This window comes from Medicago truncatula, chromosome 6 (genome assembly GCF_003473485.1).
Source record: "Medicago truncatula cultivar Jemalong A17 chromosome 6, MtrunA17r5.0-ANR, whole genome shotgun sequence".
NCBI classification, from domain to species: domain Eukaryota; kingdom Viridiplantae; phylum Streptophyta; class Magnoliopsida; order Fabales; family Fabaceae; genus Medicago; species Medicago truncatula.
The window spans coordinates 9,039,857-9,111,945 of NC_053047.1; the positions used below are offsets into that span (position 1 = coordinate 9,039,857).

The window sequence follows — 72,089 nt, forward strand, 5'->3', positions numbered from 1 at the left end:
AAGTCTCTGAATATAACCACGTTGCTGCTAAGGTTGAGGCATTAACCCAAAAAATTGAAAAGCTTAATGTTAATGCTATCCCACCTTCTCCTGCATCCCCTATGTTATACCCTGATTTTGGACCTAAAAATACTCATTGAAATTTATTTTCTACTACTGATATTTGTCAATGTACTTCTGTTTTACTCTGAATCTTTACTTTGTTTCACCTGCATATTTACTGTCTCTGTCTCAAAGTATTTTCAATTGTGATTTTGTCTGTGATTTTCTTGCATAAAACCATCCAAAGTGTCATTTCTTGTGTTACAAGTCATTTGAAAACTCTCTGAATCATTGCATTGCTTTTCTTGCATGTTGTTTCAAAAATCATACAAAAGGGTATTTTGGTCATTTCCTGCAGTGGAACCCATTTTATCTCTGAGTCTTTTCAACTTGTTTTACAAATCATTGTTGAGTCTTTGTTTAAAAATCATTTCAAAAATTGCATTTGAGTCAGTTTTAGTCCCTGAAACAGTTTCTAAAATTGCATTTTAGTCCAATACTTTTTAAAATTGCATTTTTAGTCCTTTTTCTTATTTTGCAGTCCAGTCCTTCAATTTTATTATTTTGCAGAAAGGTCCCCAAGTCCAAATGGTACAAGGCCAAGTTTGTTATGTCCAAATTACAGGTGTCATCACTCCATTGGTCCAGGAATACACATGGCAGGCTATAAATAGTAAATGTGTCAGATCCATCACAATGAGTCAGAAAAATCAGAATCAATCAATCACAATCAGTCTCAAACAGAATCTTTTTCTCTCTCTCATCCATAACAGAATCAAAACAGAAAAAACTCAGAAAAAGAGGAAGAACAACCCAAAAACCCTAAAAAATTTCCAGAACTCAAATTCAACAGATTCATCCGTTCTTCTCCGATTCTCAGAGATTCGTCAAAGAACCTTCATCACTGAATCGTTTTGCTCTGCAATTCGAGTGCGAACTCACCACTGAAAGCGGCGAACTCAAGCACGATAGCAGAGTCTTTTTGAGAAGAAGAGGAAAAGAAGCAGATTCGAACCGGTGAAGAAGAAGAAGAGAAGAACCGATTTATTTTCGGATCCAAGCCAGAAAATCCACAAAAACAGCATCAAATCGAAGCTTTCCTGAAGATCCGGTTCGAAATCACCAAGAAAACCACAGGTAAAACTCAAACTTCATCTTTTTTCTCGAGAACAAAGAAAAAGGCGAATCAAGTGTAAATCTGTAGGATTATAGAAGTTTTTAACCGAAAAAAGCACAAAGAACTTGAAAAAACTTCATTCAAAACCGCAACTTCAAACTCAGATCTACTCCGGTTGAAATTCTTTTTCAAAAAACTAAGCTCAGATTCATGCATAGGAGAAAAAAGGATGTTTAAAAATGTAAAAAAAAATTAAATCGGAGCAAAACAAATTTTCCAGCGGCGCCGCCGCCACCTTGAGGTGGCCGGCCACCGCGCCGGAAAGCTTGTCACGCCGGAGAAGATGACCGGATTCTAGAGAGAGGTCAGACTCTCTCTCTCTAGAATCCAAGGAAGAGAGAAGTTGGTGTAAGCCCTAGAGGCCAATAGTTTATGTTAAACCTATCTTATGTATCATGACTTTTATTATTGGATAATATATGGCACTCTTTATTATATTTAGATAATGTTAATAAAGTCCTTAGAATAGATAGTTCGTGTAATAATATATTAAGTGTGACTTAATCATGAGATTACATTATCTTATAGAACGCTATTCTTAAATGAATCCGTAGTCAAAGCTTTAATATGAATAAAGGATAATAATAAAGCGTCGAGACTATTATGTATGTAGACTGATGACCGCATCTCATGGGTCATAGATATGAGATATCAAGTCTATACATAGATATAAATATTAGGAGTAATATTTATATTGGATTGACCCACTGTGAGAATACTACATAGTAAGTTATGAAATTGTCATAAGATATTCTCACAATGATAATAATGTATATCGCTCTTAGACCTGAAACCACTATGATCTCTAGATGTGGACTCAAGTGTTTTGTTGCCATTCTAACGTTGTCTGTAAAAGGATAACAATAACGTTGGTTGATGGGCACTTGATGAATCATGCTGAGGGTCATGAGTGTCCTAGATGGGATTTGTCCCTCCTCATAAACAGGAGATATATCTTTAGGCCTCTTGATGAAATATGACTATAAATATGCATGGCCATGCTGAACTAAGTCAATATAAGATATTGGACTTATTCGTTAAATAGTACATTTCGGAATCAAGATAAATGAACATTGATCTATACAAGGGTGACACTATCTATGCCTTGAGATCAATGAAGATATTGAGACAAAGGAGTAATTATACACATATGTATTATCATGAAAGGTTTCGTCAGATCACTTGACATTCTTGTCACTTGGGTAGCAATGATGTGTTGCTAGATACCGCTCATTGTTTATGATATTAAATGATGGATTTAATATCATTGCCAACGTGACTAGAACCTAAAGGGTCACACACAAAGAGCAGTCAAAAGAGATATGTATAAGTACGACTTATATAAAGGGTGCGCTTAGTAAATAATGCTAATGATTTAGCAATATTTACTAAACTCGTATTGGGCTTAATGAAGTCAAAAACGAGTTTGACTTGCAAAGCACATAAGGAGTTCTATAAATAGAACCCTAGTGCAATAGTTTGCGGTTACGTTCTTTTGCAGAAACCCAAGCTCTCTGACTTCCGTCTTCTTGGCTAGCACCGAGGTTTTGGAAGAGCACTGTTCGTGTGGACTTGATAGAGGCTCTGCTAATTGCTTGGCTGTGATCGTGATACCGGTTCGCAGAATCCACCGTTCGTTTTTCAGACCAACCGAATTAAGGTAACAATCGAATCACTGGTTCAAGTTTCATTTCGTAATGATCCAAGGAAAGTAAATCGAATTTTTCCGCTGCTTATTCTGATTATGTCGATTTACCTTCAGTGGTATCAGAGCCAATTACGAAACCTTGAATCGGATTGTTTTGTTACTGCTTTATGTTTTAATTTGATTAAGCATATTGAACGAACATAATTAATAAAGAAAGATTAAAATTGGCATCGCATCATATTATGCTTTCTGTGCATGTGTTTTCGATTTGATTCAATGTTTCAGAAACCGTTTCTGGTGAAACATCGACGTTTCGATTATACATATCGACAGAGACATGATTGATCGATCATAAAACGCAGTTAATGTTAACATCAATCACGTGAATGTGCATGGCTTTTCGAACCGTTTTGATGTTTCAGAAACCGTTTCTGGTGAAACATCAAACCTTTCGATCATACATATTGACAGAAGCGTGATTGGTAAATTCTGTATAACAACGGTATATATGATATACTGGATTTGATCATAGTTTAATAAGTCAGATGATATTTTCATGTTGATTGATCTGATGTATGGAGCTTCGTAACCGATTCTGTGAACTCTGGTGAAGCATCCTAGACTCGGTCATGATACGTGAATAAAATCAGAGCACTTGTTTAATAAAGATCAGATTGTTGTAACAGAATTAGGGTTTGCCGAAACGATTAGCGTAATCAGAAACGTGTCAAGTGTTGATGCGAAATACGGTGCTAATTCAAAGTGAATCGTTCATAATGAATTAGCTTCCGGGGCGCTGCCCCGGAAGCCCCGCAAGGGGCGCTGCCCCCTTGACCCCTGCCCCCGGCTACTCTGCGTAGGGTGATCATATGTCGAATTTTAATTTAATTTATTTAATTATAAGGAATAATTAATAATAATAAAAGTGTGTTTGTTATTATTATTGTCATGTGAATGATTATGGCCTTAGTCCTTTTTTATTTTATTTCTTTTGGATTTTAAAATACGGTCTGCGTGCCGTGCCTTTCTCTTATATCTCTATTGTACATTCTCTTCTCATCCACTCCCTCGTATGTAAAACGAGTTTTCTTCATATGTAATGTAAATAGAATACAAAGGAGGTAATAGGACTCAAGACGTAGAGATGGTCCTGGAAGTCAAGCTTGGAGAAGCAAGGTCGTTTCTAGGATTAGTTCAGATTCTCTCATTGGCTTGAGAGAGTCATAGCGTTAGGATGGCCATAATCATGTCACTTTTATTTTGTATAAATGTTATGCATGTTTTGATTGGAGTGCGAATATATATGATATATAAGCCGTGGTGAGGTGAGATCAAATTTAATAAAAATCCTTCAATTTAAATATTAAGTTTAAAGCTTTCCAAAAGTTTAACACCCTTCAAGACTAATATCAAATATGTGGGTTTTGCCTCCGTAAAGCGCATATTCTATACTAGTAAGTTGCGGTGCGGTAATCCAATTTATCCAAGTGTTATTCTTTTGGGTCAAACTTAACTAAATTAATTTTAATAAGATTAGAATAAATTTAGAAGCTATAATTGGACGACTTCTATATGATAGAAATTGAATAAAGAGTTATTCCGCCAATTGATTTGAAAGTTGTATAAGATACAATTGGAAATGTTCCTACCTAAATAGCTAAGTTTTAAGTACAGCCCCCGTTGGCTTAAAACAAGGTGATATAAGGATTTCAATCCACTAGAAAATCTTCCAACGGGATTTTCCGAGTCAAATGTTTGAAGGTCATTTGATTTGAGTAAAATAGTGGGAGCGTATTTAATTAAAGACCAAATTAAATATTTTTCATGATACTTATTTTGCACATTTTAAATTGTAGATGGCCAATAACGCTTCCACAAACATTTTGCGATCCCTCATCGAAAAGGAAAAATTGACTGAAACAAATTTTATAGACTGGTCCCGTAACATGAGGATTGTCCTCACCCACGAAAAAAAGCTGTATGTGCTGGATGGACCCATTCCTGAGGCACCTCCTGCTGGAGCTTCTGCGGCTCTAAGAAATGCTCATGCCAAGCATCTCAATGATTCCGTAGAAGTTTCATGCATCATGCTGGCTTCAATGACTCCCGAGCTGCAAAAACAGCATGAAGGGATGACAGCGTTCGATATGATCGAACATCTTAAGACTCTTTATGAAGAGCAAGCCAGGCATGAGAGGTTTGATGTCTCTAAAGCCCTGTTTTCCACCAAGCTGTCAGAGGGAGGTCCCGTAGGACCTCATGTGCTCAAAATGATTGGGTACTCTGAAAACCTAGCTCGTTTGGGATTTGTCCTTGAACAAGAGCTAGTCGTTGATCTTGTGCTGCAATCGTTGCCTGAAAGTTTCAACGGTTTTGTCCAGAACTTTCTAATGAATGATATGGACAAGACACTTCCACAGCTTGCAGCTATGTTGAGAACTGCTGAGAAAAACATGAAGGGAAAAGGAAAGGCTGCTGCCATTTTAATGGTTAATAATGGCAAGTTCAAAAAGCACCATAAGAAGCCTAATAAGACTAAGGGAAATGGCAAAGGCAAAGCTGTTGCCAAGCCATCAACCAAAGCTTTGAAGCCTACTGGAGGCGTGGCTAAGGATGGTAAGTGCTTCTATTGCAACAACGCTGGGCATTGGAAGCGAAACTGTCCAAAGTATCTGGAAGATAAGAAGAATGGAAATGTTCCTACTACTTCTGCAGGTATTTTTGTTATAGAAATTAATATGTCTACTTCTACATCATGGGTATTAGATACTGGATGTGGTTCTCATATTTGTACTGATGTGCAGGGTCTGAGAAAGAGTAGAGCATTGGCAAAAGGCGAGGTCGATCTTAGAGTTGGCAATGGAGCAAAGGTTGCTGCTTTAGCTGTTGGAACTTATGTATTGACCTTACCTAGTGGTCTTTTACTTAATTTAGAAAACTGCTATTATGTACCTGCCATTAGCAGGAATATCATTTCAATTTCTTGTTTGGACAAGGCTGGTTTTTATTTTACAATAAAGAACAAATGTTGTTCCGTTTATTTGGATGATATTCTTTATGCTAACGCAAATTTGAGTAATGGACTTTATGTCCTAGATCTCGATATGCCTATCTATAACATTAATACTAAAAGGTTGAAACCTAATGAGTTGAATCCAACTTACCTTTGGCATTGTCGTTTAGGACATATAAATGAGAATCGCATTTCCAAACTCCATAAAGATGGATTTTTGGATTCTTTTGATTTCGAATCATATGAAACATGTCGATCTTGTTTATTGGGAAAAATGACAAAAGCTCCATTTACCGGTCAAGGTGAAAGGGCTAGTGATCTTTTAGGTCTCATACATACTGATGTGTGTGGACCCCTAAACATAACTGCTAGAGGAGGCTTTCACTACTTCATTACATTCACTGATGACTTTAGTAGATTTGGATATGTGTATCTAATGAAACATAAATCTGAATCATTTACTTTCTTCAAGGAATTTCAAAATGAAGTAGAAAACCAACTAGGCAAGAAAATCAAAATGCTTCGATCTGATCGAGGTGGAGAATATTTGAGCTTAGAGTTTGACAATCATCTTAAAGAATGTGGGATACTATCCCAACTCACACCTCCTGGAACACCGCAATGGAACGGTGTATCTGAAAGGAGAAATCGAACCTTGTTAGACATGGTCCGATCTATGATGAGTCATGCTGAACTTCCAAACTTCTTATGGGGGTACGCCTTATTAACTGCAGCTTACACACTTAACCGAGTTCCATCTAAAGCGGTAGAAAAGACACCATATGAGATATGGAATGGTCGAAAACCCAATGTGGGACATTTTAAGATTTGGGGTTGTGAAGCTTATATAAAAAGACTTATGTCTACTAAGCTTGAACAAAAATCTGAAAAATGTTTCTTTGTGGGATATCCTAAAGAAACTAAGGGATACTACTTTTACAAACCAACTGAAGGCACAATTGTTGTTGCCAGAACTGGAGTTTTCCTTGAGAAGGATTTTGTCTCCATGAGAATCAGTGGGAGCAAAGTAGATCTTGAAGAAATTCAAGACCCACAGAGTACTGAAATACCGGTAGAGGAACAAGGACAGGATACCCAAACTGTTATGACAGAAAATCCTATCCCAGTAACACAAGAACCACGTAGGTCTAGCAAGATACGTCAAGAACCCGAAAGATATGGGTATCTCATATCTCAAGAGGGTGATGTATTGCTCATGGACCAAGATGAGCCTGTGACTTACACGGAAGCCATAACTGGCCCCGAATCTAAGAAGTGGCTTGAAGCCATGAAATCTGAAATGGATTCCATGTACACAAATCAAGTTTGGAACTTGATTGATGCACCTGAAGGAATTAATCCTATAGGATGCAAGTGGGTTTTCAAAAAGAAAATTGACATGGATGGAAAGGTTAGTACCTACAAAGCGCGACTGGTTGCTAAAGGCTTCAAACAAATTCATGGTGTAGACTATGATGAAACCTTTTCACCAGTTGCAATGATTAAATCCATTCGGATCTTACTTGCCATCGCTGCACATCACGATTATGAAATCTGGCAAATGGATGTCAAAACTGCTTTTCTTAATGGAAATCTTCTTGAGGATGTGTACATGACACAACCTGAAGGTTTTGGCGATCCTAAAGCAACCAAAAAGGTATGCAAGTTGCAGCGATCAATCTATGGATTGAAGCAAGCTTCTAGAAGTTGGAATCTTCGCTTTGATGAAACTGTACAACAGTATGGATTCATTAAAAATGAAGATGAGCCTTATGTTTACAAGAAGGTTAGTGGGAGCATAGTTTCATTTCTGATTTTATATGTAGATGACATATTATTAATCGGAAATGACATCCCTACACTACAAGAAATCAAAACTTGGTTAGGGAAATGCTTTTCTATGAAAGACTTAGGTGAAGCCTCCTATATATTAGGAATCAGGATCTATAGAGATAGATCACAAAGATTGCTTGGCTTAAGTCAGGGTACATATATAGACAAGGTCCTGAGACGGTTCAATATGCATGATTCCAAGAAAGGATTCATTCCTATGTCGTCAGGATTAAATCTATCAAAGAATCAATCCCCTTCGACTAATGACGAAAGGGATCGAATGCGTGATATCCCATATGCTTCAGCAATTGGTTCTATCATGTATGCTATGATATGTACTCGACCAGATGTCTCGTATGCTTTAAGTGCTACGAGCAGATACCAGTCTAATCCTGGCAACGATCATTGGATTGCTGTCAAGAATATCCTTAAGTACTTGAGAAGAACTAAGGATACCTTCTTGGTCTATGGAGGTCAAGAAGAGCTCTCTGTAATTGGTTACACTGATGCTAGTTTTCAGACCGATCATGATGACTTTAGATCGCAATCTGGATATGTGTTTTGCTTAAATGGCGGTGCTGTGAGCTGGAAAAGTTCAAAGCAAGAAACAGTCGCTGATTCTACAACTGAAGCCGAGTATATTGCTGCATCCAATGCCGCAAAAGAAGCTGTTTGGATTAAGAAATTCATTTCTGATCTTGGAATAGTTCCGAGTATTGTGGATCCCATTGAATTACTATGTGATAACAATGGTGCAATCGCACAAGCCAAAGAACCTAGATCTCACCAGAAATCCAAACACATACAAAGGCGTTATCATCTTATTCGAGAGATTATCGAAAGAGGAGATGTTAAAATATGCAAAGTACCAACATTGGACAATGTCGCTGATCCACTTACTAAAGCTCTTGCCCAGTAGAAGCATGATGGTCATACTAGATCTATGGGTATTAGGTTTATGCCTAATTGGCTCTAGTGCTAGTGGGAGATTGTTGGTGTAAGCCCTAGAGGCCAATAGTTTATGTTAAACCTATCTTATGTATCATGACTTTTATTATTGGATAATATATGGCACTCTTTATTATATTTAGATAATGTTAATAAAGTCCTTAGAATAGATAGTTCGTGTAATAATATATTAAGTGTGACTTAATCATGAGATTACATTATCTTATAGAACGCTATTCTTAAATGAATCCGTAGTCAAAGCTTTAATATGAATAAAGGATAATAATAAAGCGTCGAGACTATTATGTATGTAGACTGATGACCGCATCTCATGGGTCATAGATATGAGATATCAAGTCTATACATAGATATAAATATTAGGAGTAATATTTATATTGGATTGACCCACTGTGAGAATACTACATAGTAAGTTATGAAATTGTCATAAGATATTCTCACAATGATAATAATGTATATCGCTCTTAGACCTGAAACCACTATGATCTCTAGATGTGGACTCAAGTGTTTTGTTGCCATTCTAACGTTGTCTGTAAAAGGATAACAATAACGTTGGTTGATGGGCACTTGATGAATCATGCTGAGGGTCATGAGTGTCCTAGATGGGATTTGTCCCTCCTCATAAACAGGAGATATATCTTTAGGCCTCTTGATGAAATATGACTATAAATATGCATGGCCATGCTGAACTAAGTCAATAAAAGATATTGGACTTATTCGTTAAATAGTACATTTCGGAATCAAGATAAATGAACATTGATCTATACAAGGGTGACACAATCTATGCCTTGAGATCAATGAAGATATTGAGACAAAGGAGTAATTATACACATATGTATTATCATGAAAGGTTTCGTCAGATCACTTGACATTCTTGTCACTTGGGTAGCAATGATGTGTTGCTAGATACCGCTCATTGTTTATGATATTAAATGATGGATTTAATATCATTGCCAACGTGACTAGAACCTAAAGGGTCACACACAAAGAGCAGTCAAAAGAGATATGTATAAGTACGACTTATATAAAGGGTGCGCTTAGTAAATAATGCTAATGATTTAGCAATATTTACTAAACTCGTATTGGGCTTAATGAAGTCAAAAACGAGTTTGACTTGCAAAGCACATAAGGAGTTCTATAAATAGAACCCTAGTGCAATAGTTTGCGGTTACGTTCTTTTGCAGAAACCCAAGCTCTCTGACTTCCGTCTTCTTGGCTAGCACCGAGGTTTTGGAAGAGCACTGTTCGTGTGGACTTGATAGAGGCTCTGCTAATTGCTTGGCTGTGATCGTGATACCGGTTCGCAGAATCCACCGTTCGTTTTTCAGACCAACCGAATTAAGGTAACAATCGAATCACTGGTTCAAGTTTCATTTCGTAATGATCCAAGGAAAGTAAATCGAATTTTTCCGCTGCTTATTCTGATTATGTCGATTTACCTTCACTGTGGTGTTCCCTCGCTCTGTGAACCATCAGACCTGGATTGTTCCAAGATCTGATGGCTGCTGTGTGTTTGATTTTGAATCATGTGTGTGATCTTCTGTGTGAAATGTGGTATATCTTCTGTTTGAAGCGTTAGATCTTTGATCTAACGGTCATTGTGCTTCCTGCAATTTTACACTATCTTTTGTGTTTTTTTTTTTAACCCTTGGATCTTTGATCCAATGGCTGTGATGAGATCTTGGGAGTTAGATCTGGACCTCTGGATTCATCCAACGGTCCAGATTAAATCCTGCTGAGCCTCTTTTTAATTGCTTTTTAATTGTGTTTTAAATACTTTTTTACACTTTCTTGGCGTTTTATGCTTCTAAAAAATTTCTAAAAATATTTCCCTATCATTTTAATTTTTTTCCTCTAAGTGTTAGAATTTATTTGCTTATTCTTGCATTTATTTTCTTTACTTTGTTCTTTTAATTCTTGCTCATTAAATTCCATATATGTTCTTGATGCATTTTTTACATATTGTGATATTTTTGCATGTGAAATAATGTGTGAAAATATCTCTAGGAATATGATATAATGCTTTGCTTGTGTGTACTCTTATGATCCTCACATTGTAGCTTAAATTCAAACCTTTCAAAAATGGCTATAATGAGGGAATTATAGGTCATATGCATGTGTGAGTGTTATACCTAAATTCTAGATGTATTTTTACTACTTTGTTTCATTGCATTATTTTCTTTCTCTTGTGCTATTCAATTCAACATTGCTTGCATCTTTTTTATTATTATCATTTTGTACTTGTGTTACTAACTCTTATACTTCATATCTCATTCATTCCATAAGCACCTAATCTTTGTACCCTCATTGCTCCTAGTTTAGGTTTTCTTTTTGTATTCATTTCTATGCCAACTGGTTTGTAATAAATTTAGTTAGTTTAGTTTAGTTTACATTCTTGCAAGACCATAGCATGTATCTAGGACTCGATGTAAAGGACTATGGACACTATAAGTGATGTACACCGACACGAGCACCGACACATGCACACACCCCACATGGATATTCTAGATGCATGATTAGGGAATGTATGTTTAGATGTATGCTTAGGTTTTACAACGCTTAGACAAAAATCATTTTCCCAAAAAAAATGTGAATAATCTCACTTGAAAACCTTTTTCCAAAAAATAGGAGTCAAAACTCCTCATTTTCCTTTTATTTTCTTAAGTAAAAATCTTAATGAATTTTAACCATACTTAGACTTTATTTTGCAAAATAACTAATTCCACCTCACATTTTCCAAATCTCATGCCCTTGAGGCCTCTCATCTCCATTCTTCAAAATTCCTTTTTCAAACCTAAAATCAACCAACAAAAACAAAAAACAACTTTCGAGAACGAACTACGTTTGGTTTTGATCCCTTAAAAGGGTACGTAGGCAATGAGTTAAAACTCCTCCAAGCCAAATAAAATAAAATCTCAATCATCTTCTCTCCCCCCATTCTTCACTCAAATAAAACTTCTTTTTCAAAAAGTAGGCAATAAAAGTAAAGCGTAGAAATAAAACTAGGAAAAAGGTTCTATAATCATTGCGGGTGCCTAACACCTTCCCGTAGTGAAAGCGACCCCCGAACTTAGACTCTAAGGGTTTTTTCTCAATTCTGCCCTTCCCAAGAAAAAATAGAGAATATCAAAGATTGAAAGGTTCAAGCCTAATTAATGACTTGACACCCGAAAATCGCGATAACACCCTACTTGTGAAGTCTGTGGTATAACTGGTCATACAGGTGTTGATTGTCAGTTAGGTAGTGCTGCCAATATTGAGCAACTGAATTTCGCTCAATACAACTAAGGAATGAGGCCAAATCAAAATTTTTACAAAAATCCTCAAGGTTCCTATGGGCAAACAGCACCACCTGGCTATACAAACAACCAGAGAGTAGCTCAGAAATCTAGTCTAGAAATACTGTTGGAGAATTGCATGATGAATCAAAATAAACAACTTCAGGAGTTAAAAAAACCAAACAGGATCTATGAACGACTCTCTCTCCAAGCTCAATACCAAGGTTGATTCCATCGCCACACACACCAAAATGCTTGAGACCCAAATCTCCCAAGTGGCCCAACAAGTGGCCACCTCTTCAAAAACACCAGGAGTCTTTCCTGGTCAAACTGAAACAAACCCCAAAGCCCATGTCAATGCCATTTCTCTTGGGGGCAGTAAGTTAGAAGAGACCATTACCAAAGCCAAAAGTGTCAAGGGAGAGAGTGTTAAGCTTCTAGGTGAGAAGGATGCGATAAAAACACCGCTTGATATGAACAAGACCCTTAATCCATTAAGGCTCACTAAGCTCAACTTGGAGGCCCAATTTGCTAAATTCTTAAACATACTTAAAAGGATTTGCATTAAGATCCCCTTTGCTGAAGCTTTATCTCGTATGCCTCTATACGCCAAATTTTCAAAGGAAATTTTTTCAAAGAAAAAGGCTATAGATCACAAGGAGACAATAGCTTTAACTAGGGAAAGTAGTGCAATCGTCAAGAAGCAACCCCAAAAGCTTAGAGATCCAGGTAGTTTTGCCATCCCTTGTCTGATAGGAAAAGAAACCGTTGACAAGGCCTTGTGTGACTTAAGGGCTAGTGTAAGTTTGTTGCCTTTATCCCTCTTCAAAAGGATGGGAATAGGAGAGCTTAAACCGACCGAGATGATCTTAAAACTAGCAGATCGTTCTACTATCCCTCTAGCTGGCTAAATTGAGGACATACCCGTCAAAATAGAAGGGATATATATCCCGACTGATTTTGTAGTGGTCGACATAGAAGAGGACCATGATGTCCCAATAATCTTAGGACGACCCTTCCTAGCTATTGCAGGTGCTATAATAGATGTTCAAAGCGATAGGATAGTTTTTCAAGCAAGTGATGCAATGATTGGGTTCGAGCTGGAAAATGTTATGAAAGGCCCCGCTCTTTATTCTTGTAACATGATTGAAGTACATAATGTGAAAGAACGCTTCCTAGCGTCAACTACACAATATGACCTCTTTGATCCTTTCTAAGGACACTTTCTTAACGTCAAGCTAATGACAATAAACGAGCGCTTCGTGGGAGGCAACCCACGCATTTAACTGCTTTTGTTTTTGTTTTTGTTTTTTTTTATTTTGTAGGTTATTGTCCGAGAAAAATTCAAGAAAACAGAAAATTTTGAAGCCTCGCCTTCCAGAATGTTGGCACGGCCCGTGCTCACACTGGCACGGCCGTGCCAGACCTTCATGCAACAAACAACAGGCCAAAGTCCAGAATGTTGGCACGGCCCGTGCCAAGCTTGGCACGGCCATGCCCGATCCCAGGTAAGTATAACCTTACCTTTTGGACTTCCTCTTCCTTCACTCTCCAACACAAACTTCTCTCTACCTTCCACCTTCTCTCTCAAACCTTCATAACCATACAACTACAAACCTCCACAACCACCCCCAAATCACACCCATTCACAAAATTTCTCCACCAAATCAATCACTAACACCATTCCAATCATAACCCACCGTTCCAAAACAACTTTCATCCACCCCAACCAACATCACCCAAATTCGTAACCCTCATTAACCTAACCCAAAAACCAGAAATTCTTCACCAACCTCCCTAACCCAACCCCTAAAACTCACCTAAACCTTCACCACAACACTAACCCAACCTTTTCCACCAAAACAACCCTTACCCAAACCACCACCACACCAAAAGCAAGGTCAAGGCAATGACTGCAAAGAGAAGTGGTAAGGAAGTTGCAAGCTCATCCGGGGGACCTCCCCCAAAGAAGAAAGCACAAGCCAAAAATCATGGCATCACCTTCCGGGACAACAAGCAAAGGGATAGGTACAAAATTCTAATCTCTAAACCTCTACAACCTTGCAGGTACCCTGATAACCATGACATGAATAAGCTAGGTATTAAAGATAATGTGTTTAATCTGCTAGAAAGGTTAGGATGGGTTGATATGTTGAGACCTATGCGAGGGTATGAGAATTTCACCTATGAATTTTTAAGTTCTATTGTTTTTACGAAAGATAGGTTGAACTTTGATAACCCTAACCATAGAGTTTCTTTCCGACTTTTGCATATTGATTACGAGATGTCTCTTCAGCACTTTTGTGATGAGATGGGCTTCGCAAATGCGGGGTTCATCCACGACTCTTGGGATCAAAATTTAAAACCGGTTGCCTATCAACCCGCCGCCTTTTGGGAGCAAATCACCGGTCTTTACCAATTTAACACACGTGCCAACAAAGCTAGCAACATTCACAACCCCGTACTTAGGTACCTTCAAAGGGTTATAGCTTGCACAATTAGGGGACGGAAAGAACTACGGAACACTAGGAATGATGAACTCTTCATGCTTTGGGCTATGCTGCACAACCAACCCATTAACACTTGTTTTTACTTGCTTGACTACCTTTGTTGGTGTAAGCCCTAGAGGCCAATAGTTTATGTTAAACCTATCTTATGTATCATGACTTTTATTATTGGATAATATATGGCACTCTTTATTATATTTAGATAATGTTAATAAAGTCCTTAGAATAGATAGTTCGTGTAATAATATATTAAGTGTGACTTAATCATGAGATTACATTATCTTATAGAACGCTATTCTTAAATGAATCCGTAGTCAAAGCTTTAATATGAATAAAGGATAATAATAAAGCGTCGAGACTATTATGTATGTAGACTGATGACCGCATCTCATGGGTCATAGATATGAGATATCAAGTCTATACATAGATATAAATATTAGGAGTAATATTTATATTGGATTGACCCACTGTGAGAATACTACATAGTAAGTTATGAAATTGTCATAAGATATTCTCACAATGATAATAATGTATATCGCTCTAAGACCTGAAACCACTATGATCTCTAGATGTGGACTCATGTGCTTTGTTGCCATTCTAACGTTGTCTGTAAAAGGATAACAATAACGTTGGTTGATGGGCACTTGATGAATCATGCTGAGGGTCATGAGTGTCCTAGATGGGATTTGTCTCTCCTCATAAACAGGAGATATATCTTTAGGCCTCTTGATGAAATATGACTATAAATATGCATGGCCATGCTGAACTAAGTCAATATAAGATATTGGACTTATTCGTTAAATAGTATATTTCGAAATCAAGATAAATGAACATTGATCTATACAAGGGTGACACTATCTATGCCTTGGGATCAATGAAGATATTGAGACAAAGGAGTAATTATACACATATGTATTATCATGAAAGGTTTCGTTAGATCACTTGACATTCTTGTCACTTGGGTAGCAATGATGTGTTGCTAGATACCGCTCATTGTTTATGATATTAAATGATGGATTTAATATCATTGCCAACGTGACTAGAACCTAAAGGGTCACACACAAAGAGCAGTCAAAAGAGATATGTATAAGTACGACTTATATAAAGGGTGCGCTTAGTAAATAATGCTAATGATTTAGCAATATTTACTAAACTCGTATTGGGCTTAGTGAAGTCAAAAACGAGTTTGACTTGCAAAGCACATAAGGAGTTCTATAAATAGAACCCTAGTGCAATAGTTTGCGGTTACGTTCTTTTGCAGAAACCCAAGCTCTCTGACTTCCGTCTTCTTGGCTAGCACCGAGGTTTTGGAAGAGCACTGTTCGTGTGGACTTGATAGAGGCTCTGCTAATTGCTTGGCTGTGATCGTGATACCGGTTCGCAGAATCCACCGTTCGTTTTTCAGACCAACCGAATTAAGGTAACAATCGAATCACTGGTTCAAGTTTCATTTCGTAATGATCCAAGGAAAGTAAATCGAATTTTTCCGCTGCTTATTCTGATTATGTCGATTTACCTTCACTGTGGTGTTCCCTCGCTCTGTGAACCATCAGACCTGGATTGTTCCAAGATCTGATGGCTGCTGTGTGTTTGATTTTGAATCATGTGTGTGATCTTCTGTGTGAAATGTGGTATATCTTCTGTTTGAACCGTTAGATCTTTGATCTAACGGTCATTGTGCTTCCTGCAATTTTACACTATCTTTTGTGTTTTTTTTTTTTAACCCTTGGATCTTTGATCCAATGGCTGTGATGAGATCTTGGGAGTTAGATCTGGACCTCTGGATTCATCCAACGGTCCAGATTAAATCCTGCTGAGCCTCTTTTTAATTGCTTTTTAATTGTGTTTTAAATACTTTTTTACACTTTCTTGGCGTTTTATGCTTCTAAAAAATTTCTAAAAATATTTCCCTATCATTTTAATTTTTTTCCTCTAAGTGTTAGAATTTATTTGCTTATTCTTGCATTTATTTTCTTTACTTTGTTCTTTTAATTCTTGCTCATTAAATTCCATATATGTTCTTGATGCATTTTTTACATATTGTGATATTTTTGCATGTGAAATAATGTGTGAAAATATCTCTAGGAATATGATATAATGCTTTGCTTGTGTGTACTCTTATGATCCTCACATTGTAGCTTAAATTCAAACCTTTCAAAAATGGCTATAATGAGGGAATTATAGGTCATATGCATGTGTGAGTGTTATACCTAAATTCTAGATGTATTTTTACTACTTTGTTTCATTGCATTATTTTCTTTCTCTTGTGCTATTCAATTCAACATTGCTTGCATCTTTTTTTATTATTATCATTTTGTACTTGTGTTACTAACTCCTATACTTCATATCTCATTCATTCCATAAGCACCTAATCTTTGTACCCTCATTGCTCCTAGTTTAGGTTTTCTTTTTGTATTCATTTCTATGCCAACTGGTTTGTAATAAATTTAGTTAGTTTAGTTTAGTTTACATTCTTGCAAGACCATAGCATGTATCTAGGACTCGATGTAAAGGACTATGGACACTATAAGTGATGTACACCGACACGAGCACCGACACATGCACACACCCCACATGGATATTCTAGATGCATGATTAGGGAATGTATGTTTAGATGTATGCTTAGGTTTTACAACGCTTAGACAAAAATCATTTTCCCAAAAAAATGTGAATAATCTCACTTGAAAACCTTTTTCCAAAAAATAGGAGTCAAAACTCCTCATTTTCCTTTTATTTTCTTAAGTAAAAATCTTAATGAATTTTAACCATACTTAGACTTTATTTTGCAAAATAACTAATTCCACCTCACATTTTCCAAATCTCATGCCCTTGAGGCCTCTCATCTCCATTCTTCAAAATTCCTTTTTCAAACCTAAAATCAACCAACAAAAACAAAAAACAACTTTCGAGAACGAACTACGTTTGGTTTTGATCCCTTAAAAGGGTACGTAGGCAATGAGTTAAAACTCCTCCAAGCCAAATAAAATAAAATCTCAATCATCTTCTCTCCCCCCATTCTTCACTCAAATAAAACTTCTTTTTCAAAAAGTAGGCAATAAAAGTAAAGCGTAGAAATAAAACTAGGAAAAAGGTTCTATAATCATTGCGGGTGCCTAACACCTTCCCGTAGTGAAAGCGACCCCCGAACTTAGACTCTAAGGGTTTTTTCTCAATTCTGCCCTTCCCAAGAAAAAATAGAGAATATCAAAGATTGAAAGGTTCAAGCCTAATTAATGACTTGACACCCGAAAATCGCGATAACACCCTACTTGTGAAGTCTGTGGTATAACTGGTCATACAGGTGTTGATTGTCAGTTAGGTAGTGCTGCCAATATTGAGCAACTGAATTTCGCTCAATACAACTAAGGAATGAGGCCAAATCAAAATTTTTACAAAAATCCTCAAGGTTCCTATGGGCAAACAGCACCACCTGGCTATACAAACAACCAGAGAGTAGCTCAGAAATCTAGTCTAGAAATACTGTTGGAGAATTGCATGATGAATCAAAATAAACAACTTCAGGAGTTAAAAAAACCAAACAGGATCTATGAACGACTCTCTCTCCAAGCTCAATACCAAGGTTGATTCCATCGCCACACACACCAAAATGCTTGAGACCCAAATCTCCCAAGTGGCCCAACAAGTGGCCACCTCTTCAAAAACACCAGGAGTCTTTCCTGGTCAAACTGAAACAAACCCCAAAGCCCATGTCAATGCCATTTCTCTTGGGGGCAGTAAGTTAGAAGAGACCATTACCAAAGCCAAAAGTGTCAAGGGAGAGAGTGTTAAGCTTCTAGGTGAGAAGGATGCGATAAAAACACCGCTTGATATGAACAAGACCCTTAATCCATTAAGGCTCACTAAGCTCAACTTGGAGGCCCAATTTGCTAAATTCTTAAACATACTTAAAAGGATTTGCATTAAGATCCCCTTTGCTGAAGCTTTATCTCGTATGCCTCTATACGCCAAATTTTCAAAGGAAATTTTTTCAAAGAAAAAGGCTATAGATCACAAGGAGACAATAGCTTTAACTAGGGAAAGTAGTGCAATCGTCAAGAAGCAACCCCAAAAGCTTAGAGATCCAGGTAGTTTTGCCATCCCTTGTCTGATAGGAAAAGAAACCGTTGACAAGGCCTTGTGTGACTTAAGGGCTAGTGTAAGTTTGTTGCCTTTATCCCTCTTCAAAAGGATGGGAATAGGAGAGCTTAAACCGACCGAGATGATCTTAAAACTAGCAGATCGTTCTACTATCCCTCTAGCTGGCTAAATTGAGGACATACCCGTCAAAATAGAAGGGATATATATCCCGACTGATTTTGTAGTGGTCGACATAGAAGAGGACCATGATGTCCCAATAATCTTAGGACGACCCTTCCTAGCTATTGCAGGTGCTATAATAGATGTTCAAAGCGATAGGATAGTTTTTCAAGCAAGTGATGCAATGATTGGGTTCGAGCTGGAAAATGTTATGAAAGGCCCCGCTCTTTATTCTTGTAACATGATTGAAGTACATAATGTGAAAGAACGCTTCCTAGCGTCAACTACACAATATGACCTCTTTGATCCTTTCTAAGGACACTTTCTTAACGTCAAGCTAATGACAATAAACGAGCGCTTCGTGGGAGGCAACCCACGCATTTAACTGCTTTTGTTTTTGTTTTTGTTTTTTTTTATTTTGTAGGTTATTGTCCGAGAAAAATTCAAGAAAACAGAAAATTTTGAAGCCTCGCCTTCCAGAATGTTGGCACGGCCCGTGCTCACACTGGCACGGCCGTGCCAGACCTTCATGCAACAAACAACAGGCCAAAGTCCAGAATGTTGGCACGGCCCGTGCCAAGCTTGGCACGGCCATGCCCGATCCCAGGTAAGTATAACCTTACCTTTTGGACTTCCTCTTCCTTCACTCTCCAACACAAACTTCTCTCTACCTTCCACCTTCTCTCTCAAACCTTCATAACCATACAACTACAAACCTCCACAACCACCCCCAAATCACACCCATTCACAAAATTTCTCCACCAAATCAATCACTAACACCATTCCAATCATAACCCACCGTTCCAAAACAACTTTCATCCACCCCAACCAACATCACCCAAATTCGTAACCCTCATTAACCTAACCCAAAAACCAGAAATTCTTCACCAACCTCCCTAACCCAACCCTAAAACTCACCTAAACCTTCACCACAACACTAACCCAACCTTTTCCACCAAAACAACCCTTACCCAAACCACCACCACACCAAAAGCAAGGTCAAGGCAATGACTGCAAAGAGAAGTGGTAAGGAAGTTGCAAGCTCATCCGGGGGACCTCCCCCAAAGAAGAAAGCACAAGCCAAAAATCATGGCATCACCTTCCGGGACAACAAGCAAAGGGATAGGTACAAAATTCTAATCTCTAAACCTCTACAACCTTGCAGGTACCCTGATAACCATGACATGAATAAGCTAGGTATTAAAGATAATGTGTTTAATCTGCTAGAAAGGTTAGGATGGGTTGATATGTTGAGACCTATGCGAGGGTATGAGAATTTCACCTATGAATTTTTAAGTTCTATTGTTTTTACGAAAGATAGGTTGAACTTTGATAACCCTAACCATAGAGTTTCTTTCCGACTTTTGCATATTGATTACGAGATGTCTCTTCAGCACTTTTGTGATGAGATGGGCTTCGCAAATGCGGGGTTCATCCACGACTCTTGGGATCAAAATTTAAAACCGGTTGCCTATCAACCCGCCGCCTTTTGGGAGCAAATCACCGGTCTTTACCAATTTAACACACGTGCCAACAAAGCTAGCAACATTCACAACCCCGTACTTAGGTACCTTCAAAGGGTTATAGCTTGCACAATTAGGGGACGGAAAGAACTACGGAACACTAGGAATGATGAACTCTTCATGCTTTGGGCTATGCTGCACAACCAACCCATTAACACTTGTTTTTACTTGCTTGACTACCTTTGTTGGTGTAAGCCCTAGAGGCCAATAGTTTATGTTAAACCTATCTTATGTATCATGACTTTTATTATTGGATAATATATGGCACTCTTTATTATATTTAGATAATGTTAATAAAGTCCTTAGAATAGATAGTTCGTGTAATAATATATTAAGTGTGACTTAATCATGAGATTACATTATCTTATAGAACGCTATTCTTAAATGAATCCGTAGTCAAAGCTTTAATATGAATAAAGGATAATAATAAAGCGTCGAGACTATTATGTATGTAGACTGATGACCGCATCTCATGGGTCATAGATATGAGATATCAAGTCTATACATAGATATAAATATTAGGAGTAATATTTATATTGGATTGACCCACTGTGAGAATACTACATAGTAAGTTATGAAATTGTCATAAGATATTCTCACAATGATAATAATGTATATCGCTCTAAGACCTGAAACCACTATGATCTCTAGATGTGGACTCATGTGCTTTGTTGCCATTCTAACGTTGTCTGTAAAAGGATAACAATAACGTTGGTTGATGGGCACTTGATGAATCATGCTGAGGGTCATGAGTGTCCTAGATGGGATTTGTCTCTCCTCATAAACAGGAGATATATCTTTAGGCCTCTTGATGAAATATGACTATAAATATGCATGGCCATGCTGAACTAAGTCAATATAAGATATTGGACTTATTCGTTAAATAGTATATTTCGAAATCAAGATAAATGAACATTGATCTATACAAGGGTGACACTATCTATGCCTTGGGATCAATGAAGATATTGAGACAAAGGAGTAATTATACACATATGTATTATCATGAAAGGTTTCGTTAGATCACTTGACATTCTTGTCACTTGGGTAGCAATGATGTGTTGCTAGATACCGCTCATTGTTTATGATATTAAATGATGGATTTAATATCATTGCCAACGTGACTAGAACCTAAAGGGTCACACACAAAGAGCAGTCAAAAGAGATATGTATAAGTACGACTTATATAAAGGGTGCGCTTAGTAAATAATGCTAATGATTTAGCAATATTTACTAAACTCGTATTGGGCTTAGTGAAGTCAAAAACGAGTTTGACTTGCAAAGCACATAAGGAGTTCTATAAATAGAACCCTAGTGCAATAGTTTGCGGTTACGTTCTTTTGCAGAAACCCAAGCTCTCTGACTTCCGTCTTCTTGGCTAGCACCGAGGTTTTGGAAGAGCACTATTCGTGTGGACTTGATAGAGGCTCTGCTAATTGCTTGGCTGTGATCGTGATACCGGTTCGCAGATTCCACCGTTCGTTTTTCAGACCAACCGAATTAAGGTAACAATCGAATCACTGGTTCAAGTTTCAATTCGTAATGATCCAAGTAAAGTAAATCGAATTTTTCCGCTGCTTATTCTGATTATGTCGATTTACCTTCAGTGGTATCAAAGCCAATTACGAAACCTTGAATCGGATTGTTTTGTTACTGCTTTATGTTTTAATTTGATTAAGCATATTGAACGAACATAAATAATAAAGAAAGATTAAAATTGGCATCGCATCATATTATGCTTTCTGTGCATGTATTTTCGATTTGATTCAATGTTTCAGAAACCGTTTCTGGTGAAACATCGACGTTTCGATTATACATATCGACAGAAACATGATTGATCGATCATAAAACGCAGTTAATGTTAATATCAATCACGTGAATGTGCATGGCTTTTCGAACCGTTTTGATGTTTCAGAAACCGTTTCTGGTGAAACATCAAACCTTTCGATCATACATATTGACAGAAGCATGATTGGTAAATTCTGTATAACAACGGTATATATGATATACTGGATTTGATCATAGTTTAATAAGTCAGATGATATTTTCATGTTGATTGATCTGATGTATGGAGCTTCGTAACCGATTCTGTGAACTCTGGTGAAGCATCCTAGACTCGGTCATGATACGTGAATAAAATCAGAGCACTTGTTTAATAAAGATCAGATTGTTGTAACAGAATTAGGGTTTGCCGAAACGATTAGCTTAATCAGAAACGTGTCAAGTGTTGATGCGAAATACGGTGCTAATTCAAAGTGAATCGTTCATAATGAATTAGCTTCCGGGGCGCTGCCCCGGAAGCCCCGCAAGGGGCGCTGCCCCTTGACCCCTGCCCCCGGCTACTCTGCGTAGGGTGATCATATGTCGAATTTTAATTTAATTTATTTAATTATAAGGAATAATTAATAATAATAAAAGTGTGTTTGTTATTATTATTGTCATGTGAATGATTATGGCCTTAGTCCTTTTTTATTTTATTTCTTTTGGATTTTAAAATACGGTCTGCGTGCCGTGCCTTTCTCTTATATCTCTATTGTACATTCTCTTCTCATCCACTCCCTCGTATGTAAAATGAGTTTTCTTCATATGTAATGTAAATAGAATACAAAGGAGGTAATAGGACTCAAGACGTAGAGATGGTCCTGGAAGTCAAGCTTGGAGAAGCAAGGTCGTTTCTAGGATTAGTTCAGATTCTCTCATTGGCTTGAGAGAGTCATAGCGTTAGGATGGCCATAATCATGTCACTTTTATTTTGTATAAATGTTATGCATGTTTTGATTGGAGTGCGAATATATATGATATATAAGCCGTGGTGAGGTGAGATCAAATTTAATAAAAATCCTTCAATTTAAATATTAAGTTTAAAGCTTTCCAAAAGTTTAACACCCTTCAAGACTAATATCGAATATGTGGGTTTTGCCTCCGTAAAGCGCATATTCTATACTAGTAAGTTGCGGTGCGGTAATCCAATTTATCCAAGTGTTATTCTTTTGGGTCAAACTTAACTAAATTAATTTTAATAAGATTAGAATAAATTTAGAAGCTATAATTGGACGACTTCTATATGATAGAAATTGAATAAAGAGTTATTCCGCCAATTGATTTGAAAGTTGTATAAGATACAATTGGAAATGTTCCTACCTAAATAGCTAAGTTTTAAGTACAGCCCCCGTTGACTTAAAACAAAGTGAAATAAGGATTTCAATCCACTAGAAAATCTTCCAACGGGATTTTCCGAGTCAAATGTTTGAAGGTCATTTGATTTGAGTAAAATAGTGGGAGCGTATTTAATTAAAGACCAAATTAAATATTTTTCATGATACTTATTTTGCACATTTTAAATTGTAGATGGCCAATAACGCTTCCACAAACATTTTGCGATCCCTCATCGAAAAGGAAAAATTGACTGAAACAAATTTTATAGACTGGTCCCGTAACATGAGGATTGTCCTCACCCACGAAAAAAAGTTGTATGTGCTGGATGGACCCATTCCTGAGGCACCTCCTGCTGGAGCTTCTGCGGCTCTAAGAAATGCTCATGCCAAGCATCTCAATGATTCCGTAGAAGTTTCATGCATCATGCTGGCTTCAATGACTCCCGAGCTGCAAAAACAGCATGAAGGGATGACAGCGTTCGATATGATTGAACATCTTAAGACTCTTTATGGAGAGCAAGCCAGGCATGAGAGGTTTGATGTCTCTAAAGCCCTGTTTTCCACCAAGCTGTCAGAGGGAGGTCCCGTAGGACCTCATGTGCTCAAAATGATTGGGTACTCTGAAAACCTAGCTCGTTTGGGATTTGTCCTTGAACAAGAGCTAGTCGTTGATCTTGTGCTGCAATCGTTGCCTGAAAGTTTCAACGGTTTTGTCCAGAACTTTCTAATGAATGATATGGACAAGACACTTCCACAGCTTGCAGCTATGTTGAGAACTGCTGAGAAAAACATGAAGGGAAAAGGAAAGGCTGCTGTCATTTTAATGGTTAATAATGGCAAGTTCAAAAAGCACCATAAGAAGCCTAATAAGTCTAAGGGAAATGGCAAAGGCAAAGCTGTTGCCAAGCCATCAACCAAAGCTTTGAAGCCTACTGGAGGCGTGGCTAAGGATGGTAAGTGCTTCTATTGCAACAACGCTGGGCATTGGAAGCGAAACTGTCCAAAGTATCTGGAAGATAAGAAGAATGGAAATGTTCCTACTACTTCTGCAGGTATTTTTGTTATAGAAATTAATATGTCTACTTCTACATCATGGGTATTAGATACTGGATGTGGTTCTCATATTTGTACTGATGTGCAGGGTCTGAGAAAGAGTAGAGCATTGGCAAAAGGCGAGGTCGATCTTAGAGTTGGCAATGGAGCAAAGGTTGCTGCTTTAGCTGTTGGAACTTATGTATTGACCTTACCTAGTGGTCTTTTACTTAATTTAGAAAACTGCTATTATGTACCTGCCATTAGCAGGAATATCATTTCAATTTCTTGTTTGGACAAGGCTGGTTTTTATTTTACAATAAAGAACAAATGTTGTTCCGTTTATTTGGATGATATTCTTTATGCTAACGCAAATTTGAGTAATGGACTTTATGTCCTAGATCTCGATATGCCTATCTATAACATTAATACTAAAAGGTTGAAACCTAATGAGTTGAATCCAACTTACCTTTGGCATTGTCGTTTAGGACATATAAATGAGAATCGCATTTCCAAACTCCATAAAGATGGATTTTTGGATTCTTTTTATTTCGAATCATATGAAACATGTCGATCTTGTTTATTGGGAAAAATGACAAAAGCTCCATTTACCGGTCAAGGTGAAAGGGCTAGTGATCTTTTAGGTCTCATACATACTGATGTGTGTGGACCCCTAAACATAACTGCTAGAGGAGGCTTTCACTACTTCATTACATTCACTGATGACTTTAGTAGATTTGGATATGTGTATCTAATGAAACATAAATCTGAATCATTTACTTTCTTCAAGGAATTTCAAAATGAAGTAGAAAACCAACTAGGCAAGAAAATCAAAATGCTTCGATCTGATCGAGGTGGAGAATATTTGAGCTTAGAGTTTGACAATCATCTTAAAGAATGTGGGATACTATCCCAACTCACACCTCCTGGAACACCGCAATGGAACGGTGTATCTGAAAGGAGAAATCGAACCTTGTTAGACATGGTCCGATCTATGATGAGTCATGCTGAACTTCCAAACTTCTTATGGGGGTACGCCTTATTAACTGCAGCTTACACACTTAACCGAGTTCCATCTAAAGCGGTAGAAAAGACACCATATGAGATATGGAATGGTCGAAAACCCAATGTGGGACATTTTAAGATTTGGGGTTGTGAAGCTTATATAAAAAGACTTATGTCTACTAAGCTTGAACAAAAATCTGAAAAATGTTTCTTTGTGGGATATCCTAAAGAAACTAGGGGATACTACTTTTACAAACCAACTGAAGGCACAATTGTTGTTGCCAGAACTGGAGTTTTCCTTGAGAAGGATTTTGTCTCCATGAGAATCAGTGGGAGCAAAGTAGATCTTGAAGAAATTCAAGACCCACAGAGTACTGAAATACCGGTAGAGGAACAAGGACAGGATACCCAAACTGTTATGACAGAAAATCCTATCCCAGTAACACAAGAACCACGTAGGTCTAGCAGGATACGTCAAGAACCCGAAAGATATGGGTATCTCATATCTCAAGAGGGTGATGTATTGCTCATGGACCAAGATGAGCCTGTGACTTACACGGAAGCCATAACTGGCCCCGAATCTAAGAAGTGGCTTGAAGCCATGAAATCTGAAATGGATTCCATGTACACAAATCAAGTTTGGAACTTGATTGATGCACCTGAAGGAATTAATCCTATAGGATGCAAGTGGGTTTTCAAAAAGAAAATTGACATGGATGGAAAGGTTAGTACCTACAAAGCGCGACTGGTTGCTAAAGGCTTCAAACAAATTCATGGTGTAGACTATGATGAAACCTTTTCACCAGTTGCAATGATTAAATCCATTCGGATCTTACTTGCCATCGCTGCATATCACGATTATGAAATCTGGCAAATGGATGTCAAAACTGCTTTCCTTAATGGAAATCTTCTTGAGGATGTGTACATGACACAACCTGAAGGTTTTGGCGATCCTAAAGCAACCAAAAAGGTATGCAAGTTGCAGCGATCAATCTATGGATTGAAGCAAGCTTCTAGAAGTTGGAATCTTCGCTTTGATGAAACTATACAACAGTATGGATTTATTAAAAATGAAGATGAGCCTTGTGTTTACAAGAAGGTTAGTGGGAGCATAGTTTCATTTCTGATTTTATATGTAGATGACATATTATTAATCGGAAATGACATCCCTACACTACAAGAAATCAAAACTTGGTTAGGGAAATGCTTTTCTATGAAAGACTTAGGTGAAGCCTCCTATATATTAGGAATCAGGATCTATAGAGATAGATCACAAAGATTTCTTGGCTTAAGTCAGGGTACATATATAGACAAGGTCCTGAGACGGTTCAATATGCATGATTCCAAGAAAGGATTCATTCCTATGTCGTCAGGATTAAATCTATCAAAGAATCAATCCCCTTCGACTAATGACGAAAGGGATCGAATGCGTGATATCCCATATGCTTCAGCAATTGGTTCTATCATGTATGCTATGATATGTACTCGACCAGATGTCTCGTATGCTTTAAGTGCTACGAGCAGATACCAGTCTAATCCTGGCAACGATCATTGGATTGCTGTCAAGAATATCCTTAAGTACTTGAGAAGAACTAAGGATACCTTCTTGGTCTATGGAGGTCAAGAAGAGCTCTCTGTAATTGGTTACACTGATGCTAGTTTTCAGACCGATCATGATGACTTTAGATCGCAATCTGGATATGTGTTTTGCTTAAATGGCGATGCTATGAGCTGGAAAAGTTCAAAGCAAGAAACAGTCGCTGATTCTACAACTGAAGCCGAGTATATTGCTGCATCCAATGCCGCAAAAGAAGCTGTTTGGATTAAGAAATTCATTTCTGATCTTGGAATAGTTCCGAGTATTGTGGATCCCATTGAATTACTATGTGATAACAATGGTGCAATCGCACAAGCCAAAGAACCTAGATCTCACCAGAAATCCAAACACATACAAAGGCGTTATCATCTTATTCGAGAGATTATCGAAAGAGGAGATGTTAAAATATGCAAAGTACCAACATTGGACAATGTCGCTGATCCACTTACTAAAGCTCTTGCCCAGCAGAAGCATGATGGTCATACTAGATCTATGGGTATTAGGTTTATGCCTAATTGGCTCTAGTGCTAGTGGGAGATTGTTGGTGTAAGCCCTAGAGGCCAATAGTTTATGTTAAACCTATCTTATGTATCATGACTTTTATTATTGGATAATATATGGCACTCTTTATTATATTTAGATAATGTTAATAAAGTCCTTAGAATAGATAGTTCGTGTAATAATATATTAAGTGTGACTTAATCATGAGATTACATTATCTTATAGAACGCTATTCTTAAATGAATCCGTAGTCAAAGCTTTAATATGAATAAAGGATAATAATAAAGCGTCGAGACTATTATGTATGTAGACTGATGACCGCATCTCATGGGTCATAGATATGAGATATCAAGTCTATACATAGATATAAATATTAGGAGTAATATTTATATTGGATTGACCCACTGTGAGAATACTACATAGTAAGTTATGAAATTGTCATAAGATATTCTCACAATGATAATAATGTATATCGCTCTTAGACCTGAAACCACTATGATCTCTAGATGTGGACTCATGTGCTTTGTTGCCATTCTAACGTTGTCTGTAAAAGGATAACAATAACGTTGGTTGATGGGCACTTGATGAATCATGCTGAGGGTCATGAGTGTCCTAGATGGGATTTGTCCCTCCTCATAAACAGGAGATATATCTTTAGGCCTCTTGATGAAATATGACTATAAATATGCATGGCCATGCTGAACTAAGTCAATATAAGATATTGGACTTATTCGTTAAATAGTATATTTCGGAATCAAGATAAATGAACATTGATCTATACAAGGGTGACACTATCTATGCCTTGGGATCAATGAAGATATTGAGACAAAGTAGTAATTATACACATATGTATTATCATGAAAGGTTTCGTCAGATCACTTGACATTCTTGTCACTTGGGTAGCAATGATGTGTTGCTAGATACCGCTCATTGTTTATGATATTAAATGATGGATTTAATATCATTGCCAACGTGACTAGAACCTAAAGGGTCACACACAAAGAGCAGTCAAAAGAGATATGTATAAGTACGACTTATATAAAGGGTGCGCTTAGTAAATAATGCTAATGATTTAGCAATATTTACTAAACTCGTATTGGGCTTAGTGAAGTCAAAAACGAGTTTGACTTGCAAAGCACATAAGGAGTTCTATAAATAGAACCCTAGTGCAATAGTTTGCGGTTACGTTCTTTTGCAGAAACCCAAGCTCTCTGACTTCCGTCTTCTTGGCTAGCACCGAGGTTTTTGAAGAGCACTGTTCGTGTGGACTTGATAGAGGCTCTGCTAATTGCTTGGCTGTGATCGTGATACCGGTTCGCAGATTCCACCGTTCGTTTTTCAGACCAACCGAATTAAGGTAACAATCGAATCACTGGTTCAAGTTTCAATTCGTAATGATCCAAGGAAAGTAAATCGAATTTTTCCGCTGCTTATTCTGATTATGTCGATTTACCTTCAACCTTTCCCTTATAGGAAATAGGTCCGATAGTAGGGGAGAAATAGTAGTTGTTGGTATCATAACATACATAGCTGGGCGGTTCGGTGTGAGTGAAGACCTAGGGATAAACAAGATCGAGGGTAACAATAGACTAAACATAGAAACTCTCATCTCTATGAATTTCATAAAACCTCGAGTCCCCTTTGTTTATATACTCCAACTAAATGTGCCCACTTTGATTTTATTGCCTAACCCATCTCGAACTAACACCGAGGTGGAAGCAAATTTGTTGTATGTTGATGATGACCCACAGGTGCACATAGAACAGCATAATGAAGAAGCAGAGGATGCACACTTGCACCAAGAAGAGGAAGGTGCACAACTGCACCATGATGAAGATCACCATGACCCTAATGAGGGTGAAACAAATGAAGATGCAAGATGGGCATGGATGACTACCGAGGTCGAAAGAATAAGCACCGAGCAACAAAGGCAAGGTGTTGAACTCATGGGCATAAGGAACGATGTCCAAAGGGGCAACCGCATATCCGAAGAAAATAACCAAATGCTTCGGAACATGATGCACCACTTTCACCTCCAAAGTCCTCCATATGGACCTCAATGATAAAAATGTGAGCTTTCCTCTTCCACCCTTCCCTTCTTTCTCTTTCTTCTTCTTCTTCTTCTTCTTCTTCTTCTTCTTCTTCTTCTTCTTCTTCTTCTTCTTCTTCTTCTTCCACCTCTCCTTCTCTTTTATTTTTCTTTTTTCTTGAATCATTGAGGACAATGCTTCTCCTAAGTGTGGGGGGAGCCTAATAAAGTGTCTTTAGTCGTAGTGTTTCCAAACTCCCTTGAACTTTATTCTTTTGTTTTGTTTTATTGTAAAAAGGCATAGTTAAGTAGCTAATTTTTATTGAAAAAATCATGACACAAAAATTTTCATTGTCTCCTCTTATTTTGTTGATTCTTGTACATGAAAGCAAACTCTTGTGTTTTAAGTCTTCTTGATATAAACACATCTTATTTTAAAGTGAATAAAATTCTCCAATGAGAAAAACACAAAGTTGCTTCCCTTGAGTAAATGTATGAATATGTATTTTAAGGAAACGCGTTCTAATCTTAGTGGTGCATTAACCTTTAAAGATTCTCAAAGCGCCAGTAGTATAAGTGAGTATAAGGGAGTTCATAAAAAGCCAAAAAGCCAAATAAATTCCAAGATCTCATCACTGAATCTAGATTGGGGAAGGAGGTAGGCCCTCCGACTTCCTACGTGAAGGTGATTGTTATCTTGAGAAAAACTTTAAAAAGCATCGTTGAAACTAGATTGGGGAAGGAGGTAGGCCCTCCGACTTCCTACGTGAAGACGATGTTTTAAGGGATACCATTGAATCTAGATTGGGGAAGGGGGTAGGCCCTCCGACCTCCTACGTGAAAAGGTTGTTCCTTAAATAAAGAACTTAAAATGTGCATATGGCAAAGAACAAAGATTCTCAAATACTCCCATCTCTCTTATATGAATTGTAGAAGGAATCTTTCTTGGTTAGTTTAGTGCTAGGATTAGGCCATGTTTCCTCATAATGCCTATCTTATACAGGAGCAAGAAAAGGGTTGGACTTCACACACACACTCACTTGAAACTTGATCGTTGGGTAGAATAAAGATTTCAAGAAATACTTGAGTTTGTAATTAGTGTACATTTTGGATTTAAGCCCTTGAGGAGACATGTACTTTAATTTAATTGTCATTTGATTTAATTGTTGATGCTACTATGTTTATGCCTTTTGCTTGAGGACAAGCAAAGATTCAAGTATGGGGGAGTTTGATGAGTCATTTATATGCTATTTTAATATGCTTTTTAGTTTAGTTTTATTTAGATTTTATATAATTTTATATTAGTATTATTTCCTTTTTAGGATAGTTTACTTTAAATTATAATTTATTATATTTCAGGGAAGAATATTGGATGGATTGAGTCTTGGAGCAAAAGAAAGGGATTTGGAGCAAATTGGACACGAAAATATAAAGATTGGGAAACAAAATATGTCTCCCACAAGTCAGAAGTCTGGCACGGCCCGTGCTAGCCTTGGCACGGCCGTGCCACCCTCCAGAAGACCTTTTGCTGCTTTTGCTTGGGCTCTAAGCTATTCTATTTTGGCGCACAATCTACCGTGGAATATTCTTGGAATATACTTGCGTAGATTTTAAGTCAATTGTGTACTATAAATAGAGTAGCTAGCCATCACAATATTCATCTTTACTTGGAATACAATAAGTGACAATTGCTTTTCTAAATAAAGTTCTTTTACTTTCCTTTATTTTCTTGTCTTTTACTTTCATGCTTTCTCCCTTCTCCCCCATGTCTACGATGAACATGAGTGAGTAGACTTCTTCTTGTCTTGGGATTGTTTGATAAGTCTAAATGACATAATCCTAATCAAACCAAGCCCTAAGCCTTAATCTTATGTAACCCTAATTTCTTATCTGAATTCACCGTCTTAACATGGATCAACCATTATCAAACTGTGGAAACGAAAGTGAACGGTTTGATAATTGTTCATCCATTATTCCAAATATCAATTCATAAAACGAAAGTGGAGCTTTGATATTCGAACAAGTGAATTCAGACAAGGATTGCAAAGTCAGCGAAATAGGCTTTGCAATCTTTGAGACATATAGTTTCGACCTTCAAGGGAACTAATAACAATCAAGTCAGTAAAGTAGGCTTGGTTGTTAGAGGAACCAAATTCTAATAGTAATCAAGTCAGCGAAATAGGCTTGGTTGCTAGAGGAACATAAGAGAAACTGTCTTGAGAAATTAGGTCTAACATAACATTATAAGCTTATGGTTTTGGTTTGAGAAGGACTTGTTATTTAGATGAAACCAACGATCCCAAGGCTCTTTTATTATATTGCTTTTTAACCGTTTAAAAACCCCCAACTTACAATTCTCTTCTCTCCTCTAATCATCTCTAAAGGTTAATTAAATTGAACTACTCCCTGTCGGAACGATACTCTTTTATACTACTTCGGTAAGACCGTGCACTTGCGGTTTTATCTCATCACGTCATTATTTGGTGAATCATACAACTTGGTTGATATCCAGAATGGTTCCGATAAAGTATATCTTCGAGAAACCTGCTATTACTGGGAAGATTGCACATTGGCAAATGCTCTTGTCTGAATATGATATTGTGTTTAAGGCTTAAAAAGCAATCAAAGGTAGCATTCTTGCCGATCATCTTGCCTACCAACCTCTTGATGATTACCAACCAATTAAGTTCGATTTCCCCGATGAAGAGATCATGTATTTGAAATCAAAAGACTACGAAGAAACGTTGATTGGTGAAGGTCTAGATCCCAATAGCAAGTGGGGATTAGTCTTTGATGGTGCTGTCAATGCTTATGGCAAAGGGATCGGAGTAGTCATTGTATCCCCGCAGGGGCATCACATTCCTTTTACCGCCCGGATTCTGTTCGAATGTACAAACAATATGGCCGAATACGAAGCATGTATCTTTGGGATCGAGGAAGCAATTGACAAGAGAATCAAACACCTCGACATCTATGGAGATTCGGCACTTGTCATCAACCAGATAAAGGGTGAATGGGAGACCCACCATGCCGAGCTGATTCCTTACCGTGATTATGCGAGACGTCTGTTGTCATATTTTACAAAGGTCGAATTGCACCATATCCCTCGGGACGAGAACCAAATGGCCGATGCTCTTGCTACTCTATCCTCCATGTTTCGAGTAAACCATTGGAATGATGTGCCAATAATCAAAGTGCAACGCCTTGAAAGACCTTCACATGTGTTCGCTATTGGGGATGTAATCGATCAGACTGGTGAAAATGTGGTTGACAATAAACCCTGGTATTACGATATCAAGCAGTTCTTGCTAAGCCGTGAGTATCCACCGGGTGCTTCCAACAGAGACAAGAAGACCCTGAGAAGATTGGCCAGTAAATTCCGGTTGGATGGAGATATTCTGTACAAAAGAAACTACGACATGGTATTGTTAAGATGTGTTGATGAACACGAAGCGGAGCAGTTAATGCATGACGTACATGACGGTACCTTCAGGACCCATGCTACAGGGCATACTATGTCAAGGAAGTTATTACGAGCAGGTTACTACTGGATGACCATGGAGCATGATTGCTACCAGCACGCCAGAAAGTGCCACAAATGTCAAATCTATGCTGATAAGATTCATGTGCCTCCGCATGCCCTCAATGTTATCTCCTCCCCATGGCCGTTCTCAATGTGGGGCATCGACATGATTGGAAGAATTGAACCGAAGGCTTCAAATGGTCATCGTTTCATCTTAGTGGCAATTGACTACTTCACCAAATGGGTTGAAGCTGCATCCTATGCCAATGTGACCAAGCAAGTGGTAGCCAAGTTCATCAGGAACAACATCATCTGTCGATATGGTGTTCCCAACAAGATCATTACCGATAATGGTACCAACCTGAACAACAATGTGGTGCAAGCTCTTTGTGAAGAATTCAAAATTGAGCATCATAACTCTTCTCCTTATAAGCCTCAAATGAATGGTGCAGTTGAGGCCGCCAACAAGAATATCAAGAAGATTGTTCAGAAGATGGTAACTACCTACAAAGATTGGCATGAGATGTTGCCCTATGCTCTGCATGGCTACCGTACTACAGTGCGCAGTTCAACTGGGGCAATTCTTTTTTCTCTTGTATATGGTATGGAAGCAGTTCTTCCTTTGGAAGTGGAGATCCCATCTCTCCGTGTGATCATGGAAGCAAAGTTATCCGAGGTTGAATGGTGCCAAAGCCGGTATGATCAGTTGAACTTGGTTGAGGAAAAACGTATGGATGTCGTGGCTCGTGGATAGTCATATCAAGCAAGAATGAAGACTGCCTTTGACAAGAAAGTCTGTCCTCGAGAATTCAAGGCAGGTGAACTTGTATTGAAAAGAAGGATAAGCCAGCAACCCGACCCAAGGGGCAAGTGGACGCCTAACTATGAAGGTCCTTATGTTGTCAAGAAGGCCTTCTCCGGTGGTGCTTTAATTCTTACGCACATGGATGGTGTAGAACTTCCAAATCCTGTGAATACTGATATAGTCAAGAAATACTTTGCCTAGATATATGAAAAGAACAGCGTGGTAGGTCGAAACCCCGAAAGGGCGGCCTAGGCAAAAATGCGCTTCCCGGTGGATCGAAAACCCGAAAGGGCGGTCCAGGCAAAATAAGGGACAAAAAAAAATATATGAAAAAAGCTCGCTGAGATTGTACGCAACTCAGGCAAGAATGAGCGTCTTGATGAGTGATGAGATAAAACCGCAAGTACAGGTACTGTTGTATGATGTGATGATGCACACTCCCCATTGACCAGTGTATTTCCTGGCCCCACAACTGCCATAGCCGCAACATCAGAACCTGCGTCCACACCGTCCATCAAATCAGCAACATTATTCAACTCTTCCACCTCTAATTCTCTCACCATTTCATCAACTACCAAATCAATATTTTTACTTGTTTCCGGATCACGAAACAGCTCCTCATTATCCGACTGTGAAGGCTGCTCATCCTCTTCTTCAAAAAGGCAAGCATCCTCCCCAGCATTCCCTCCCCAGTCCTCAACAATCTTAATGTCCACCGACTGACCATCTATCACAAGACGGTCTACACAAGAGATAGCCTCTAAGGATGGCGTAGAAATCAGAACTCGAGCAAAATCAAATCTTAGTCTATCCAACTTCACATCGTCCGTACGCAAATAAGATCCACAATCCATCACACATAATTTAAAAGAAATCCTCACTCCAAGCGTGAATAGGAATTCCATACAGTCTCACCCAAGCACCCCGACGAAAAGGTACCACTTCCTTATCACAACGAACGACATTCTTAAAAAAATGATCAAAAAAATCTTTCGCTTCCCCAAGCATGTCCAAAATATCTATCTCCGACCTACTTCTCAGGAATACTCTGTCCGCACCCAAAGGAATTATATCAAGATTAACAAAACCCGCATCTGCAATCCGATTTTGTACCACCGTAATCACCTCCCCATTCACCACATTGGCCAAAACACCTGATCGAACCCATTTTAAATCGTCTCCATTCGCTCGAAACATCCGAACCAACTTCTTAGCAACCGGTAACTGCTTTGCCACCACAACTAGCTCATCCCCCGACAAATCCCTAGACGTTTGCCCCATCTTAACCTCATCGACACCTACACCCCTTCCCTGTCCATGCTTTCCTATTCCATCCCGAATCGTCACAACCACCTCCCCGACCCGAACCACTTTAACACAACCCTCATCCACCTCATCGTTTAACACGTCCATACGCCCTTTTCCATTCCATAATCTTTTATCTACACTTTTCAATAAATCGGATCCATCACCTTCCTTTGACGTCCCCTCGTTAGCAATCCTAATCTCTCCTTCCTTAGCACATTTCTTAAGAAACACGGCACCTCCCACTTTCTCATCTACGTTAACCCTAGACCCCTCAACCTCTCCACCACGATCAAAGCGAGCTAACTTAGCCCTAACACGATAACTACCGAAGCAAACAGCATTCACCGCATGTAACAATTTACCAACATCCCAAACTTTGGAAAAATGAACAAAACCATACAACTCCCCATTCACATTCCTCCTACTTGGAACTACTACCTCCTCAAGAATTCCACATACCTCAAAACCCTTACGCAAATAGAAATTAGATAATTGCGGAGGAAAATTGGTAAAGTAAAATGTTACGAACCGTTTATACCGAGAAACGGCCTGCTGATCCATCTTCACCTCTCCCTGGATGCTGTTCGCGCTGCCCATACCTAGGTCTCCATCATCGCGCGCCTGCTGCCGACTCAAACCTCCTACACCTACGCTGCTCGCTCCTCTCTCGCTAACCACTCCTGAAGCACCTGCATACTCTTTTCCGACGACGTCCACAGCTGATCGCATCATGCCGCAGCCTCTGTATGATGGTCGCGCAAAAGTCTGCACCACCGGTTCTCTTGAAGGTCCACGCCGCTTCTGAAAATGCCAACCCTCTGAATCCATAAGCCTGGATTGTCTACGACCATAGCCTCTCCTTCCTTAAATCTGTCTGAACCTGCTTTCGTACCTGTCCCAGTTGCTGCATTCCTGTCCGTGTGCTTTCCCTCGTCGCCGACTCACGACAAGCCAATCCTCCCCCACCCCCCCCCCCCCCCCTTTGTGTGGCACCCTACTTGGATCCCTTCCCCCCTAGTGAACCGCCCTTCTGACGCATAGGGTCGTTGGTGCGGTGGTGCACCTCTCTCTCCTAACCTATCGCGCTCTCTCTTGCCTAACCCTAGAAGCGCAAGTATTTGAATAATTTAGAATTAAATTTTAAAATTATATTGAGGGCAAACTTGTAAATGTGAGTCATATTACCCCGTAAACCTCTCATTTTGGTGGGACTCTGAAAATGTACTGAGTGAGGGTTTTGAGGGGTTTGGAAAAACTAACCTTCCCCTCATTTTTTTATCTCCCAAACAAGGGAGTGCATGTCCACAAACGTTCCCTCCCCTCCCCCCAAAACCCCTCTCCCAAACAGACCCTAACTATTCCTATTTAGAAACCAACATAATATTGAAATTCTTCATTGATTCATTATTTTGCCATGCAATATTTTTATAGGTAAACTAGTTACAAACCCGTGCTTCACACGGGTTCAATAACGTATTCGATAAAAAAATTCTTCGAAAGAAGAGATATTAAAATGACGGAACATTGTGATTCATCAAAAAATATGTATGAGCTGATTAAGAGAGCATATAATCAGTTTATGAGAATGCAAATTGACATAATATTTAGGATGAAAACAATTGGAACCAATAAAGAAACCAATGATGTGTGAATTTACATATTATCCAAAATTATAAAAAAGAGTGTTGTTGTTATAGAGTTACCAAAAAAGGATTGATACTCATATTTACATCAAATGAAATCAAGCAAAGAAGTAGCATCGGTGAGTGAATATAATCTAGTCTAGGATTAGAGTTAAGGTGATCTGTTGAAAGTGCGGATCATGAACACCAAATCTTTATTTTGGAACGCTTTGAACGTGCATATTTTTAGGTGGCTTCTCTAGATCAAAAATTAACTTATCATCTACCTCTAACATCTGTTCTCGGCAAATTTGAACTATTGGCCGCCTAAGTATTTTTTATAACTGGCTCTCTTTGCCGTTATCAAGCGACACTTATACCTTTTTTGAGCTTGTTTTTCGATAAGTGTGATTGTTTTCCGTGTTCCTTTTAAAAATGTCATTGATATCTCATTTGAAAAGTGCTAGGTATAAAACAAATTGCAGTGTTAATTAGAAGTTATATATATGTACATTTCTAAAACATTTACCAAAGCATTATAAAGATTTGTTGTAGGAAAAGAGCATGTTTTATTTTGTTCAAGAGATTAGGAAAAGAGCATGTTTTATTTTGTTCAAGAGATTAGGAAAACAACATTATAATTAACATGATACTAATTGGAACCAATGAAGAAACCAACAATGTGCAGATTAACGTTACATAATAGTTTGGTTTATAAAAGAGATTGCAAGTTTCATAGACTAACTAAAAATGATGAGGTGACACTAACCACATCTAGAGCTGTCAAAAATGGGTCGGGCTCATAGGCCGGCCCATTGGCCCATGTTTTTGGGCCGGACCAGGCCTAAAAAACTAACCAAAAAATGCACTCGGGGTTTTTCGGCCCAAGCTCATTTGGGTCGGGCTTTTGGCTGACCCATTAGCCCATATTTCATTTTATTTTTTTAAAACATTATCAACTAATTTAAAATTTATTAACAAAAAAAAAAATTTAAATAAAAAAATTTAATAAATATGGATGAATTTAGCTTACAGTTTTAAAATTTTAAAGTTTATAAATTATTAATTTGATTTAATTGAAAGAATAATCTAGATTTTAATTATTATTCAATGTTAATATAAAAATTATTTATATTTTTATGTCCATCCAATCATATTTTAGCAAAAAAATAATGGTGAGTAACTAATGCATAAGAAAATACATAAAAAAAAAAAAAGTGAATAAATTTTAAAAATAAAACATAAACGGGCCAGGCTGGTCTGGCCCATGGCCCACCCGGGCCGGCCCCGGCTCTAGAATTCACGGCCCAATCATAAACGGGTCGGGCGGGGCTGACCCATTTCTATAGTCGGGCTTCTCGGGCCCGGGCTGGGCCGGCCCATTTGACACCTCTAACCACACCCCATCAATAGAAAATTACTAAAATGCCCCTCCTAGGAGCAACTCTCATAATACAATCCAAACTGATTAGGATTGAATTTAGTTGTTTTCCAAATAGTGATGCAATATGTTTCCTAACACAAAATATGCACATGAAATAAAAAATAATGCAATATGTATTTTTAATTTGTGCGTAAAAAAACTCAAAGCATGTTTGTGCATAAAAAAAAGCAGACATTGACTAAGTTTATAAATTCAGCAATTGGTCTAACCTGAGACAGTTTGGAAAAATCGTTGTACGAAGTACGTTGAGAAGAAGTCGAACTCTGACCTAAGTTCTAACTGAAGCTTTGACTCTGAGTTTGAGAAGTGTTAAGGTCACGACAACAATTCAAGAAACATGATCATAAAACAATCAAATCGGATTGTGAAATAATAAGTTACTCTAACACTGTATTGTGAAATCATAATGCAAACTTACTAAGTCTTAAACTTCTTAACAACCGGATGATGTAGGTTGATGAGCAGCCTCGAACCTGACCAATTGTTACATATATTTGGGTTGACATTGACTACAAAATGGAAGCAAAGAACTCAAGGTAAATAGATGGTAAATGATAAAGCTACAGAGTATTTTTCCCATAGTGTTACATCAACTATATTCCCACTAAATAAGGAAAGACATTTTTCGGGTCATTATCAAACTTATACAAAATTCTATCATCTGATGCTGACAAAATAGAAAATAATACCTTTTCTATTTTGCAATGTTTAGTTTTTTTGAATAAGAAAAAGATATGCATAGTTTTTTACGATATAAAGGTGCAATATATATATATATATATATATATATATATATATATATATATATATATATATAAGATAAAGCATAATTTTTTTAGAAATCTATACTTTTTTGAAGAAAAGACATCTACAATTGTACTTTTAATTAAAATCAAAATTTTATAAAAATTATACGCATTAGCGTAACAAAAAAACAGACGCACATAAAGTATTACTCTAAACGCTAATATGTGTGTCTGTATATTTGCGAGGTTGAAGAAAGAAAATAAAAATATTTTGTATCATTAAATGATAGCGTAAATAAAAATATTTGTGAGGTTGTTAGGATTAACGATATTTAAATTAAATATATAAATGATAAAAAGATAATAAAATTTCTTTGAAAAAAAGGTAATAAAATTAAATGAAACCTCCTTTAAAAAATTAAATGGAACGGCTAAAAAAATTAAATGGAAGAAAAAAAACATATTGAAATATAATATTAGAAAATAAAAGAAAAGGTTCCCAACGTGAATTGAAGAGATGCTTGTGAAATAAATTGTCGGAAAGTAGTTTTTTGAAGTAGCATTCAACAACTTTTGGCCAAAGCTCATTCCATTCAATTTTATGCATTAAAAAAAGTACCTTTTTTAGTAAGTACTTAATTGATATTGTACTTGGTCTAACTTCTCCTTAAATGTAGAGAAGTTGAAGAAAAAAAAAACCGGGTCAAACGGTATCTTAATCTCCCACAACGGCAGTGTAAAAGCAACTGAATTTGGGAGAAAAATTAGAAAATAGTTAAAAAAATAAAAATTGAAAAATAGTCAAAAGTTATTAAAAATATAAAAATTATAAAATAATTTAAAAAAATGGTGAAGGGCAAAATGAGAAATGCACCCTAAAAATGATGAGGTGGCACTAACCACACCCCATCAATTGGAAATTCCTAAAATTCCCCTCCTAGGGGCAAAATGGTAAAATCCTAGGAACTTAATTTTATAATATAGTAAGTAGATGCACACTCAAATTGAGACAAGTGGACCATAACACATCAATTTTACTACATTTGATTCAATAATTAATTTGCAATCATCCATTTAAAACAAATATTTAAAAAAATTAAAATAGGTTTTGAGCATAAAAATCAAGTTTTTAAACAAAACTCATATTAAAACCGGTTTAGGACTACTATATCAAACGAAATAATTGATATCAAAGTTAAAACATAGGTCCACCAAATCAACCATCAAAGCAATCTTGTACCATAATACGTTTTGCATTCCTAACCATGATTTATCAGTCCATTCAGAGACTAAATAAAATGTATTGAGAAGAGAACACAACAAAGAAAGAAAAAAAGTTCTTGCAGAAGAGTAATGTTACATGGACAGTCTTAACACAATCTTCATAGAAACCAAATGATAGCTATTGATTTTTCTTTCTTTTTCCTAAACATCAAAAGGTTCTCCCTTTTGTTTTCTCCCATTCATGATTCATCATAACTTGTAGTAACATCTGTTGAAGTAGTTGTGCCGCCAAAGCTTGTATCATCCTGCATATAGCCACACTTCTATATTATAATATCTTAAAAGAGATGAACTTTATTCAGTCTATAATATGCATGTACTAGTAAAAACCAATAGGAGCAGCTGCAAAACAAAGATATATAAGGGTTAAGCAGCCCATTTTTCATAGCCTTTTTCTGTGAACCATTGATGAATAAAGTTCATCTCTTTATAACTGATGCAATCAGACCCTTCTAACTTTGCTGTTTGAACTGATGCAATTATACCATTTTTCGACTTTGTGGTCTTATAACAATACATATTGATTATGAAATCATGTATTGGATATATTACCAAATTCAGCCACTAATTATGCTAATTGTATATAGACATCTTGAACTATGCAGTCTAACTGATAGGATCTAATATGTTCACATAGGCCCACTTAGAGGGAGAGTTAGTTACATGAGAGAGAGGAAGTGAGTTGGTTATATAAAGGAATGAGAATAGAGAGTGAGGATTATCTTTGATCATTTGTTCAGTTAATAACCTTAGGGTTTGGGCAGAGAGAGAAATGTCTTTTCTCTGAGGAGCTTTTGCTCTGGGTTACAGGGGGTTTTCTTCTGTAATACATCTATTTTCAATTTAAAAATACTGTTTATTTCTTTGTGTGAAATTGGGTCTCTATCAATTGGTCCGACCTACCGGATCAACTCCCACCACCACCGGACCGGAGATAGATGCACTAGAGACTCAGATGGAAACTGTGACAACCACACTGCAAAGTCTTGCTTCTCAGATGCAGAACCTCTCTCAACAGATGCTTCAACAGAGTGTGGTTCTGACGAAATTGAGCAAAAAGCTTGGTTCCAAGGGGGTGACTCAGGAGGGTGAAACCTCTAGTAGTGTTTCAGTTCCGAGCGAAATTGTAGAAACGGAGAAGAGGACGAAATTGAATCTAAGCTCAGCAACAAAGGGGAAGGAAGAAGTGTTGTGGGCTGAGGCACTTGTTTCACGAAGGTTGATCAATTTTCAACCATCGCCGGACATCATTCACGCAGAATCGATCACGGAGGAGAGACAAAGAAAACAAGAGAATACGGTCAACAAATCTTCGTCGCCATCGCAGGATGCACGGCCACCGCCGTTGCCGGAACCGCCAGACGCAGTTCCATTATCTAAGGAGGTATCAGATCCGCCTTCGCCGGAACCACCTCCGGACTCCGGTCAGCCTGTGACAACAATTCCACGGCGAGCTCCACCGCCAAGACCACCGGATTTACAGGATTCCGTTTACGGAGTAGTCTATGCGATATTGAAAGTCAAGAAGACAGGGAATGTACAATGGAGACTGGGTGGACCACCATTAATGTCGCCGGAACCACCGTACGCCGTTTGCAATTCCGAGTGTGGAATCGTTGCTGAAGGTGAGAAGGTTCTAGAGAAGGCAGGGGTAAAAAGGGAAATTGGTGAGTTGTGTATCTGTTTAATCCTAATGGGCCACATGCACAAATCTATGCCTTCCATTTTGCATAGTAACATCTTGTTACACGTGTCTTCATCAGGTCAATACATAACCCCTCTTCTCTCTCTTGTGTCACCTAATGAATATTCCTTACCTGCTATGTGTCATGCTAACTCAATTCAATGTGAGTTGAGAGAAATTCATAACCAAAAGAGTCAGGTCCAAACTAATAATATTGGGCTACTACAAAATGAGTTTAGATGGATGGTTATTGGCTCTAATGTGTCAGCTGCTCAAATTTGGAGAACAATAAAGACCAAGGCCACCTATACAGCTAATGCGGCTGAATCTTTAGCAAGATATCCTGGATTAGATAGCTTAAACAAGAGTAACAAGCTTATACCAAGGGTTAAAAGTTTAATTAATGAATCAAGTAAGTTCTTAAGCCCTTCTTTGGTAATAAGGTTGGCTACGCTTACTATAAATCTTGTCATGAAACACAAATGGAAAGATGGGAACCCCTTGATGAGTGGGATTAGGCAACAAGTGATACTTTTGGAAGTTTTTAAATACTTCAGGATAATGTTTGATACTGTTATGATTTTAAGTTTGGAAGTTCTCCCTAATTTTTATCACCATGTGATGATTCATTGGTGCTGCCAATTGGGGAAAAGATGCATGTATACATGGGATTTTTTCGATGATGAGAGTGCTTTTAGGGAAACTACATTGATTAAGAAAGATAGAAAATATGAGCATGTTTCTCGGACACGAGCTTGTATTCAGATTGGATCAAAATTACATGACCTTGTGTGGAATGCATTGTTGTGTGGGTATGAAATTAAATTACACTCTGTACCTTCTTTCAACATGATATTCTGGTGTTCATCCTTTTTTATGAGCCAACAAGACTCAAGAGAATTCAGTTTTTCTATGGTAGTTGCTGTTAATGAAATTTGTTGGATAATGTTCTTCACTTTGAATGGATTGCTCAACTTTGTATTTGATAGAGGCAAGTTTTGGTGCAAAGGAAAGATGTTGCAGCAAGGGATGCATATTTCAGCCTTCAAGCTCTTAAATATTTTAGTGATCACATGCTCTTCCATTCCACATTATCTCAGTGATTATTTGCTCTTCATGCATGGACTAGACTTTTCATGGACTCCATTGAGTTCAACAGTATAAAGCAAGCAATTGGGAATTATTTTTTCTCTGCCTTGAGGACAAGGCAGATTTTAAGGGGGTGGCATTGATAGGATCTAATATGTTCACATAGGCCCACTTAGAGGGAGAGTTAGTTACATGAGAGAGAGAAAGTGAGTTGGTTATATAAAGGAATGAGAATAGAGAGTGAGGATTATCTTTGATCATTTGTTCAGTTAATAACCTTAGGGTTTAGGCAGAGAGAGAAATGTCTCTTCTCTGAGGAGCTTTTGCTCTGGGTTACAGGGGGTTTTCTTCTGTAATACATCTATTTTCAATTTAATAATACTGTTTATTTCTTTGTGTGAAATCGGGTCTCTATCACTAACATTCAAGCCATATGCATGATTAACATAGTTGCATAAAAAGTTAAAATGAGGCATATATCCTCTTAAGCGAAAAAATAAATATTTAACCAGTAAATTAACTTCAAAATAACTTCAATACAGGAAAACAAACCAACTAAGATATTGAACGAACGGAGTAAGACCAAAAAAATGGTAGTATTGGACAGACACCCATGTATCAGCCAAACAAACCCTTTCAAAGTTGTGAAACCCAACACACGCTATACTTATCGTAAGTAAATCACAAGCCCAAGACTCCCACAAAATCCAACAACAACTGAAATTTAGAATCAGCATCTCTAGCTTCAGCAACGTGGCAATCAAATTGAACGAACACTGAAATCTAAATGAAGATGAACACTGAAATTGGAACTGAAGAACACTGAAATTGAAGTGTGATCGAACTTGATCGCCAATAAAATCAAATAGAAATAGCAAATCTTGAGAGCGAACTGGAATTTAGGGTTCATCGATTTGGGATTTTGAGAATGTGAGATGTGGTGAGGAAATGAACAAGAGCGGGACTTTAATTTTGCTTTTTGTTATGGGTATTCACCAAATTTGATTAGGCAAAGATACATTATAGAACACTTCCGGAATAACCAAGTTTAAACCAAACTATTCTCTTAATGAAAAATACATTGTATTAATACTTAATGAGTAAAGTGGGATGTTTGAGCAAGCAAACTTCTTAATGTGGTGGCCTAAAGAAGTACCTAGTGATAATGAGTTGAAAATAATAAAAGAATTGAGTTCAAAAGACTAAAAAAATAGAAAATAGGAAAGAGTAGGAGAGAAATGTCTCCTCCACGTAGGGATGGCAATAGGACCTAGACCCTATGGGCACGCCACAAAAAATACCCGCTATGGGTAGGGTAAAACCCCGCTTTCATGGGTCCGGGTTTGGGTATGGGTAATTACCCACAAATTTAAATGGGTATGGGCACTGTACTACCCAGTCCCGCAACCCGCATATATGTATTTATATAATATGATAAATAATTTATTTATATTTTGTGTACAATTAATTAATTAATATATTTAACTATTTAAGCCTAACCCTAAAACAGCTTAATGCAACTTAATAAAAACTTTAGTAACAATTTATTATGACTTTAACATGCAACTGCAACTTTTTAACATATAATTGATGTAAATTATCTATTTTTTCTTTCTTTCTAGGGATATTTTGGATGTTTTTTATTTGGCTAAATACTACGACTTATACTATTTTATTAGTTGATTTGAAATTTTTTGGATCATAATTTTATTTCAATTGTAGTGTTTTTTATTGTCTTTTCATGGTTAAAGTGCGGGTATGGGCACTTAAGTACCCATAGGGTATGGGGAAAGGCACTAAAGTTGTTGCCCACGAGGGTACGGGCTCGGGTACAGGTATTTTTCACAAACGCGGGTATGGGGATGGGTACTATTGTACCTTGCCCATTGGGTACCCATTGCCATCCCCACCTCAAAAAATAAAGTCACTAATCTGTGAACTGATCGTTAAAAAATACAATAAATCTTAGCAATCAGAAAAATGTCTATTCACTCAATCTATTAAAATGATAAAAACACATACCAATGAACATAGATTCAAACAAGTAAACCATAAAAGAGAACATACTCTCAAAAAATTGGAACCAAGCTTTCAACGTAAACCTTGGCCGAGCACCACAGTATAGAATTCCTACTATCATCGGTAACAGTAGTACTTGTTGTAACTTTTGTTCGCTGCACTCTATTTTCTTTCCAATTATAGAGAATTGGATGGGATTCTTGGCTGGTCTTAAGCACCAGTGTATCAGCCTCTTCTGAAAGAAGAAGCGGCACCAATTGAAAATGATACTTTACCGTGTCATGGATAAATTCATGGTCACTAAAGTAGTCATGATTTATTTGAAGATTTTGATACCTTATTTTAAGAAACTGAGTCCAAGATTCATCATTTCCTAATTCCTTCATCTGCCATATAAGAAAATCGGTTTCTTTGTAAAAATAGGAACAACAAAGGAAGCCCCCCAAGACAGCAACAATTGGCAGAGCAGATGGCATTTCATGAAAATCACGAGGCAGACGGTACTGATTGTATGTCTCAGTTCTCAAATCGAGTGAAACAATAACAAACTGCTCAACTTTAAGATTCTTAATATCATAGTCAAAGTCATTGTGAACAGCCAACCAATTAAGAGTGCTACTCAAATACACAGCATTATGCACATCATTTTCACCGAAATAGGAATGGACAGGAACAACAGGGAAACTTTGAATATCTTTCCAACCATAATGTCCAACACTCCAAATTCTTACAATATTTGGATTGTAATTGGACGCCACTATCTTGTAAGTATCAGTAGAGTTATCAAGACCAAAGCTGAATTTGTAATGGCCAAGAAACGTGAAACGGTGGTGTGCAGGGCTGTCAAAACTGCGAAAATGGCCAAATTTGTAAGACATCGTTCTTGTGGTTGGGTTCCATAGCCGAAAATATCCATATAGATCACCGCCAATCAAAAGAATCAAACCATTGCAGGTACCGATTATATAAGAGCTTTGTCTACCGGTCAAACGATAGTACGGATCGACAGAAAGGGTGAATGATGGGTTTTGAATTAAACGGTTTAACGAGTAAGGAACGACACTGTTACCCCGACCCACTTTACCGTAGACCATGGTGGTTGTTGGGACGTGCAGAATGACTAGTGTGAAGAGTGGATTTCGTGTTGACGATGATCGATTGAGGTGTAATTTCACAAAAGTGGGATCAGATATTAGGGTTTTCCAAGCCTTGTTAACACATTTGAATCGAACAAGAGATTTCACGGGAAGGAAGGAAAGTAACTCTGCGATGAGATCGCCCGGAAGGAACACCGGCGTCACCGGAGTCATGATCGTGGAAACGCAGTGGGGTGGCGGCGTTGAGGATGAAACCTAAATAGGTCAGATGCAAATGAATCGATTTGTACGCCTAATCCGGTATTTGTCAATTATACCCTTTGTGTGGTTACTTTTATCTTTTTCAATCAAACTAATTAATATTATACATTTGAAAAATCGTTTGTTTGTTTTTTTAAACCAAAATTTATTTATTGTTATCTTTAAATTTAACCAAAATTTTGTTACATATAATAATGATTTTATGAAGAGTTAAAATTCTATAAATAAGATGAATAATTGTTAAAAATTTAAAATGCAAAGTAAAAGAATAGATTTGGGAGAAAAACATACTCCTTAATTTATTCAGAAGTCTTAGCTCAACTGATAAAATGCCGAAATTGTTAGGCCGAATGTCATGACCGAGGTTCGAACCTCTGTACCTCCACTTGTGTGTGTGTTTATAATGACTTTGTCATTTCGTCTTTCTACCAACAAAAAAAATCGAGGGTAATTTGAAAAGTTACGAAAATTAAAATTAACCAGCTACAAATTGTAACTAATTGCATTGAAATTTGAAACCTAAGGATTCTTGTCTTTATCACCAAAACACTGGAACTTAGGACACTTTTAATACATGTTAAAACCTTAAATTATCCCTTCAGATTACTAGTATGTAATTGGTAATATCTCTCAAACAACTAAACAAAAGTTAGCTTTGGTAACCAATCTCTCCTAGAGGAATTGTACTTATTGACCTCATCCTTCTGCACAGCTCCATAAACAAACCATTTTTCATCAACTTCAACAGCATCTTCATCATGGATCTTCAAATCTGTATGTTGATATGTATTAGTAAACATGCTAGAGCCTAAATCTTAATTTGTTTTGAGAATTACCTTGTAACTAGAAAGCATATTCACCATTGTAGCTTTTTAATTTCCGGAATGCATTACCACTGTTATCCAAGTACTCAGGCTCAATTCTCATTGCATCACAGCATTGGTTCCCTGCAATGTTATAAGAAAGAAACCATTGCAAGAAGAAGAAGAAACAAGTATTCACGGGGGTTGTTACTAAGCATTGCCAAAAGCATGAAAAGTTCATCCGTTCTAGTTGTTCATACCTATTTCCTACCCCAAATGGTACAAGCCATGACCCGTTGTAGGTACCTAAGCACGAGGTTGTGAATGTTACGAGCCTTATTGGAACGAGTGTTGTATTGTCTTAAACCGGTAATGCGTTTCCAAAAGCTAGCGGGGTCATAGTCTTTCGACTTGAGATTCGGATTCCAAGAGTCATGGATGAAACCCACGTTTGCGAAGTCCATCTCTAAACAAAAAATTTCAAGAGACGTCTCGTAATCAGTATTCAAAAGTCGGAAGGAGACTCTATGATCGGGGTTATCAAAATTCAGCTTATCTTTCTTAAATTCAATAGAACTTAAGAACTCATAAGTGAAATTTTGAAATCCCCTCATAGGTCGAAGCATTTCAACCCAACCTAGGTTTCCTAACAAGTTAAAAACATTCTCTTCAATTCCTAGCACAACCAAACTATAAGGACCAGGGTATCTACAAGAGTGTAAAGGTTTGGAAATAAGAATTGTATACCTCTCCTTTTGTTTGTTATCCTTGAAGATTATTCTATGATTCTTTGCTTGTGCTTTCTGTAACACCCCGTTTTCCCAATATAAAATTTTGTAAACAATTATCAGAGTAAACACCAAATAACGGATTTCGGAACTACTAAATTTTTTAATTTGCTAATGTCCAAGGGCGTGCCATTGTGTTTGTGCGGAATAATTCTTTTATACTACCTCCAGTCCTATTTACAAGAAAAAGTTAATTTTTTAGATTCATTCAATAATTGATGTACCTAGCCTAGAAATAGACCAAATACATCAACTATTCAATGAATCAAAAAAATTAAATTGTTTATTATATACACGACCGGAGGGAGTATTTTTTTTCTTACAAAATGTGCGGAATAATTGAATAAATGAAATTCTAACTTTTAATTATGTTTTTTCACCTATAATATACTCCATTCGTTTCTAAATATAAGCAAAATTTACTTTTAATGATGTATACGTACATCAATTGAATGAACGTAAAAATTAAATTTTTCTTATATTTAGAAATGGAGGGAGTAGTAAGAAGCTTCAAAAAAACTATAAAAAAAATATATGAAATTATATGAGTATATATGTTTTATTTTTGTAAAATAGTCTAGTGGTTGGAGCTCTTAAATGTGAAGAAGTGGAAAGCATAATTTTAAAAACCGGACCGGCCGGTTGAACCGGTCGGACCATGAACCGATGGTATGTCCGGTTTGAGCTGAGCAATGGATCGGCCATGCAATAGAACCAGTGAGAACCGTCGCGACACGACCAAAACCGATTAAAACCGGTGACTCGCCCGATTCGATGAACCAGACCGGTTCAATGAAGCTGCTGCATTTTATTTAAAAAAAATCAGATAAAAAACAGGGAAAGAAGAAAGGAAAACATGATATCTAGAATCATCTTTCAACCATGGTGAGAAACTGACTGAGCTGTTTTAATTTATGCAAAGAAAATTTAGTCTTGAGGTATAACTATATAGATCAGATTAAAATGGGAGAGAGAGGCTGGCGGCTGCAAAACGAGGGAGGTTGCATAACTTCTTTGGATATCCAACTTCCTTTTGCAAAAGTAGTGTAATAGGGTTTTCAGATTTTGGTGGGCTTTTGGTTGTTTTACTCTAAATGGCCTTTAGGTTGGTTTTTTTACAATGTTTTCTTTGCACAAAAATTATATTTTATACACCTCTTGTAAAAAAAATATTTCACACAATCTTGACCCCTTGGAATAAATGTTATTGATGACCATACTTGAGTTGATGATCTTTTACTCTCTTATTTGAGGTTGTGTTGGAATTATACTTTTTTTTGGGATCTATTTCGATTTTTACTACTAAGTTGTATTTTGAGTTATGACTATGTTTTAAATTTGAGCAATTAGCCTATAAAATTCTTATTGTTGGTTATTTATTTTTATTTTATAGGTGTCATAATTATAGTTTTTAAAGTGACCGAGTCACCGATTCAATCCGGTTAAATACCTATATAAATTGAATCTCTAGACCGAGTTATTTAACCGAATCATCCGAGTTGATCTGGTTCAGTCATGCGGTTCAACCAATGACTCAATGGTTCGACCATTAACCCAATGACTCAGTACCCCTGCCGAGTGAATGGTCGAGCTGAGTTTTAAAACTATGAGTGGAAGTGTCTGTGTTCAAACTTCAACCCCTACATATATTATGCAATGTTCCTATTAGATGAAATAAATGATCCCAGTAAAATTTTCAAGTTTTAGTCTTTATAAAAAAATTTCATGAATATTTGGTCCCTAAATTTTTTTTTCGTCACAACTTTTGGTTACTACATTTAAGTAAAATAATGTGTATCCTTCGGAATTTTGTATTATTTTTTGTGGTTGTGTTTAATACGTTATAGAAATATCTCTTGCAAAAGTTTTTTTTTTTAACAAGTGATAAATAAATATGAAGTTTTAAGTTTTTAGCGCTTAAAAATTCCTATCTGATTCATATTTGTTCAAAAAATTAAATTTTTTTGTAGAAGAGATTGTTGCAATATTGTAAACATGTCCATAAAAATTAATTCGAAAATATGAAGTATACACACGATTTGATTTAAAAACATGAATCATAAGTGGCACTAGGAAATTAATGTCAATTTTAGCTAACATGAAACATGAAAGACAAGAAGAAACACAATTAAGTGAGAATGTTTAATTGAAAATTAATTTAAAATATATAAATTACAAAAATATCGAATCCTTTAATTGATATTTCAAAAAAAGACTTTATTTTTTTTTTGTTAAAATCAATTAGAAGAAGAAGAAGAAGAAGAAGAAGAAGAAGAAGAAGAAGAAACAAGTATTCACGGGGGTTGTTACTAAGCATTGCCAAAAGCATGAAAAGTTCATCCGTTCTAGTTGTTCCTACCTCTTTCCTACCCCAAATGGTACAAGAGACATCTCGTAATCAGTATTCAAAAGTCGGAAGGAGACTCTATGATCGGGGTTATCAAAATTCAGCTTATCTTTCTTAAATTCAATAGAACTTAAGAACTCATAAGTGAAATTTTGAAATCCCCTCATAGGTCGAAGCATTTCAACCCAACCTAGGTTTCCTAACAAGTTAAAAACATTCTCTTCAATTCCTAGCACAACCAAACTATAAGGATCAGGGTATCTGTAACACCCCGTTTTCCCAACATAAAAATTTCTAAACATTTATCAGAGTAAACATCATAAACAACGGGATATCACATTTAACATAATCCAAAACAGTTAAATAACAATTTAACCAAATAACTTAAACATTGCAGCGGAAATTATATTATAATCCATAAAATGTTTTGGCACGCAGGCCCCATCAATCACCTGCAAGTTACCCATACGAAGGGCAACATTTTCAAGCAGAAGGGGCGAGATTTCATAACAAAATAATATTAATCAAAGTAATTTGAATCATAATTAACATCATATCAATCTTAAACAACTTTGCATATTTGATAAACAACTATCACGTAATCACATATTCAATCATCATCAACAACTTAGCATCTTAGACACGACAATGAGACAATGCTCTTAGACTCCTTATATGCATGTGGTACCAATCATCATCATAAGTATTAATATACTTTAAACGTGCGGAGGACAATGCTCCTAATAATCGTGCGGAGGACAAAGCTCCTATCATGGTGAGGACTAAGCTCAATGAATGCTAATGCATGGACTCTATCAACAAAACATCGTAATCATCATATCAATATGCATCCAATAATTTGGAGCTAAACATCATCTTATTCATCATATATAGACATTATGCACTTAGTTAAATAACAACAGCATCATAGTCAAGTCACAATAACAGATGATATCAATATATCAATTGCAATTCATTAGCATCATAATTATTCATTCATATCTTACATAATGCATAATACATTAACTCATACTCAATTAATAACAAAGGCACTCAAGGTCCAACTAAAAAGTCGAAATTGCAAAATCTTACATGCTCTCTGCCCTAGCTCGCTATGGCGAGTAAGGTTGCTCGCTGTGGCGAGCTGCATTGTGCAACTCGCGAGGCGAGGGAAAAGGGTTCGCGAGGCGAGCGATGAATGTTCATCACTTGTGAGGCGAGACTCATAGCTCGCTGTGGCGAGCGATGAATGTCGCTACGGCCATACCTGCTATTTTCACAAAAATTCAATGATTCCAAAGTTCGTCCTAAACATTATCTAAGGTCTAGGAGCACTTTCTACATCAATTTAACCAATTCCTACCGTTTGATCATCAATGCTAGGGATTTGACCTAGTTTTCGTTTTCTAAAATTCAATCCTAAAGCTTGCTAACTAATCATCAGAATTACAATCAATTAACATTACTGAGTTATTAGTCTAACCCTTACCTGGTTATGAAGAAATCACAGCTCTCTCTTTGATCTTCTCCCTTCTAAGCTTTTTCTCCCTTTTCCAAAAGTTTTCACGTACAATAGCTTTTCTAACAATTAGGTCTTCCCCTATTTATATCTCTTCCTAATATCTTACCTTATCTCACTTTCTCCCCCAAAACTCTCTAAAATCTCAAAACAACCCTTAACTAAATATTTTATATTATTTTCAAATCTTTATTTTATTTAACAATAAAATAAGTCTCATATCCTTATCAAAACCTTCAACTCATAACTTATCACATTATCAATCAAATCATCTAAATCATCGCAAATCATCAAAACATACCAAAATCATGCAGATATTATATAAATATAATATAATCGCCTAAACTCAATTAATTAAACAATTAAACGAAAGTGGGCGTTACAACTCTCCCCCACTTAAAAGATTTTCGTCCTCGAAAATTTACCTCAAGCAAACAATTCTGGATAAGACTCCAGCATCTTATTCACAAGCTCCCACGTCAAGCTTTCACCAGTCGCTTCCGTCCAAACGACTCTCATGAGAGGTATGCGTCTCAACGTCTTCACCTTACGATCGTCAATCCTCACCGGTAAAGTCTCTACCGTAAGGTTGTCTCTAACTTGCACATCGTCACTCTGGATCAGATGAGATGGATCCAGAACATACTTCCGAAGTTGCGACTGATGAGATAAGACCGCAAGTGCACGGTCTTACCGAAGTAGAATAAAAGAGTATCGTTCCGACAGGGAGTAGTTCAATTCAATTAACTTTTTAGAGATGATTAGAAGAGAGGAGAGAATTGTAAGTTGGGGGTTTTCAAGCGTTTGAAAGAAAATAATAATAATAAAAAGAGCCTTGGGATCGTTGGTTTCCTCTACATGACAAGTCCTTCTCAAACCAAAACTATAAGCTTATAATGTTATTGTAGACCTAATCTCTCAAGACAGTTTCTCTTATGTTCCTCTAGCTACCAAGCCTATTTCGCTGACTTTTTAGATTTTGGTTCCTCTAACAACCAAGCCTATTTCGCTGACTTGATTATTATTAGTTCCCTTGAAGATCGAAACTATATGTCTCAAAGATTGCAAAGCCTATTTCGCTGACTTTGCAATCCTTGTCTGAATTCACTTGTTCGAATATCAAAGCTCCACTTTCGTTTTATGAATTGATATTTGGAATGATGGATAAACAATTATAAGTCTTCTTGATATACCCACATCTTGTTTTAAAGTGAATAAAATTCTCCAATGAGAAAAACACAAAGTTGCTTCCCTTGAGTAAATGTATGAATAGGTATTTTAAGGAAACGCGTTTTAATCTTAGTGGTGCATTAACCTTTAAAGATTCTAAAAGTGCCAGTAGTATAAGTTAGTATAAGGGAGTTGATAAAAAGCCAAAAAGCCAAATAAATTCCAAGATCTCATCATTGAATCTAGATTGGGGAAGGAAGTAGGCCCTCCGACTTCCTACGTGAAGATGATCATTATCTTGAGAAAAACTTTAAAAAGCATCATTGAATCTAGATTGGGGAAGGGGGTAGGCCCTCTGATGAGTCATTTATTATCTATTTTAATATGTTATTTAGTTTAGTTTTATTTAGATTTAAGTTTATTTTATATTAATATTATTTTCTTTCTTGAACTATTTTACTACAATTGCATTTTATTATATTTTAGGAACGAATATTAGATGGATTGAGTCTTGGAGCAAAAGAAAGGGATTTGGAGCTGATTCGGTACAAAAATATGAAGATTCGGAGACAAAAATATGTCTCGTGGAATATACTTGGAATATTCTCCAGAACACCTTTTGCTGCTTTTGCTTGGACTCCAAGCTATTCTATTTTGGCGCACAATCTACCGAGGAATATTCTTGGAATATACTTGCTTAGATTTTAAGTCAATTGTGTACTATAAATAGAGTAGCTAACCATCACAAATATTCATCTTTTCTTGGAATACAATATGTGACAATTGTCTTTCTAATAAAAGTTCATTTTACTTTATTGTTATTTACTTTTATGCTTTCTCTCTTCTTCCCCTTGTATACGATGAACGTCAGTGAGTAGACTTCTCTTGTCTTGGGATTGTTGGATAAGTCTAATGACATAATCCTAATGAAACCAAGCTTTAAACCTTAATCTTATGTAACCCTAATTCCTTATCTAAATTCACCGCTTTAACATGGATAAACCATTATCAAACTGTGGAAACGAAAGTGGAGGGTTTGATAATTGTTTATCCATCATCTCAAATATCAATTCATAAAACGAAAGTGGAGCTTTGATATTCGAACAAGTGAATTTAGACAAGGATTGCAAAGTCAGCGAAATAGGCTTGGTTGTTAGAGGAACCAAAATCTAATAGTAATCAAGTCAGCGAAATAGGCTTGGTTGCTAGAGGAACAAAATAGAAACTGTCTTGAGAAATTAGGTCTAACATAAAGTTATAAGTTTAATAGTTTGGTTTGAGAAGGACTTGTCGTTAGGATGAACCAATAATCCCAAGGCTTTTATCTTTTATTTATTATTTACTTTTAATTGAAAAACCCAAAACATTTCTACCTTATAAAACCTTCATCTAATCATCATTAAAAGTTAATTGAATTCATAACTCCCTGTCGGAACGATACTCTTATTTTACTACTTCGGTAAGACCGTGCACTTGCGGTTTTATCTCATCAAGTTTTTTGGCGCCGCTGCCGGGGAGTTATTGTAATTTGATTAAATTTTTAATAGTGGTTAGTCTAAAAATATATATATATATATATATATATATATATATATATATATTTATATATAAAATCTCTCTCCCTCCCTTTCTCCTTATTTTATTTTATTTTATTTTATTTCATTTTATTATTTTTTTTTTATTATTATTTTTTATTTTCTATCTTTAACCGCTTTGATTTCAGGGATGACTCAAAGAAACACACAGTAATAACGATATGGCTGAGAAACGTGCTCTCAAAGAGTATGCAATCACATCTTCAGATGAGCCGTACGATGCTATTGTGTACCCAACGGTTGAGGATATTAAATTTAAAATAAAGCCTGCACTTATTTACCTGGTGCAGCAAAATCAATTTTTCGGATCACCCACTGAGGATCCGAATTTTCATGTTTCAACTTTTTTAAGATTCAGTGGAACTTTGAAGGCAAACCAAGAGGCCGTAAGGCTGCACCTCTTTCCTTTCTCTTTGAGGGATAGAGCTAGTGCTTGGTTTCATTCATTGCAAATTGGTTCTATCACTTCATGGAACCAAATGACGAAGGCATTTCTTTCCCAATTCTTTCCCCATAGTAAAACTGCTCAATTGAGGAGTCAAATCACACAATTCACTCAAAAAGATGGTGAATCTCTTTACGATGCGTGGGAGCGTTTCAAAGAAATGCTTAGGCTTTGCCCCCATCATGGTTTTGAGAATTGGCTTATTATACACACTTTTTATAATGGTCTCTTGTATACCACAAAAATTTATGTTGATGCAGCTGCAGGTGGAGCTTTGATGAATAAAACTTACACAGGAGCATATGATTTGATCGAGAACATGGCACAAAACCACTATCAGTGGACAAGTGAGAGAGTTATCACTGAAGGTACTCCTCCACCCTCTAGAAAAGAGGCAGGTATGTGCCAAGTTTCTACCCTTGATCATTTATCTGTTAAGGTGGACACACTTCTTCAAAAATTTGATAAATTAACTGTAAGTGTCGTCACACCTGCTCTTGTTTCACCACCTTGTGAATTTTGTGGAATACTTGACCATACTGGTGTTGAATGCCAACTAGGTAGTGTTGCTAAAAGTCCCGAGCAAAATTTTTATACCTTTGGACAACAAACAACACCACCCGTTTATGCAAGCAACGAAAGAGTCCATCAGAAATCCAGCTTGGAAATTTTACTAGAAAAACATGCTATGGAGCAATCCAAGCAATTTCAAGAACTTAAAAATCAAACTGGATCTTTGAATGACTCTTTTGTCAAGCTTACATCTAAAGTGGACTCCATTGCTACTCACACTAGAATGCTAGAAACTCAAATCTCTCAAGTAGCCCAAAAAGTAGCTACTTCCTCTCAAACCCCCGAAGTCTTTCCAGGTCAAACTGAAGCCAACCCCAAAGACCTTATAAATGCTATTCAACTTAGGGACGGTAAGCAGTTAGAGGACCCCATTATGAAAACTAAGACAATTAAGGGTGAGATAGAGAGTGAAAAGCAACAAGGTGAGGAAGTCATATGAGAGAGTGATAAGCCAATCTTTTAACCACCTTATAAACTCAAAATCCATGTCCCACAAAGGCTTGTTAAGCCTAACCTCATAGTGATTGAGAGTTTTTCCACCCCTTGTGTGATTGTTGAGAGTGAAACCATTGAAAAAGCTATGTGTAATTTGGGAGAGAATCTTAGGTTGATGCCACTATCCCTTTGGGAAAGATTGGGTATTGGGTAGAGAAACCTTCTAATCGTCAAGCTAATGACTCTAAAAGAGCGCTTCGTGGGAGGCAACCCACGGGTTTAATTGCTTTTATTTTGTTTTATTTTTTTGTTGTTTTAATTTATTTTGTAGGTATTTGTCCAAAAATGATGCGAAAAATGAAGAAAATTGAGCCTTGCATGTCCAGAAGCTTGGCACGGCCAGTCCCAGTGATGGCACGGCCGTGCCTGTAACCTAGCCATACTTCATCAACTTCCAGAGAGTTGGCACGGCCCGTGCCTGTACTGGCACGGCCGTGCCATGGTCCCAGACCCTCTTTTACCATTTTTTTTCACTTTTCTTCTTCTTCCTTCATTCTCAAACACAAACTACCCTCATCCTTCAACTTCCCTCTCTAAACCTCCATAACATCAACATTTAAACCTCCATATCTATCTCCATTCATCATTCCAAACATTTACCACCAATCAAAACCAACAATCATCCATTCAAACACCAAATTCTACACTATTTAACCCTAACCCAAAAACCAAAAAAAAAAAAATTCTTCACCAATCTCCATCATTAAACTCATCAACCTCACTTAAACTCCAATCCATCACTAAACCAACCTTTCCAAACCAAAACCTTACCAAACCATAACCTTCCCTAAAACCCAAACCAAGTTAACTAGGTCAATGGCATAAAAAAGGCAAGGAGATTGAAAGCTCTATAAGTGGTGCAAAGAAAGAGAAAGCAACATCCAAAAACCATGGCATCCATTTTAAAGATGACAAGCAAAGGAGTAGGTCTAAAGCTCTTATCTCTCAATCTATTTATGCTTGTCGATACACTGATAATAATGCTATGGATAGACTAGGAAAGAGGTAGGGACTGATGAGGAATGATGAGCTATTTATGAGAAATGCTTTATAACCACCATGTTAACATTTTCTATTACTTGCTTTATTATCTTGTTTCAATTGATAAAAAGAAAACCGGATGATAAGGGTAATATAATGGTAGATGAAATCATCACTTTTATTGCTAAGAAGTTTGGGGTGAGTATGAATCAAGGGATCAAGAGGATAGATGAGAACTATTATCTAAACTTTTATACTACTTTGTCATTCCTTAAAACCCATGACCCTACTCACAAATTACCAATATGCATGGAGAATCATTAGAGCTAATTGTTTGATTATTCTACCTAATTCGGACATTACTAATCCGGAGGTGGTGGAAAATTTGCTTTATGTTGGTACTAACCCACAGGTACAAAATGATGGTGATGATGGTGGTGATGAAGAGGAGGTAGGTGCAAACTTGCACCATTAACAAGAAGCCGGTGGAAACTATAATGATGAATGGTGGGCATTGATGCAAACCGAAGTTCAAAGAACATGCACCGAGCAACAAAGACAAGGTGTTGAAATGATCGGGCTAAGAAACGATGTCCTAAGGGGCAATCAAATAAATGAATAAAACAATCAAATGTTCCGATACATGATGCAACATCTTCACCTCCAAGGTCCACCTTAAGGACTTCAATAAAATTGTGAGCTCTCCTCTTCCTTTACTCTTCTCTACTTCTCTTCTTTCTTCATCCTCTTCTTCTTCTTCTTCTTCTTCTTCTTCTTCTTCTTCTTCTTCTTCTTCTTCTTCTTCTTCTTCTTCTTCTTCTTCTTCTTTATTTCTCTTATTTTGAATCATTAAGGACAATGCTTCTCCTAAGTGTGGGGGGAGCCTAATAAAGTGTCTTTAGTCGTAGTGTTTCCAAACTCCCTTGAACTTTATTCTTTTGTTTTGTTTTATTGTAAAAGGCATGGTTAAGTAGCTAATTTTTATTGAAAATATCATGACATAAAATTTTCATTGTCTCCTCTTATTTTGTTTATTGTACATGAAAGCAAACTCTTGTGTTTTAAGTCTTCTTGATATACCCACATCTTGTTTTAAAGTGAATAAAATTCTCCAATGAGAAAAACACAAAGTTGCTTCCCTTGAGTAAATGTATGAATAGGTATTTTAAGGAAACGCGTTTTAATCTTAGTGGTGCATTAACCTTTAAAGATTCTCAAAGTGCCAGTAGTATAAGTTAGTATAAGGGAGTTCATAAAAAGCCAAATAAATTCCAAGATCTCATCATTGAATCTAGATTGGGGAAGGAGGTAGGCCCTCCGACTTCCTACGTGAAGATGATTGTTATCTTAAGGAAAAACTTAAAAAAAAAAGCATCATTGAATCTAGATTGGGGAAGGGGGTAGGCCCTCCGACTTCCTACGTGAAGATGATGTTTTAAGGGATACCATTGAATCTAGATTGGGGAAGGGGGTAGGCCCTCCGACTTCCTACGTGAAGATGTTGTTCCTTATATAAAGAACTTAAATGTGCAAATGGCAAAGAACAAAAATTCTCAAATACTCCCATCTTTCTTATATGAATTATAAAAGGAATCTTTCTTGGTTGGTTTAGTGCTAGGATTAGACCATATTTCCTCATAATGCCTATCTTATACAGGAGCAAGAAAAGAGTTGGACTTCACACACACACTCACTTAAAGCTTGATCGTTGGGTTGAATAAAAAATTACAAGAAATGCTTGAGTTTGTGATTAGTGTACATTTGGGATTTAAGCCCTTGAGGAGACATGTGCTTTAATCGAATTGTCATTTGATAAAATTGTTTTTGCTACCATGTTTATGCCTTTTGCTTGAGGACAAGCAAAGATTCAAGTGTGGGGGAGTTTGATGAGTCATTTATTATCTATTTTAATATGTTATTTAGTTTAGTTTTATTTAGATTTAAGTTTATTTTATATTAATATTATTTTCTTTCTTGAACTATTTTACTACAATTGCATTTTATTATATTTCAGGAACGAATATTGGATGGATTGAGTCTTGGAGCAAAAGAAAGGGATTTGGAGCTGATTCGGTACAAAAATATGAAGATTCGGAGACAAAAATATGTCTCGGGGAATATACTTGGAATATTCTCCAGAACACCTTTTGCTGCTTTTGCTTGGACTCCAAGCTATTCTATTTTGGCGCACAATCTACCGAGGAATATTCTTGGAATATACTTGCTTAGATTTTAAGTCAATTGTGTACTATAAATAGAGTAGCTAGCCATCACAAATATTCATCTTTTCTTGGAATACAATATGTGACAATTGTCTTTCTAATAAAAGTTCATTTTACTTTATTGTTATTTACTTTTATGCTTTCTCTCTTCTTCCCCTTGTCTACGATGAACGTCAGTGAGTAGACTTCTCTTGTCTTGGGATTGTTGGATAAGTCTAATGACATAATCCTAATCAAACCAAGCTTTAAACCTTAATCTTATGTAACCCTAATTCCTTATCTAAATTCACCGCTTTAACATGGATCAACCATTATCAAACTGTGGAAACGAAAGTGGAGGGTTTGATAATTGTTTATCCATCATCTCAAATATCAATTCATAAAACGAAAGTGGAGCTTTGATATTCGAACAAGTGAATTTAGACAAGGATTGCAAAGTCAGCGAAATAGGCTTTGCAATCTTTGAGACATATAGTTTCGATCTTCAAGGGAACTAATAACAATCAAGTCAGCGAAATAGGCTTGGTTGTTAGAGGAACCAAAATCTAATAGTAATCAAGTCAGCGAAATAGGCTTGGTTGCTAGAGGAACAAAAGAGAAACTGTCTTGAGAAATTAGGTCTAACATAAAGTTATAAGTTTAATAGTTTGGTTTGAGAAGGACTTGTCGTTAGGATGAACCAATAATCCCAAGGCTTTTATCTTTTATTTATTATTTACTTTTAATTGAAAAACCCAAAACATTTCTACCTTATAAAACCTTCATCTAATCATCATTAAAAGTTAATTGAATTCATAACTCCCTGTCGGAACGATACTCTTATTTTACTACTTCGGTAAGACCGTGCACTTGCGGTTTTATCTCATCACCCTCCGACTTCCTACGTGAAGATGATGTTTTAAGGGGCACCATTGAATCTAGATTGGGGAAGGGGGTGGGCCCTCCGACTTCCTATGTGAAGATGTTGTTCCTTAAATAAAGAACTTAAATGTGCAAATGGCAAAGAACAAAAATTCTCAAATACTCCCATCTTTCTTATATGAATTATAGAAGGAATCTTTCTTGGTTGGTTTAGTGCTAGGATTAGACCATGTTTCCTCATAATGCCTAATCTTATACAGGAGCATGAAAAGGGTTGGACTTCACACACACACTCACTTAAAACTTGATCGTTGGGTTGAATAAAAATTACAAGAAATGCTTGAATTTGTGATTAGTGTACATTTGGGAATTAAGCCCTTGAGGAGACATGTCCTTTAATCGAATTGTCATTTGATAAAATTGTTTGTGCTACCATGTTTATGCCTTTTGCTTGAGGACAAGCAAAGATTCAAGTATGGGGGAGTTTGATGAGTCATTATTATATCTATTTTATCCATAATATTTAGTATTGTTTTATTTAGATTTTGGTTATATTTATATTTATAATATTTCCTTTTTGAATTATATTACTACAATTGCATATTTTATATTTCAGGAATAAATATTGGATGGATTGAGTCTTGGAGCAAAAGAAAGGGACTTAGAGTTGATTTGATGCAAAAATATGAAGATTGAGAGACAAAAATATGTCTCCCCCAAGTCAGAAGTCTGGCACGGCCCGTGCTAGCCTTGGCACGGCCGTGCCACCCTCCAGAGTCACTTTTGCTGCTTTTGCTTAGATTTTAAGCTACTCTATTTTTAGCCCGAATGTAATAGCTTAGATTTTAAGTCAAACAAATGCTATAAATAGAGTAGCCATCCATCACAAATATTCATCTCTTCTTGGAATGCAATATGTGACAATTATCTTTCTAATAAAAGTTCATTTTACTTTATCGTTATTTACTTTTATGCTTTCTCTCCTCTTCCCCTTGTCTACGATGAACAATAGTGAGTAGACTTCTCTTCTCTTGGGATTGTTGGATAAGTCTAAATGACATAATCCTAATCAAGCCAAGCTCTAAGCCTTAATCTTATTTAACCCTAATTCCTTATCTAAATTCACCGCTTTAACATGGATCAACCATTATCAAACTGTGGAAATGAAAGTGGAGGGTTTGATAATTGTTTATCCATCATCTCAAATATCAATTCATAAAACGAAAGTGGAGCTTTGATATTCGAACAAGTGAATTTAGACAAGGATTGCAAAGTCAGCGAAATAGGCTTTGCAATCTTTGAGACATATAGTTTCGATCTTCAAGGGAACTAATAATGATCAAGTCAGCGAAATAGGCTTGGTTGTTAGAGGAACCAAAATCTAATAGTAATCAAGTCAGCGAAATAGGCTTGGTTGCTAGAGGAACAAAAGAGAAACTGTCTTGAGAAATTAGGTCCCCATGCTAGCCTTGGCACGGCCGTGCCACCCTCCAGAGTCACTTTTGCTGCTTTTGCTTAGATTTTAAGCTACTCTATTTTTAGCCCGAATGTAATAGCTTAGATTTTAAGTCAAACAAATGCTATAAATAGAGTAGCCATCCATCACAAATATTCATGTTTTCTTGGAATGCAATATGTGACAATTATCTTTCTAATAAAAGTTCATTTTACTTTATTGTTATTTACTTTTATGCTTTCTCTCCTCTTCCCCTTGTCTACGATGAACATTAGTGAGTAGACTTCTCTTGTCTTGGGATTGTTGGATAAGTCTAAATGACATAATCCTAATCAAGCCAAGCTCTAACCCTTAATCTTATGTAACCCTAATTTATTATCTAAATTCACCGCTTTAACATGGATCAACCATTATCAAACTGTGGAAACGAAAGTGGAGGGTTTGATAATTGTTTATCCATTATTCCAAATATCAATTCATAAAACGAAAATGGAGCTTTGATATTCGAACAAGTGAATTTAGACAATGATTGTAAAGTCAGCGAAATAGGCTTTGCAATCTTTGAGACATATAGTTTCGATCTTCAAGGGAACTAATAACAATCAAGTCAGCGAAATATGCTTGGTTGTTAGAGGAACCAAAATCTAATAGTAATCAAGTCAGCGAAATAGGCTTGGTTGCTAGAGGAACATAAGAGAAACTGTCTTGAGAAATTAGGTCTAACATAACATTATAAGCTTATAGTTTTGGTTTGAGAAGGACTTGTTATTTAGATGAAACCAATGATCCCAAGGCTTTTATCTTTTCTTTTATTATTTACTTTCAATTAAAAACCCAAAACTTTCTACCTTATAAAACTTTAGTCTAATCATTATCTAAAGTTAATTGAATTCATAACTCCCTGTCGGAACGATACTCTATTTTTACTACTTCGGTAAGACCGTGCACTTGCGGTTTTATCTCATCACTTAACTCAAAAATTTGAAAAACTTAATGTTAATGTTGTCACACCTTCTCCTACATCTCCTCCTTGTGAAATCTGTGGTATATTTGGTCATATTGGTGTTGATTGTCAGTTAGGTAATGCTACTAATAGTATTGAGCAATTGAACTACGCTCAATACAACCAAGGAATGAGGCCAAATCAAAACTTTTACAAAAACCCTCAAGGTTCCTTTAGGCAAGTAGCACCACCTGGCTATACAAACAACCAGAGGGTGGCTCAGAAATCAAGTTTGGAAATTTTGTTGGCAAATTGCATGATGAATCAAAATAAACAACTTCAAGAACTGAAAAACCAAACAGGATTTCTGAACGACTCTCTCTCCAAACTCACTACCAAGGTTGATTCTATCGCCACACACACTAAAATGCTCGAGACCCAAATCTCCCAAAATGGCCCAACAAGTGGCCACCTCTTCTCAAACACCGGGAGTCTTTCCCGGTCAACTCGAAACAAACCTCAAAGCTCATCTCAACACTATTTCTCTTGGGGTTAGTAAGCTAGAAGAGACCGTTTCTAAAGCCAAAAGTGTCAAGGGAGAGAGTGTTAAGCTTCTAGGTGAGAAAGATGTGATAGAGAAACCACTTGACAAGAACAAAGCCCTTTACCCATTGAGGCTTACTAAGCTTAACTTGGAGGCTCAATTCAATAAATTCTTAAACATACTTAAAAAGATTTGCATTAAGATTCCCTTTACTGAAGCTTGTCTCGTATGCCTCTATACGCCAAGTTTTTAAAAGAAATTTTTTCAAAGAAAAAGGCAATAGAGCACAATGAGACAATAGCTTTGACAAAGGAAAGTAGTGCAATCATCAAGAAGCCACCTCCAAAGCTTAGAGATCCAGGAAGTTTTGCCATCCCTTGTATGATAGGGAGTGAAACCTTAAACCGAGCCTTATGTGATTTAGGAGCTAGTGTTAGTTTGTTGCCCCTACCCCTCTTTAAAAGAATGGGAATAGGAGAGTTGAAACCTACCGAAACAACATTGAAGTTAGCCGATCGTTCTGATATCCAACCTGTCGGATATGTTGAGGACATCCCCTTTAAAATAGAAGGGATATACATCCCAACAGATTTCATGGTGCTTGACATAGATGAGGACAATGAATGCCCTATAATTCTAGGACGACCCTTTCTCGCTACTGCGGGTGCTATAGTAGATGTTAAGAATGGTATGATTGTTTTTCAAGTGAGTGATGAGATGATATGATTTGAGTTGGAGAATTTTATCAAAGGTCCCCCTCTTTATTCTTGTAACATGATTAAAGGTCATTATGTGAAAGAACACTCATTAGCGTCATCTACACAATATGACCTCTTTGACCCCTTCTAAGGACACATTCTTAACGTCAAGCAAATGACTATAAAGAAGCGCTTCGTGGGAGGCAACCCACACATTTAACTGCTTTTTTTTTGTTCGTTTTTTGTTGTTTTAAATTGTTTTGTAGGTAATTGTCCGAGTATGATTCAAGAAAACGAAAAATTTTGAAGCCCCTATATCCAGAACCTTTGCACGGCCCATGCTCACACTGGCACGGCCGTGCCAGACCTTGCCTTCCAAAAACCCATCAAAACTCCAGGAACTTGGCACGGCCCGTGCTAAGGTTGGCACGGTCGTGCCCGACTCCAGGTAAAGATTAACCTCACCTTTCATCTTCTTCTTCCCCCATTCTCAACCACAAACATCTCTCTACATTCAAACTTCTCTCCAAAACCTCCATAACCATAGAAATTTAAAACCTCCATATCTCCCTCAAAACCTCACCAATTCACACAATTTCTTCACCCAATCAACCACAACCAACATTCCAATCATAACCCTTCCATCAAAAACAACTTTCCTCCATCCATACCAAAAATCATCAAATTCGTAGCCCCATTCACCTAACTAAAAACCCATAAATTCTTCACCAATTCACCCAACCCAACTCCTAATACTTACTCAAACCTCAACTCCATCACCAAACCAACCTTTTCCACCAAAAACATTTCCCAACACCCAACCTTCATCCAAAACACTAAAAGTCAACCAAGGTCAAGGATAATGGCATCTAGGAACGGTGGAGCAAGCTCTTCCGGAGGACCACAATCAAAGAAGAAAGCGCAAGCCAAGAATCATGGCATAATCTTCAAGGACACCAAGCAAAGGGACAGGTATAAGATTCTTATCTCTAAACCTTTACACCCTTGTCGATATCCTGATTCTTATACTTTGAGTGTGCTAGGACTAAGGGATAATTTGTTTAGCTTACTAGGAAATTTAGGCTGGGTTTATATGCTTAGACCTATGCAAGGTTTTGAAAATTTCACTTATGAATTCTTAAGTTCTATTGAATTTACGAAGGATAAAGTGAACTTTGATAACCCCGACCATAGAGTCTCCTTCCGACTTTTGAATATAGATTAAGAGATGTCTCTTGAATTTTTTTGTTTAGAGATGGACTTCGCAAATGCGGGGTTCGTCCATGACTCTTGGAATATAAATCTCAAGTCGGAGGACTATGACCCCGCTAGCTTTTGGAAACGCATTACCGGGTTAAGGCAATATAATCCTCGTAACAATAAGGCTAGTAACATTCACAACCCAGTGCTTAGATACCTCCAAAGAGTCATGGCTTGTACCATTTGGGGTAGAAAAGAGGTAGGAACAACTAGGACGGATGATCTCTTTATGCTTTGGGCAATGCTTAGCAACAACCCCGTTCATACTTGCTTCTACCTACTTGATTACCTTTCCTCAATAGGTCCTAGGCCTGATAATAGAGCTGAGATAGTAGTCGGTGGTATCATTACCTTCATCGCTAGGAAGTTTGGAGTGGGTGAGGACGAAGGGATAAATCCAATTGAGGGCAACAATAGGCTTAATATTGAAACCCTTGTTTCTATGAATTTCATTAAGCTTCATCCACCCATGACTTATGCACTTCAACTTCGTATACCTCTTTTGTTTCTGCTTCCTAACCCATCTCGGACTAACACCGAGGTGGAGGCAAATTTGTTGTATGTTGGTGATGGATTATAGGTACATGAAGAGCATTGTAACGCCCACTTTTGTTAATTGTTTATTTAATCGAGTTTAGGCGATTATATTATATTTATATAATATATGCATGATTTTGGTATGATTTGAATGATTTACGACTATATTGATGGTTTGGTTGATATTGTGATGAGCTATGAGTTTTGGAAGATTTGATAAGATTAAGGGACTTATATTATTGTTAAATAAAATAAAGATTTGAAAATAATATAAAATATTTAGTTAAGGGTTGTTTTGTGATTTTAGATAGTTTTGGGGGAGGAAAGTGAGATAAGATAAGTTATTAAGAGGAGATATAAATAGAGAAGACCTAATTGTTAGAAAAACATTGTACGTGAAAACTTTTGGAAAAGGGAGAAAAAGCTTAGAAGGGAGAAGATCAAAGAGAGGGCTGCGATTTCTTCATAACCAGGTAAGGGTGAGACTAATGATTCAATAGTGTTAATCTACGTAATTCTGATGGTCCAATTAACAAGTTAGTATTGAATTGGAGAAGTTGGAAAACTAGGGTTAATGAGAGAAATTGAGAATTAGTTGATGTAGAATGATTAGATTGATGTAGAAATAGTGTTCAGACCTTAGATTATTCATAGTACAATGATTAGAACCAGTTTTGTGGTTGAATTGATGAAAATTGGGATTTTCGCATGAAAAGTCGGTGTCTAAATGTTTTGCAAATGAGTGATTATGTGAGGTTTTGGAAACCGATTTTTGGGTGGTTGAAACTGAAATTTTTCTGTAGATTGTGATAGAGCTAAGTGTCAGGAGCGCGTAGGCGAAAACGGCATCGAAAATGGGTTAACGGTTTGATTTTTTACGGCGAAAACGTGAAGGGTGAAAATCTGATACTGTCGAAATCATGAGGTGATTCTAGTGATCATGAGGCGATTTCGACAGAAAATGTGTAATTTTAGTATGTCTGATGCTGTCGAAATAATGAGGCGATTCTAGTGATCATGAGGCGGTTTTGACAGAAAAATCTGTAATTTTAGTATGACTGATGTTGTCTTACCAGAAACCTTAAAAATGCAATTTTCTTCACTCCAAATGTTTCCAGACTTCTTCTTAAGTGTAGGAACTTTATCCTAACCATCTAGAGATGTTTTTAGGAAGGAAATAACCTTGTATAATGGTCTAATGAGTTCATGAGTTGGTCCTTGAGTGTTAGTGCGATCTGTGTCCCACGTCTTGATCAATAGTGAACCCTAATTGGTAATGAAACCTAATGATGATGTTTAATGCAATCTGTAAAGCCGTTTAAGATATGTTGATATTAATTGAGCATGATTAATGTATTATGCATTATGTAAGATGTGAATGAAATATTATGATGCCATTGAATTGCAATTGATATAATGATATCATCCTGTTGTTGTGTGACTTGACTCTGCTGCTGCTGTTATCTAACTAAGTGCATAATGTCTATATGTGATGAATAAGATGACGTTTAGGTCCAAATTATTGGCTGCATATTGATATGATGATTACGATGATTTGTTGATAAGAGTCCATGCATTAGCATTCATTGAGCTTAGTCCTCACCACGATTATTAGGAGCTTTGTCCTCCGCACGATTTATTAGGAGCTTTGTCCTCCGCACGTTTAAAGTATATTAATACTTATGATGACGATTGGTACCACATGCATATAAGGAGTCTAAGAGCATTGTCGCATTGTCATGTCTAATATGTTATGTTGTTGATGACGATTGAATATGTGATTACGTGATACGTAATTATCAAATATGCAAAGTTGTTTAAGATTGATATAGTGTTAATTATGATTCAAATTACTTTGATTAACATTATTTTGTTATGAAATCTCACCCCTTCTGCTTGAAAACGTTGCCCTTCGTATGGGTAACTTGCAGGTGATCGTGCTTAGTGTGCAGTTCCATCGTGAGTGGCCTTGTATTCACTATGTCATCTAGGTCGCTCTGATACGTAACGGGATGGGGCTATATGATATGCATGCTTCGTTCTATTACGTGAATAATATGCTATTTGTGATATTGAACTAACTCTTTTGAGATTACTTTGATGGGGCCTGCGTGCCAAAACATTTTATGGATTATGATATAATATCCGCTGCAATGTTTAAGATATTTGGTTAAATTATTATTTAACTGTTTTTGAATTATTATTAATATCTTATGTTGTTGTTGCTACTTTGTAGAATATCAGAATGGCTGGAAGGAACGATGTTGCGTTAGCTGCTACTCTACAAGCTGTTACCCAAGCTGTGGGACAACAACCTAACGCGAATGCTGGTGCAAATGCTGAGACTTGGATGTTGGAGACTTTCGTGAAGAAGAACCCTCCAACTTTCAAAGGAAGATATGACCCAGATGGAGCCCAGACGTGGCTTAAAGAGATTGAGAGGATTTTCCGTGTTATGCAGTGCACTGAAGATTAGAAAGTGCGGTTTGGTACTCATCAGCTAGCTGAGGAAGCTGATGACTGGTGGGTTAGTGTTCTACCTACCCTTGGGCAAGAAGGAGCTGTTGTGACTTGGGCTGTGTTCAGGAGAGAGTTCCTGAGAAGATACGTTCCAGAAGATGTTCGCGGGAAGAAGGAGATTGAGTTCCTTGAGCTGAAGCAAGGAAACATGTCCGTGACTGAGTATGCTGCCAAGTTTGTTGAGTTGGCAAAGTTCTACCCGCACTATACTACTGAGAATGTTGAGTTCTCGAGATGCATCAAGTTCGAGAATGGTTTGAGGCCCGACATCAAGAGGGCGATTGGATACCAACAACTTAGAGTTTTTCCAGATTTGGTCAATAGCTGTAGGATCTATGAAGAGGATACTAACGCTCACTATAAGATTGTGAACGAGCGGAAGGACAAGGGACAGCAGAGTCGTCCTAAGCTGTACAGTGCCCCTGCTGATAAAGGGAAACAGAGGATGGTCGGTGATATGCGGCCTATGAAGAAGGATGCTACCGAGATTGTGTGTTTCAATTGTGGTGGGAAAGGCCACAAAAGCAATGTCTGCCCTAAAGAGATCAAGAAGTGTGTCCGGTGTGGCAAGAAGGGTCATATTGTAGCTGATTGCAAGCATACGGACATTGTGTGTTTTAACTGCAATGGAGAGGGTCACATTAGTTCACAGTGTACTCAGCGTAAGAGGGCGCCGACTACTGGTAGGTTTTTGCTTTGACTGGTACTCAGACAGAGAACGAGGATCGCTTGATTAGAGGTACTTGCTATATTAATAATACTCCTTTAGTTGCTATTATTGATACTGGTGCTACGCTTTGCTTTATTGCTTTCGATTGTGTTTCTGCTTTGGGTCTTGATTTGTCTGATATGAATGGAGAGATGGTTGTCAAAACTCCAGCTAAGGGTTCGGTGACTACTTGTCTCGTATGTTTGAAATGTCTTTTGTCTATGTTTGGTCGTGATTTTGAAATGGATTTAGTTTGTCTGCCTTTTAGCGGTATGGATGTGATTCTGGGTATGAATTGGTTAGAGTACAACCACGTTCTTATTAATTGTTTTAGCAAGTCAGTGCATTTCTCTTCCGCCGAAGAGGAAAGTGGTGCAGAGTTTTTATCTACTAAGCAGCTGAAGCAAGTGGAACGCGATGGTATCTTGATGTTTTCGTTAATGGCTTCCTTATCTATTGAGAATCAAGCAGTGATTGATAAGCTACAAGTGGTGTGTGATTTTCCTGAAGTTTTCCCAGATGAAATTCCTGATGTGCCTCCAGAGAGAGAAGTTGAGTTTTCTATTGATTTAGTTCCTGGGACGAAGCCGGTGTCGATGGCACCTTATCGTATGTCTGCTTCCGAATTATCTGAGTTGAAGAAACAGTTGGAAGACTTGCTTGAGAAGAAATTTGTTAGACCAAGTGTTTCACCTTGGGGAGCACCGATTTTGCTAGTAAAGAAGAAAGATGGTAGTATGAGGTTATGTATTGATTATCGACAGTTGAACAAGGTAACTATCAAGAATAGGTATCCACTTCCGAGAATTGATGATTTGATGGATCAGTTAGTGGGTGCACGCGTTTTCAGCAAGATTGATTTGAGGTCAGGTTATCACCAGATTAAAGTAAAAGATGAAGATATGCAGAAGACAACTTTGAGAACGCGTTATGGTCACTATGAATATAAAGTTATGCCTTTTGGTGTTACCAATGCACCTGGAGTGTTTATGGAGTATATGAATCGCATCTTCCATGCATTTTTGGATCGGTTCGTAGTTGTGTTCATCGATGATATTTTGATTTACTCCAAGACTGAAGAAGAACATGCTGAGCATCTGAAGATTGTCTTGCAAGTGTTGAAAGAGAAGAAACTTTATGCCAAGTTGTCCAAGTGTGAATTCTGGTTGAAAGAAGTGAGTTTTCTTGGCCATGTTATTTCTGGTGATGGTATTGCAGTGGATCCGTCCAAAGTTGAAGCGGTATCACAATGGGAGACTCCTAAGTCCGTTACAGAGATTAGAAGCTTCTTGGGTTTTGCTGGTTACTATAGAAGGTTAATTGAAGGGTTTTCCAAGATAGCTCTTCCGCTAACGCAATTAACTTGTAAAGGTAAAACTTTTGTGTGGGACGTCCATTGTGAGAATAGTTTCGGTGAATTGAAGAAGCGTCTGAAAACTGCTCCAGTGTTGATTTTACCGAAGTCAGATGAACCTTTTGTGGTGTATTGTGATGCGTCCAAGTTGGGTTTAGGAGGTGTGCTTATGCAAGAAGGTAAAGTGGTAGCTTATGCTTCAAGACAGTTGAGAATTCATGAGAAGAATTATCCTACGCATGATCTCGAGTTGGCGGCCGTAGTCTTTGTATTGAAGATATGGAGACATTACTTGCATGGTTCGAGATTTGAGGTGTTTAGTGATCACAAGAGTTTGAAGTATTTGTTCGATCAGAAGGAATTGAATATGAGGCAGCGTAGATGGCTAGAGTTGCTGAAAGATTATGACTTTGGTTTGAATTATCATCCAGGTAAAGCTAATGTTGTTGCAGATGCCTTGAGTAGGAAGACATTGCATATGTCCGCTATGATGGTCAGAGAGTTCGAGTTACTTGAACAGTTCAGAGATATGAGTTTGGTTTGCGAATGGTCACCTCAGAGTGTGACCTGGGTATGCTGAAGATTGATAGAGAATTTCTGAAAAGTATCAAGGAAGCACAGAAAGTTGATGTAAAGTTTGTGGACTTGTTGGTTGCTAGAGATCGGACTGAAGACCGTGATTTTAAAATCGATGATCAAGGTGTGTTGAGATTCCGAGGGAGAATTTGTATTCCAGACAATGAGGAGATTAAGAAGATGATTCTTGAAGAGAGTCATAGAAGTAGCTTGAGTATTCATCCGGGAGCTACGAAGATGTATCATGATTTAAAGAAGATTTTATGGTGGTCTGGTTTGAAACGAGATGTGGCACAGTTTGTGTATTCCTGTTTAGTTTGTCAGAAGTCCAAAGTCGAGCATCAGAAACCTGCTGGAATGATGGTACCTTTAGATGTGCCAGAATGGAAATGGGATAGTATATCGATGGATTTTGTGACGAGTTTGCCAAATACTCCTAGAGGGAACGACGCAATTTGGGTTATTGTTGATAGATTGACGAAGTCGGCTCATTTCCTACCTATTAATATTAGTTTCCCTGTTGCCCAGTTGGCAGAGATTTACATCAAGGAGATTGTGAAGTTGCATGGTGTTCCTTCGAGCATCGTGTCATATAGAGATCCAAGATTTACTTCTAGATTTTGGAAAAGTTTGCAAGAGGCTTTGGGTTCAAAGTTGAGATTGAGTTCGGCGTATCATCCACAAACAAATGGTCAGTCAGAGAGGACAATTCAGTCACTAGAGGATTTGTGTTCTTGAGCAAGGAGGAACTTGGGATAGTCATCTTCCGTTAATCGAGTTCACATACAATAATAGTTATCATTCTAGTATTGGAATGACACCTTTCGATGCTTTATACGGTCAGAGATGCAGAACTCTGTTGTGATGGTTTGAGTCAGGTGAAAAAGTGGTCTTAGGACCAGAGATTGTCCAGCAAACTACTGAGAAAGTTCAGATGATTCAAGAGAAAATGAAAGCGTCGCAAAGTCGACAAAAGAGTTATCATGATAAGCGTAGAAAAGATCTTGAGTTTTAGGAAAGAGACCACGTGTTTTTGAGAGTCACTCCTATGACGGGTGTAGGATGTGCATTGAAGTCAAAGAAGTTGACCCTGAAGTTTATTGGTCTGTATCAGATATTGGAAAGAGTTGGAACGGTGGCTTATCGAGTGGGTTTACCACCGCATCTTTCGAATTTGCACAACGTTTTCCATGTGTCGCAACTTCGGAAGTATGTTCCGGATCCATCTCATGTAATCTAGAGTGACGATGT

The 72,089-nt window shown here is 37.1% G+C and overlaps 3 protein-coding genes and 1 non-coding gene across 6 annotated transcripts; 2 read left to right on the forward strand and 2 right to left on the reverse strand.

Annotated features, from left to right (window-relative positions):
• The first annotated feature begins 7,993 nt into the window (after positions 1-7,993).
• Positions 7,994-8,632, forward strand: LOC120575967 (secreted RxLR effector protein 161-like). The gene has a single exon (XM_039826896.1). The coding sequence runs from the start codon at positions 7,994-7,996 to the stop codon at positions 8,630-8,632; it is 639 nt and encodes a 212-aa protein (XP_039682830.1).
• Positions 8,633-26,859: 18,227 nt separating this feature from the next.
• LOC120575968 (secreted RxLR effector protein 161-like) lies at positions 26,860-27,555 on the forward strand. Its single transcript, XM_039826897.1, has one exon. The coding sequence runs from the start codon at positions 26,860-26,862 to the stop codon at positions 27,553-27,555; it is 696 nt and encodes a 231-aa protein (XP_039682831.1).
• Positions 27,556-40,224: 12,669 nt separating this feature from the next.
• LOC25480718 (F-box/kelch-repeat protein At3g23880) lies at positions 40,225-46,476 on the reverse strand. 3 transcript variants are annotated; one of them, XR_003008410.2, is made up of 3 exons: positions 45,421-46,476; positions 45,133-45,319; positions 40,225-40,537 (listed from the first exon to the last, which is right to left on the reverse strand). XR_003008410.2 is itself a non-coding variant. In XM_024774413.2 (2 exons), exons 1-2 carry the CDS (start codon positions 46,392-46,394, stop codon positions 40,441-40,443), a joined length of 1,071 nt encoding a protein of 356 aa, XP_024630181.1. In that variant the 5' UTR covers positions 46,395-46,476; the 3' UTR covers positions 40,225-40,440. The 3 variants fall into 3 exon arrangements, 2 of the variants coding, with proteins under 2 accessions (XP_024630181.1, XP_013442271.1); XM_024774413.2 differs by lacking the exon at positions 45,133-45,319; XM_013586817.3 differs by having other exon boundaries at positions 45,133-46,476.
• Positions 46,477-55,191: 8,715 nt separating this feature from the next.
• Positions 55,192-55,298, reverse strand: LOC120576250 (small nucleolar RNA R71). The gene has a single exon (XR_005642327.1). It is a non-coding gene; the product is annotated as a small nucleolar RNA R71 (small nucleolar RNA).
• Between the last annotated feature and the right edge of the window lie 16,791 nt (positions 55,299-72,089).

Excerpts from the sequence above, each read along its gene's own strand:
- LOC120575967 (XM_039826896.1), top strand. The coding sequence starts at position 7,994 with ATGCGTGATATCCCATATGCTTCAGCAATTGGTTCTATCATGTATGCT.
- LOC120575968 (XM_039826897.1), top strand. The coding sequence starts at position 26,860 with ATGCGTGATATCCCATATGCTTCAGCAATTGGTTCTATCATGTATGCT.
- LOC25480718 (XM_013586817.3), bottom strand. The coding sequence starts at position 46,394 with ATGACTCCGGTGACGCCGGTGTTCCTTCCGGGCGATCTCATCGCAGAG.